Below are 60948 nucleotides of genomic sequence, written 5' to 3'. Positions count from 1 at the left end.
ATTAACTGTTTTCCAGAGATCGTATCTTTTACCTCTTCACGTTCATACTCTACCTGCGCCGTTAAAGCTTTTAATATTTTTATTTTTTCATGTCACTACATAATGTAATGTACGCGAATACGGAGAAGTTTAGCCGCGAATATAAAAAAGACATATCAAAATATTGCACCGCGAATAACGAAGTCGCGAATAAGTAGATTTCATTGTATATATAAATATTTAATAAAAATTATCGTTGTGTGAAATAATGGTACGAAGGAAATCAGCCCGTTTGAAGTCTCTTAACAAATTATCAAAATACGCAAAAACAGATGAATTAATTTTAACGAAATTTTTGCGTGCGCTTAAAATATTTCCATTAATATTGTTTTTCTTTTTATTTCAATAAACTTTCTAACTCTTTTATTTTGACTCTACCTTAAATTGCTATAGGATTATGAATTTAATCGACTAAATTTCTCAAACTGGAAATTAAAATTTTCATATTTACCCATCATTACATTAAAAGAATAGATTATAGATTCATCAGCTGTTATGTATAAGTTGTAACCTCAATAGCATGATGAACTCCATCTCTCATTCAAAGAAAAAAAATGTAAATAACGCTGCATTGAAGATCTTTTCAGTTAAAATTTAAACACGCAAAATGTATGTATTTAAATGTGGTAAAACAAAAAACGTGTTAAATTTGAATTATTTCTATCTTTAAGTATAGTAATGTTAGGTGAAGTATTTGTATATATGATAATTTTACTTTCCCGTCTAGACAGCGCTATAGCTCTAGATTGGAAAGTATTGCATAATCGATCCGATTTTGACATATGCGGTTCTCACCGCATATGTGACACCTAAGGAACCCAAAAAACCGGATAGAAATTTCCGGATATTAATGTTCGTATATACGCGCGCGCGCGTGTGCGTGTGTTCGGTGTTAGCCTCTAAATCATTTTATATATCCAGAACCACTGGACCTATTTTGACCAAACTTGGTCTGATTACTTCTGCATACGGGGCAATTATGCCATTAAATTTTCAACTTAAAAGGTCAAGGGGATGAGGCTGTAAAGCGAGGTCACCCTCAGTATCATGAGATTTCACCTAGTTAATGGCATATTTTTCTTAGGCGCGTTAGTTAAAAATTAAAAAATAACAATATCTGTAAAAACGTTTTTTGTAAAATCGCATCTCCACCTAAAAAAATGCTTTAAATTACAGGTATATTATGACGTCACAGGTGAGCTATAGAATTAAATAAATGAATAATATTTAAAGTGTAAAAAAGTAACTCGGAACGACGGGGTCTCGAACTTGATCTTGCGGTCGACTAGGTATCCGGTGCGTTAAGCCTTGCGACTACACCGGTCTGGCAACCGTGTAAGCGAAATTTATTCTATGTAACTTGTGAAATTACATTAGTATAGTTAGTGCCGACAGTCGCCGCTAGTATCGTCACAACCACACAAATTAAACACGCGCTTTAATTAGAATTATTGAATTAAATAAATTAAAAAATATTACATTTAAATAAGATGATAAATATTTTTAATTAAGTTGTACGAGTAAGTTTTGCATCAAAAACAACCCACAACTGTTGGACTTAAAAAAGTTATAAAATTCTATAAAAAGGTTCTACAACGGTGCTTTACGTATGTAAGTATATTACCGTGTAGTCTGTTTTACAAATATGTGAAATACACATTATACATTCAGAATTTTTTTATAAAACTGTATCATTCTGTGCCATAAAGAAATTCAGAAAAATGGGACAATACGGATTTTAGGAAAAATTACATAGTGGATTACTGGAGGACGCTCGGCTAAAAAACAGAATTACACCAGAATATAAAATAAACTGGCCTGATTATATAATATAAGTTCTACATTAGGTTCATTCATATATATATATATATATATATATATACTCGTATATTTAACCAATTTTATACAACAAAAAATGTTATAAAAATCCAGATTCAGCATTATTAATTAATTTGTTACAGGATGTGGTTAGCAGTGGTTTTGTTTTTGATAATTCTTGGAATACTTGTTTATTTAGATACAAAGAAACCGCCAAATTTTCCACCAGGTTTGTTTAGAAAAATTAAATTTTTTTTCTTAGTAAATTTAATTTTGAAATTATCCTAAAATAATTTAGTTTGTTTGCTCAGTAATTGTCTCGGCTTCAAATATGAAAATTAAACAAATTACAATTAAACGAAGAAATAATTTAACAAATAGTTTATTGGTTTTTATTTTTTTTTGTTTTACATAAAATTTTTGCGTAATTGTGCTCATTAGTATAACTTATATAACATTTATAAAAATCTAAAAATGAAACCAAATAAAAGACTTATTTATACGCGTATGTAATTTCCTTAATTTATTATATATATTTTTTAACTGAATTATTTTGTTTATCTGTGTTTAAGGTCCATCATGGTTACCGATAATCGGAAGCGCTTTAACTTTAAATAAAATGCGTAAACATCTTAAAAATAATGGAGGTTTCCTTAGTCATGCGACAACAACGTTAGCAAAAAAATACGGGCCTCTTGATGGAATGCGTCTAGGTAGAGATCGACAAGTTATCGCGTGCGGCTATCAAGCGGTAAAAGAAATGTTAACCGATAAAGATATCGATGGCCGTCCTCAAGGTCCTTCCTGGGAAGTAAGAACATGGGGAAGTCGAAGAGGTTGTTCATCATTTATTTACAGTAAATTAGTTATTAAGAACTGAAATGTAACTTCTATAACGCTAGAACATTTTACTGTTATTAACAGGGTGACCGAAGGGCTTGTTCTGAAAAAAAAAATTGAAATCATTCCATTCGAAGAAGAATAACGATCTGAATGTAAATAAGAAATAAAAGTTATGCGGTGAAAACTTTATCGTTTTGTTTAGTCGGTTTAGTTTAAAAAATAATAAATATTAAATTTCATGTTTATTTTTTTGAAAACTTACCTACCGCTTTTTAAATTCAAATCGTAAAAAAAAATTTGGAAAAAGTTTTATTTTGTTTGCAAAAATATCAAAAAAAAAGAAATAACGGTTTTTTTTCAAATTAGGCATCCAATATTACAAAGTACAAAATTGTTTAATACAATCTTAATTAAAAGTCTGCTTTGTTACTAACCAGAACTCAGAATTTGTGTACATAAAACTATATTAAACAGAAAGAAAGAGCGATACAATTTTATTTTAATATTAAATTATATATTTTTTATTACAGTTTTATGCAAGTCACACAGAACAAAAAAGTATAGTAGATAAGATTTTGAGTAAGCATTTCTTTGTTAAGAAGAAAAAGTAATAAACTGCAGATCTTATAACTTGGAGGTTCTACAATACTAGAATACTTAACAGAGTTGTAATGCCTAAGAAAATAAAACTTTCATACAAGATAAAATTTTTATCTTTACTTTATTAAATAAAAATAATTTATTCAAAATTTTAATTTTTCAGTTTCAGAAAATTTTTCAAGACCGATTTGAATAATAAATGCCAACGGTCAAAACAATATTTAAAAACCTAGTTCCCTAACAGCATCAAAGTTAAACAAAATCGGGTGCATTTCCACCCGGCTGGAAAAGAGCACTTTTAGCATTTTAACCATCAATACCTTACAAAAAAATTAATTCTTGAGATTCCTTGGATTCTTTAGTTCAGTTAAGGAGAAGTGCAGTTTAGGCGTTTAATAATTGTAGCTTCTTCAGAGAATATAATATTTCATTTGTTCGATTTTTTATAATTTTATTCTGCAATTTGTACGTACAATAATAAATAAAATTTTTACAGGACTTTTATTAACCGATGAAGATTTACGGGTCGAACAAAGACGATTTGTTCTTAGACATTTAAGAGAATTTGGTTATGGACATAGAACCGTGTCCGGTATTGTTGAAGAAGAAGTGATAGAGGTGGTCACATTATTTAAAAAAAAAGTTGAAAAAGGAAATGGTAAAATAGTTATGGAAATGGATGAAGCGTTTGGAATATTTGTAATCAATACGTTATGGAAAATGTTTGCCGGTCTTCGATACGATCCGGAAGATAAAAAAATGAAAAACTTACAATGTCTTTTAGATGACTTATTTAAAAGTATTACCATGGTTGGTGCCCTTTTTAGCCAATTTCCAGTAGTTATGACTATCGCACCGGAAATCTCAGGTTATAAAAAATTTGTCAGCATTCATCAGAGCATATGGGTGTTCTTAAACGTAAGTAAATATTTTTTTTATAAATATGTTATGTAATTAATTAATAGTTGAAATTATATTTACCTCTAGCCACGAATAATGTTTAAATTGTTATCAGAGCACGGTGCAATATGTTCATTTTTATCTGTCTGATATATAAATAATGAATGAAGTATACATTAAATGTAAATACATACTTCTGAGGGAGGAAGGAAACTAGCATCTATCATATTTGTATTAGTCCTGGTTCGAGACTTTTTTTTTGCGTTGTCTAGCTTTGTATTATAATCGATTGAAAAATTTAATCGATCATATCAGTGGATCGTTGACCAAATAACTGAATTTACATATTGAATTACCACAATACTATATTTTATACAAACATTTTGTGATGTATTGGAAAATATCTAACGGTTTGACTAAACTGTTGTTTCATTTTGGTACAAACTATTTTTTCCTACCCGATAGTAATAATGCATAGCAAACATGTTAACTCAACAAGCAGAGCTATTATCTCACGCTAATGAACATTAAGTTAACGAAAATAAAATTGAATAAACTGTTTGCTGTTTGCTGAGAACAGGTTATTTGCTCAGCAAATTGCTATTTTATCAATATTAAATACCCTGTAAGTCTAAGATTGAACAGTTTCAAAAACCATACAAATTTTGTATATGAAAATAACGTAATATTAAAGTGCAAAATAAAAAGGTCTTAAAACTGTTAATCTTGTGATAAAATAATAAATGGTATTTCCCAGAGACAACCAATGCCTTAAGAAAATTATTAAAATGAAACTGTTGTTTTTAAACGCAAAATACATGCAGTTTAACAATGTAATGGAAGAAAGAGTCATGAACATTAACAGATTAATAATTCAAGCTGTTTTTTTCCCAAAAGTTTGTGTGAACAGTTTTTTTTGTTCAAGGAACAGTTTGTTTTCGTTTAGCAGAAACAGTAGAACTGCTCACCTCTACAAACATTAATCAAAAGGTTTTTGTCATAAAGTCTGCAAGACACTATTAAAAAAATTACATTTTGTTTCAATTTTAACTGTTTTTAATGTGATAAACTAAAAAAAGTATCAACACCCGATAAATAATTAACTATTTAGGATACCCACTCTGCTTGAAGATTACGTAGAATACATTTTACCTGAAGATCAAAAAGAATTTATTATCGTATAATACAGACTTTACACAAATATTTGTAACAACACATTCACTGATTGATTCACTCTTTTTAAAAAAATAGGTAAAAATTTTAAAATAAATAATGAATATAAACAAATCACAGCCACACCAATATGCATTAAAAAGATTCAGAAAATTTTTTTTAAATTCTGAAACCATCTATCAGTTATGGAGCACTTTCTAACATATACAGTACAGTCCACTGAATTATATAAACTGCAATCCACTGGCTGCATAAAGTTTGACATTAAGCAAAATAATAATGAATATTATGACTAAGCGACCTTCAAAGTAAACAGACAGTTTGATTCAGTGTCATTATAAACCTTTAAATTTCAAACCCCAAAATTCTAATTAATCAAACAATTTTTTTTGTTCCAGTAATTTTTATATTTTGTGTGGCAAAAAATGATTAATTCATTATCTAATGGCATGAATAACAGTACAATAAAAGCAACTGTATGCTTTTTATAAGAATCTCTGCATGCTATAAATAGAAATACAGCATCCTTGTTTAAATAAACTACAGTTTTTCACATTATTCAACATGAAAAAAGGGATGACTTTTAACATACTCAGCACGTAGCATTATAATTTCAATGATAACTGCAGTTAATGTAAAACACAGTATTAGTTTATTGAGGTCTCTAGAGCGATTGAGATCATTAAAAAATATGTAGTAAATATTATGGTGAGTGTATAACATTCATACTAGTATTTTTTAGCAATAATATCTGTGAACAGCCAGTAAATAACACTAAGCATTTCAATATCAGTCCAATTAGATGCATAGTTTTAAAACAAATAAATGTTAGTTGTTTACATTATACATTATTAAATATTATTACAAAAAAATTTATATATATCAAAAAAATGTATTAAAACACTTATTTATTTATTTTCATTTACAGAATGAATTACAAAATCATAAAAAGTCATTTAATAAAAATGAGCCAAAAGATCTAACGGATGTGTATCTTCAAATTCTTAATTCACCAGAAAGAAAACCAAGTTTCACAGGTATAAAATAACTTGTTACTTAACTGTATAATAAAAATTTTCGTTTAATATATACTAGGGGAGGAACAATAAAATATCATATTCTCTATTTAATTATTCCAAACATCAATTAGTTTATTTGCATAGTTTTATAATTTTTTCCAAGGTATTATTTCTAGGAATCAGGTAATATTAATAAAAAAAAAGAATAAATACTCAAAAATTTGAGTATTATCAAAATGGCTGAAAGATGCAGATGATCTTCTTTATATTACAAAAAGAAAAAAAAAACTTTAAATTTTAAATCTTTTTTAAAAATATAACTTATCTGACAATAGTAATCATTATTACAAAAACGTTCATGAGTAAGAACAAAAATAAGTAGTAAGGTGAATTGTCACTGAAACAATATTTCTAGTGCTATGTCGTTATTATAACTTATTCATATGTTTATGAACATTTATAGTAAATAAACAATATTAAAATTCTTGTAATAACCCTAGATAATTAAGCAAATTTTTTTCATTCTTTGTTCTAGAACCACAACTGCTTGCTATCTGCATGGATCTTTTTATGGCAGGATCAGAAACAACTAACAAGACATTAGGTTTTGGATTTTTACACTTAATGTTAAATCCACATATTCAAGAAAAAGCACATGAAGAAATCGATCGAGTGGTTGGAAGAGACAGACTTCCATTACTAAGTGACAGACCAAAGTAATTCAATTATATTTATAATTTTTTTATAAAACATTTCTTTCCAACGTTTTACAAATAATCTTATTTAAATTTAAAAAAAAATCATTAGAATACATCATCAGTTTTTAAAATATAAAAATTCTGATGATTAAACTACAAACTTAGTAGCTTATTAGAAAAAAAGTATCATATTAATTAGAGCTGTAAATAACAAGACAACATACTGCAGCAATAACTTCTATGGTTAATGAAATTTATGAGAAGGGTTCTTGAAAAGCTAAGTATAGTCATTCTATTGCTCTTCTTTTCCTTGTAGAGCTCAATGTATTATAATCTATACATCTCGAGTCTAACCGTTAACAAAAAATATAAAACAGTACTGGATAGGGAATTAGTACTGACAGAAATTTTTTAAAAAAATTTCTCATTTTTCCATGAACTACAAAATTTGATTCTTAGTGGATCATCATTTATTTTAACAGGTACACCAACAATTTCATCTGAATTTGGTTATGTCACTGCTGATCAACAGCAATTTGATCATCTGTAAACTGCTTATGTAAATTTCTACGCGTTCTTAAAGTTTCTGAGGATTTTTAACATGACAAGGAATGTGGATTTTCAGCTATAATACGTAGTAAACATTAAAATGTATCACTTTTTAAAGAATTTAAATTACTTTTTATATACACTATTAGCTAGAGTTAGATCAATTACGTGTAATCAACCAAAAGAAGAAAATAAATAAAAGAGGTCAGAAATATATCTACACACAGGCTTGAATTGTAAAGCAATGTGCCTCCCTAATCTCAGAGATGAGAACTGGCCTCCTATTTGCACTATTAATCATATTATACAGTATATATATATATATTTACCCTGAGGTGTCCTGAAGAGCCTAGCTTTAGATACATCCCAAATTATGAGACATTAGTTTTACATTCAAAAACAAAAATTTCAGTACATTGGAAAGGGACTTAAAATCAATAAGTAAAAAGTAATTTTATACCTCCAACTAAAATTGTTTGTTTTTGCATTATAAAGGCTAACCTTACTAATATTATAAATGTGAATGCGAGTTTGTTTGTTTGTTACGCTATCACGCAGAAACTACTCGACCGATCATTATGAAACTTCGCACACATATTCTCAAAGGTCAAAGCGAAGGACATAGGACACTTTTTAGTAAAAAAAAGAAAAAAACAATATTTTTTCGGGAGGGTAAAAAAATTTATATCGGTAGATATGATCGTCCGACAAAAAATTTAACCAAATTCAACGCCATCTGGCGTTCCAGTAAGTAAATGAAATAAAGTGCCGATCCAATACTGTAATACCGACGGTCAATTCATTATTCAATTGAGTATAGTGCTTCTGCTGTTTCGAATCCTTTTATATTTGTTGTTATTATTCTGTCACTTCTAAGCAATACTAAAACTTTTGCAGTTTTTGAGGTTAGGTGCCTGTTTATTGTTTTACTTCTAACGCTATTTTCAGTTTTTAATCTGTTTTTTTTTCTTAAAATGCCTCGGAAGCGCAAATCTAACCTGTCCAGGGATTCATCATGGGCCCGGGCGGCAAAGTTGCTCGAACTCAAGAATCTTACGCTCACGCAGAACTAAGACGACAACAACAAGCGAGGCGACAATGTGCTTTGGGGGCTGGTGAAACAACTTCTCAGAGACAAGAAAGGTTAGACGAGCAAGCTGAACGCCAAGCTACCTTAAGAGCAGCTGAAACTCCAATTCAAACAAAAATTCGTTTAGAAAGACAAGCTGTACAACAGGCAGCTATAAGAGCGAGAGAAACTCCAGAACAATCGCAGGCGAGAAGAATCGTTCATGCAGAAATGCAAATCGCGCGCCGTCGAAATTTCATGCGTAACAATCGGTCTGTATTTAATAATTCTGGATTTCAATATGATCCTTCACTTGAATACCATAAGAATTCTTTAATTGGTATTGGCTCAACGAATAGAAAATGTCAGCATTGCGTTGCTTTGAAATGGAAAGATGAAACTGCTGGAATGTGCTGTTCCAGTGGTAAAGTTTCACTTCCTTTACTTGCTGAACCAGAGGAGACTTTGAAAACTATTAATTTACGTGTTACAGATGAGAAGAAGCAATTTTTAAGTAAAATCAGAAAGTATAACTCTTGCTTCCAAATACAAATCCGAATGGCAGATTGCTGTACGAAAGGGCGAGAGCCCGCCGCTTGGTCGTCGTAGGCCCTGAGGTGCCCACGTTCGTGCATCGCTCAGGGAGATCTAGGCCTGACGTGCTGGATATCGCAGTCATGAAGGGGGGTACCCTCCCATTCATGATTGAAACGATAGAAGACCTCAGCTCGGACCATTCCCCTGTCCTGTTGGAACTAGGTCAGGCAGGGGTGGCCGAGATCCCCCGCCTATACCCCGAAGGTCAGTCAACTGGAAAAGGTTCTACGAGACCCTCCAGCGGGAGTACAGGCCGGTAAATCCTGAGCTCCTGAACACCCCGGAGGAAATCGACGACACTGTCGGGCGCGTCACGTCGTCAATGACCGAGGCCCTGGCAGGCAGCTCATCGGCCAAAACTCGAGCAGTTGTTCGAAACGACCTCCCTCCTCATATCTCCGAAGCCATAACGGAGAAACGACGACTGAGGAGGAGATATCGAATCACCCTGTCCCCCGCTGATAAGCGGGCCTTTTATAATCAAACGGACAGGGTAAAACAACTGCTGACAAGCCATCGAGAGGATTCGTGGAACGAATACCTCGCCTCGGTCTCTGACGACATCTCCTCGGTGTTCAGGTTGAACAGGAGACTGCGAGAAGGGAAGAAGCCTCGCCATCCGGTTGTGGGGCAGCGAGGTTTTCTTGCATACTCGGAGGCGGAGAGGGCCGAGGTATTCGCCGATACCTTGGAGGAGCAGTTCACTCCAAACCCCCCTCCATCCTCGAACGACGAGCACACAACCGAGGTGGAATCCTTTCTTGTAGATTATTTCTCACAGGTGGAGGACGCCCCTCTAGAGATTGACCAAGTCACTGAAGCGGAAGTTTCCGCAGCCATTAAGGCCACAAGCCCCGACAAGGCCCCGGGTGTCGACGGGATCAGCGCCCGTGCATTCCGGAACATACCGGCCTCCGTGATTACAGCAATTTCGGTGATATTCACGTCCATTTTGTACGTTGGATATTTCCCGAATTGTTGGAAAACGGCCAAAGTCGTATGTTTACCCAAACCGGGGAAAAGTTTACTTTTCCCACGGAATTATAGGCCAATCTCCCTGTTACCGGTATTGTCTAAGTTGTTTGAGAGGATTTTTCTCGAAAAACTGAGGCGATACATGGAGGGAGAAGTGCGGCCCGAGCAATTTGGGTTCAGGGAGGGTCACTCAACCACCCTCCAACTGGTAAAAATAATAGACGACCTTGTCGGAGGCCTGAACAGGAAACGGGTGACTGCAGCCGTTTTTCTGGATGTGGCCAAGGCCTTTGACAAAGTTTGGCATAGCGGGCTGCTTTATAAGCTAGCGCGATCGGCGATCCCCTACCGCTATGTCAGACTGATGCGGTCATATCTGCTAGACCGACATTTTGTCGTGCGCGTAGGGGAAACGATTTCCTCTACCAGAGAAATAGCCGCTGGGGTTCCCCAAGGAGCAGTACTTTCCCCGTTCTTGTACACTTTGTACGTGAACGATATGCCGCTGTCGGAAGGGGGTGGAGAATCAGGGTCAACGGTGAAAAATCGGTGGCCGTGATGTTCACATGCAAGACACGAAAACCGACCAGAGAGCTGGAAATCTCAGGGGAGAAAATCCCTTTTGAGAAAACAGTTAAGTACCTGGGGGTGGTGTTGGACAGGCGGCTTACCTTCGGCGAACATGTAAATTATGCGACCCGGAGGGCTAAGGCCGCCAGAGCCTCGCTATACCCGGTGCTGAACAGTGCCAGCCCGTACCCACTGGCAACTAAGCTCCTCATTTTTCGGCTGTACGTACTGCCGATTCTAACATATGCTTACCCGGCATGGGGGGCAGTGTTGAGCTCCTCGCTTCAAAAGAAGATCGAGGCCGTCCAAAACATCGCGTTGCGGACGATCTTTGGAGCTCCGTGGTTCGTCAGGAACGCCACTCTCCGATCTGATGCGAGATTTCAATCCGTGTCCGAGGTGGGGGTGGCGCAGGCGCGTAGACTGTTCGGGAGAGCGGCTGTGTCCGAACACAGTCATCTTCGGGACATCTGCCGAGAGGACCCAACTCCGACAGTTGTAAGGAAGCGGCCTCACGCCGTACTGGACGAACCACCGTGATGGTGCGGTGCGGTAGCCGAAAATCGACAAACCAGGCTTAGGGGCCTCCATATCGCATGAGCCATAAACGGAATAGTGCGTCAGACGCGTTTCCGGGGTCGCGAGTGAAAAGTTTTCGCGAGTTATATAGTTTGAAGACGTCAAACACGGTAAGTCGCGCATAAAACAAAAACGCGGTCTAAATTTAAAAAAAAACTTACAGTAAGACAAAATATCCCAGCAATTGCGACTCCTCCGGAAAAGGGGACGCATTGCTCCCTCCTTATAGCTAGTGCCCCGTTGTGGCGTATTCCTGCTAGCCTATTAAAGAGTTAGCACCGAAAGGACTTCAGTGGACGGTCTGAAGGGGAATTACGTCGGGAGGACAGGCTTTATAAGCCTAGCCTTTCGCGGTCGGCCCATGAAATGGGTTCGATAACGCTGGTTTAACAACGGATTGGAATGCAATTAAATCCGTCTTAAATTCACTAAAATAATAATAGACAAAACTTGAAAAATTAGATCCGAGATTAAAAAAAATAACCCTTTTAAAAACAAGCCCGATTAGAATGATCTAGCAGCAAGGGACTCTGTCCAGGTTCTTCGATAAAGTAGGGAGTAATAGACTCCTGCCAACTTTGCATTCCATTCCATTGCTTCCAAATGACATCCTTTGGAGTAGATAAAGTGATAAGAATGCCCGGATTTTCACCAAGTACAGATATATCATCAAATTGGATCACTTTTTCCAAAAGTAATCCGGGCGATGAAAACGTCTATGCGTTATCATCGCCCGGATTTTTTTTGTTGAAAAAAAAAATAAAAGAAATTAAAAACTAATCTAACGGATAGATAGTAAAACTTAAAACTAATATCACCGGTAAAAACGAAAATAAAAACAAAAGTAAATATAATTTAACAAGGTCCGAGATGGGTGCAAAATGCCCATTCTCGGATAACAAAAAGACTAAAAGAAAAAAAAGAAAAAGAAAAAAGCTGAAAAACACTAACGTAAAACTTAAAACTAGGTTATAAAACTAATACAAATACAAATTAATAATAAAAAATTAAAACTAAGTTAAAAGCAAAAATTAACTAAGTGAAATAAAACTTAAAACTATTATATTTACAGACTTACAACTAATATCACTAAAATTTTACAACTAATATCACAGACGAAGTTTTTAAAATATTAAAAAAAAACTATATAAAATTTGACAAATTCAGATAGGGAGTGTAAAAGGCTCCCTACTCGGATAACAAAATCAGAACACAGAACCACAAAAATTAAATTTTTATATTAGATTTTTTGTATTAACCCAGCACTACGCAAAAACAGAAACATCTGATTCAAAATTTTATTATCGTTACACAAGACACCACGGATGTTTCTGGGAAGTTTAAATTTACGATGCAACGTCGTATAACATATGCAATCCACGAGTATATGGCGCACAGTCATGCGGCAGTTGCATCGTGCGCGTAGGGGTGCGTGTCCTCTTGTCATCAGGCACTCGTGTGTCCTATCCGCAATCGACAGAGGACTACTTCCTCACGCCGAGATTTTCTACATGAGGAGTCCTATGGCAACACAGAATCCTTAATCTGCCGGAGTTTATTATCTACGATAGCCGTCCAGTCACCTTGCCACTTTGATCTTAGAGATTGTTTTATATAATTAGTAAAATCAGAATTAGCAACTCGGATGGTGAAAGGAGGTTGATTGCATGCGTCTTTGGCAGCGGAATCTGCATGTTCATTACCTGGAATCCCTACGTGGCTAGGGACCCGGCAAAAACTTAATTCTGTGTTGCGATTATTCAACTCGGCGATTGCGTTATAAATTTCAATGACGATAGGATGTTTGGAATAAAAGTTTTTTAAGGCTTGGAGAGCGCTACACGAGTCACTGCAAATAAGAATTTTTCTATATTTAGGGTTAATGATGTTTAGAGCCTTATTTATAGCGTATAGTTCAGCGGTAAACACACTCGTAATACCGGGTAGACCAAACATATAAGTTCTCTCATTAACAACAAATGCACACCCAACTGTATCGTTTTGTTTCGATCCATCAGTGTATACCACCGCGTCTGGGTTCATCTTGGAGAGAACACACTGAAAAATTTGCTGGAAAACAATAGGTAGTGTTGATTGTATATTGTATGTGGTAAGGTCAAAAGTAAAATTTATAAGGTTTTTCCCCACGGAGGATATGCGCAAGGATACGTTAGAAAGAATGACGGTGTGTCAACATTTATATGCTGCAGCAGACGTCGGGTACGGACACCTACAGGTGCAGTGCAACGTGGATGGTCCTCATACTTTCCTAAATTAGGATTTCTAAAGACTGTCAAAAGCCGGGTGATTTGGCTGTTCTTTGAGACGAGCAAAATAATATAATAAAAGCCGGTCTCGTCTATCCCAAAGTGATAGTTCACCACAGTCTACAAGTAAGCTTGCGACAGGACTTGACCTAAACGCGCCTGTGGCAAGCCGAAGGAAAGCATGATGTACACCATCCAGCATTTTAAGCACGGTTTGACGAGCTGAAGAGTAGGCGACACAACCGTAATCTCTCCGTTCAGAAAAACTTGCGGAATAGAAGGGTTTCGTAACCGAGAAAAGACTACACATTTTGTTTTATCGGATGAAAATGTGAAACCAGTAATGCTGGACCAAGCTTCAAGGTGAGATATAGTGTTCTGTAGTAGTCTCTCTGCCGTGGGTGTTGAACGGCTCTCAATGTAAATAGCAAAATCGTCAACAAATAGAGAATATGAGACAGGAGCCTGTACACAATTGGTAATACTGCTTATGGCTACAGAAAATAAGGTGGCACTTATACTACCTTGAGGCACTCCATTCTCCAAGATGACACTACCGGAGAGCGAATCGTCTACACGAACACGAAACGTTCGGTGATTTAAGAATTCTCGGATAAAGGCAAGCATATTGTCCTTGATTCCCCATTCTTTGAGGGTGTTAAGAATACCACGTCGCCAGGCCGTGTCGTACGCCTTTTTTATATCGGAGAAGATTGTGACGAAGTGCTGGCGGTTTAGGAAAGCGTTTTGAATGGCCGTTTCCATTGACACTAAATGGTCAATGGAAGATCGTCCTTGTCGGAAACCACACTGTTCTGGAGATAGAAAGCCATGTCTCTCCAAGTACCATGTAAGCCTGCAGTTTACCATTCTCTCCATTATTTTACACAAAACGCTTTTTAAAGAGATAGGGCGGTAGCCTGAGGGGTTGGTTTTGTCTTTACCAGGTTTTAGTACCGATATAATAAATGCTTCTGACCAGCCGGGTGGGAAGGCTTGTTCTAAACCGTTGTAAATATTCAAAAGATGTTGTAGTGCGGAATTAGGAAGGTGTGAAAGCATGGCAAGGCGAATGTTGTCCGGTCCAGGGGAAGTGTCAAGTGAGTTTTTAAGTGCGTGTAACAATTCCTTAAACACGAATGGGGTGTTTAATTCACCAACGTTTAACGATAATACTTCTATCTGTATCTTGTACCTTTGAAAATAGTTATATGATAGTGAGAGACACCGAGCGGAAAGATTTTGCTAAAGTATTTGCCACAGCCGAAGATGATGAAAGGACTTCTCCTTCATCAATAAGACCGAAAATAGATTGTTTCGGTGATCCGAAAATTGCACGGATTTATCTCCACACAGTAGACGTGGGAGCAGTGCGTGAGATAGTGCTCACATATTTCGTCCATGAACTCTTAGCGTTCAAGATTACTCGACGGCATACCGCTCTAGCTCTGCGATATAAATTTAGATGTTCAGCTGTAGGGCTAGGATTAAATTTGCGTAGTGCCTGCCGTCGATTCCGAATAGCATATTTGCAATCATCGTTCCACCATGAAACGAAAGGACGTCTAGGATTACCCGATGTTTGTGGGGTTATATATCTGTTGGCATTCTCAAGTATCATGGACGTAAAAGAGGAACATTAGTCAAGGATGTTCGCAACATCGTCATACTGTGATTGGAAGGCTTTATGTTATCCATTCCAATCCGCCTTTTCAACAATCCATCTCCGTGGCCTTTTTTTAACCTCGCGGTCTACACCGAAACCATTAATAATTGGTCTGTAATCACTGCCGTGAAAATCATCACAAACAGATCGATTAAGACGAGGGAGTAAACGGTGAGCATATGGAGAGATCGGTGTTAGATACAGTACCAGATGATAAGGACATGAATGTGTGTGATCCATTATTCAGTAGGCAAAGGTCAAAATCTTGTCTCAATCTGTTTATCATATTTCCTCGAGTGGAGCAGAAGGTTGAGCCCCAGGAAATATGATGGGCATTGAAGTCTCCTACTATTAACGATGGAGATGGTATTTGTGTGAGAAGATTTGAGACATCTAAAGCACTGAACTCAGTGTTCGGTGAGAGATACAGATTGCAGATATGCAATTTGAAGGGAATAGAGACCTTTACTGCAATAGCAGGAATGACAGTGGTTAGTTGAATTCTTGTAGCTGACACCCCATTCTTCATGAAAATTGCTACTCCACCACTCTCCCTACTGTCAATTAGACAGTCGTATCTCTCACAGAAGTATCCTCTGAGTGTTATTGGGTCATGTTGTAGAAGATCTTCAATGCGGAACGGAAGACCTCTAACATTCCACTGAATAATGTTCATAAGGGTAAAAAAAATAAATAAATAATAAAAAAATAAAATAAATAAATTTAGGAAACTATATAAAAATTAGTTGTACGTGATTCGGTTTTTATTTTTTGTATTTTTTATTTTAAAGAACTCCGATACCCTGGGGTCGGGTGGTTCCTTAACTATATCCTCCAGTATGTGAGGTGATGGTGGAGATTTATTTGAATGGGATGCCGCAGTTGACATCCCAGAGGGGATGGTTGTGTGGGTTCCCTTTACGGGGAGCTTATTAGGTGGTGGCTTACTGCCAGCCGTGATAGTCCCTACCCGTACCGGTAAGACTTTGGAAACAGGGACTTTCGTATGGATCGCACTGTTGGATTCACTAACTGCAACGAGAGACTTTTTATTCATCTTTGTCAGCTCTGAAATAGTGGCTGTAAGTGAAGCTACTTGATCAGAAAGCATCTGAACAAGTTTTCTAAGTTCACTGTGCAGGATCCGCACTGCTGATTACTAATATTTGTAGGAGTTTGTTTCGATGCAGCGGTGACAAAAGATACATCTGGTTTAACCAGGTTCCGTGAATTATTTATCTTTTTATATTCTCTGCGTGCAGCCGGGAAAGATAGCTTCTGCTAAGTACAGATTTTGGGAATTGCCTTTTCTTCTTTAAAGGTTTGGCAATCTCGGGAGCGGGCTGTATGTGAACCACTGCAGTTCGCACATTTTTTACCTTCTTCGCAGTTAGTGTCATTGTGACCTTCTTTAACAGATCGAGCACAGATCTCCGTTTTCGAGCAAAATGTTGTAATGCGACCATATCCTTGGCATCTGAAACATCGCCGTGGGTCGGGTATGAATGGTCGTACCCGAACCGAGAGGTAACCCGCTTTAATCTTCTGTGGTGGAACAGGGAGGTTGAATGTCAGTATAAGAGACGGTGTCGGTTCTTCTGTTCCGCTCTGCCGTTTCATTATACGCTTCACTTCAACATCTTGGGGGCGAAGCTCATCAGCTACTTCAGTGATATCTATATCTAAAAGGTCTCGACAAAAAATTACTCCCCGGCTCGTATTTAACGTTTTGTGGCATTCTGCACTGATATTTACACCATCCATATTACGGAGACGTAAGACAGATCGACTCTGTTCATCGTTGAATGTTTCGATCAAAATCGATCCGTCACGTAATTTCTTGATATTCTTCGGGGAACCACTTGTACCTGTTATAGTTTTGTTTATTAAGAAAGGTGAAACCTTTTGGAGGGAGCCACCTTCCTGACTATTTTGGAGAACAACGAATCTAATATTTTTAGAATTCAAGTCTAATGATTTGCGGTTCTCTTCAGTAGGACTTTTATCCTCGTCAGACAAAGCTAACCGAGGACTCTTCACAAGACTACATTTGGTAGTTTTTTCAGATGGACCACCAACCATCATTGTATTTATTACTGGAACTGAAATTGTGGTCCCACGAGTACCGGCGAAAAATGGACGATAAAAAATATAAAATAGCTTACAGAACACACAACCATATAAAAGAAACATTTAAAAACGCATAATGATGATAATGATCCTAATATTTGTGTGGTATCTATAAAATAACATGCAATGATTGTAACAAAATTTATATCGGAAGAACTAGTAGATCTTTTAAGGTAAGGTTTGCAGAACATTATAGATATTGTAAAATCAAGTTAAGGTTCTCCAATCTTGTAAACCATTTAATAATCAATAAACGTTCAATCACCGATTCAGATACAAATTTAGTTACAGTCGAAATTGTAAAAGGTGTGATAATAATAATAGAAAAATAAATATTTTGGAAAAATATTATATATACATGTATAGACGAAAGTTTAATTTGATTAATGTACAAAGAGAATTTGATAATGACTTTTTTATCAAAACCGCCTTAGATAGAAGCGCATTTATATAATTCAAATAACTTCAATACAGTACAGTATGTGTGGCTAGCCACAGAACAAAAAATTTAAATTTTTTAATTTTATATTGTTTAATATTTACGACTATATATTTTTATATATTATAATTTTAATGGCTTGAATTTAATATGTGATTTGGAAGAAAAATTTTAACTGATGATGAGGGTAACCCCTGAAAGCACTATTAAAAAAAAAAATAAGCATAAGGTAAGACGCATTATCGAATTCTGTACTCTTGGTGGTAAACGGTTTTTATACTTTTGTCTTTGAGATATTAGTACAGAGGGGAATTTGGACAAATACAATAACAAAAAAATTGTTTTTGCCAACTTAATTTCTTGCACTATATACTTATATATCAAGCTACAAAAATATTAAATGTACATGTTTTGATTACAGTATGCCGTATTTAGAAGCCATTGTACTGGAGTTACTGCGGTTGTTCATGGGAAGAGCAATGGCAATTCCACATAGGGCACTTAGAGATACAACTCTAATGGGTTATAATATACCAAAAGTAATTAATACAAATATTATGTTTTAAATTTATTTTTACTAAATTAAAATTTAGTAAATTTAAAAATCAATACCAAATCAAAACCAATTTAAAAATCATAATAGAAGAATATACACTTGGAAAAAGCCAGGCGATACTGCAAGGTATCAGATAGATTATATCATGGTTAAGCAAAGATTTAGAAATCAACTTGTTGACTGCAAAACTTACCCTGGAGCAGACATTGATAGCGACCATAATTTGGTGATAATGAAATGTAGATTGGGGTTTAAAAACCTGAAGAAAAGGTGTTAGATGAATCGGTGGAATTTAGAGAAGCTTGAGGAAGAGGAGGTAAAGAAGATTTTTGAGGAGGACATCGCAAGAGGTCTGAGTAAAAAAGATAAGGTAGAAAATGTAGAAGAAGAATGGGAGAATGTTAAAAAGGAAATTCTTAAATCAGCAGAAGCAAACTTATGCGGAATAAAGAGAACCGGTAGAAAACCTTGGGTTTCAGACGATATATTGCAGCTGATGGATGAACGTAGAAAATATAAGAATGCTAGCGATGAAGAAAGTAAAAGGAACTATCGGAAATTAAGAAATGCTATAAACAGGAAGTGCAAACTGTTGAAAGAAGAGTGGATTAAAGAAAAGAAGTGGAAAGAGAAATGAAGTGGTTCAGAAGTGGAAAGAGAAATGAACATTGGTAAAATAGACGGAGCATACAGGAAAGTTAAGGAAAATTTTGGGGTACATAAATTAAAATCTAATAATGTGTTAAACAAAGATGGTACACCAATATATAATACGAAAGGTAAAGTCGATAGATGGGTGGAATATATTGAAGAGTTATACGGAGGAAATGAATTAGAAAATGGTGTTATAGAGGAAGAAGAGGAAGTTGAGGAGGATGAAATGGGAGAAACAATACTGAGATCTGAATTTAAGAGAGCATTAAAAGATTTAAATGGCAGAAAGGCTCCTGGAATAGACGGAATACCTGTAGAATTACTGCGCAGTGCAGGTGAGGAAGCGATTGATAGATTATACAAACTGGTGTGTAATATTTATGAAAATGGGGAATTTCCATCAGACTTCAAAAAAAGTGTTATAGTTATGATACCAAAGAAAGCAGGGGCAGATAAATGTGAAGAATACAGAACAATTAGTTTAACTAGTCATGCATCAAAAATCTTAACTAGAATTTTATACAGAAGAATTGAGAGGAGAGTGGAAGAAGTGTTAGGAGAAGACCGATTTGGTTTCAGGAAAAGTATAGGGACAAGGGAAGCAATTTTAGGCCTCAGATTAATAGTAGAAGGAAGATTAAAGAAAAACAAACCGACATACTTGGCGTTTATAGACCTAGAAAAGGCTTTCGGTAACGTAGACTGGAATAAAATTTTCAGCATTTTAAAAAAATTAGGGTTCAAATACAGAGATAGAAGAACAATTGCTAACATGTACAGGAACCAAACAGCAACAATAACAATTGAAGAACATAAGAAAGAAGCCCTAATAAGAAAGGGAGTCCGACAAGGATGTTCCCTATCGCCGTTACTTTTTAATCTTTACATGGAACTAGCAGTTAATGATGTTAAAGAACAATTTAGATTCGGAGTAACAGTACAAGGTAAAAAGATAAAGATGCTACGATTTGCTGATGATATAGTAATTCTAGCCGAGAGTAAAAAGGATTTAGAAGAAACAATGAACGGCATAGATGAAGTCCTACGCAAAAACTATCGCGTGAAAATAAACAAGAACAAAACAAAAGTAATGAAATGTAGTAGAAATAACAAAGATGGACCGCTGAATGTGAAAATAGGAGGAGAAAAGATTACGGAGGTAGAAGAATTTTGTTATTTGGGAAGTAAAATTACTAAAGATGGACGAAGCAGGAGCGATATAAAATGCCGAATAGCACAAGCTAAACGAGCCTTCAGTAAGAAATATAATTTGTTTACATCAAAAATTAATTTAAATGTCAGGAAAAGATTTTTGAAAGTGTATGTTTGGAGTGTCGCTTTATATGGAAGTGAAACTTGGACGATCGGAGTATCTGAGAAGAAAAGATTAGAAGCTTTTGAAATGTGGTGCTATAGGAGAATGTTAAAAATCAGATGGGTGGATAAAGTGACAAATGAAGAGGTATTGCGGCAAATAGATGAAGAAAGTAGCGTTTGGAAAAATATAGTTAAAAGAAGAGACAGACTTATAGGCCACATACTAAGGCATCCTGGAATAGTCGCTTTAATATTGGAAGGACAGGTAGAAGGGAAAAATTGTGTAGGCAGGCCACGTTTGGAGTATGTAAAACAAATTGTTGGGGATGTAGGATGTAGAGGGTATACTGAAATGAAACGACTAGCACTAGATAGGGAATCTTGGAGAGCTGCATCAAACAAGTCAAATGACTGAAGACAAAAAAAAAAAAAAAAATTAAAATTAAAACACAGTTAATGGCTATTTACGGAAAAAGTTATAAAACTTTACCTAACGCTGAGCTAGTTTTCATCTTTGATCATTTTAACTTTTCCAAAAAAAATCTTTGCATAAAGCGAAAGCTTGCTCAAACTCAGGTAACATTTTTGTAACTTTTATCTTAAATATTAGTGTACTATAGTAAATTTAAAAACTTCTTTATGAAAATAAATAGATTAAATTTTCAAAACTTATCATTAAAGAGATGTCTGTCAGTCCTTAGGCACTTTCAAACTAAAATTAAAAAATATTCATGATTTTGTATTATTTTACTTTGATTAATGTTTTAACAGTAATATATAATGTATATATATATATATATATATATATATATATATATACAAAGAATTAAAACTTTATTTCTGATCACAAACTGAATAATGAAATTTTGTTTTCAAAAATGTAAAATATGAATTATAACTGTAATGCTAGTTATGCTGCAGTTTGGAAAAGTTTGCGCTAACAAATACGTTTATGAAAACATCAAATTTTATTACCATCAGCCAATGATCAGATGCAAAAATATATATGATTTTTATTTACCTATTTTTCACATGTTATTACTACTGAATCACTGCAATAATAATAAATTAGAAATAAGACTATTTTTTAATATAATCTAAAAAAAGGAAAGATTTTTATACGGTTTAAGGATAACAAAATTGCTATTTCATCTTTTAATACTTAGAAAACAAGTACATCATTACAAAATAAGCTTGTTTTGCATATCTGAAGGCAAAAAATAAAATGCAGTAAAGTTTTTTGAAAATTTTCTTTTAATTTTAGGTTTTAATGAAGGAGGTATTAGATTTAAAGAAAACTTTACTTAAGCAAATTTGTTAAGTTTAACATATATATATATATCTAAAGAAAATTCATATATTTCAGAAATATATTCAGAAATTTCATATATTATATAAAGAAAAAGAGGATTTTGTTTGTTCGGGATAAACAAAAAAACTACCTGATCAATCACAACCAAATTTTTACCCGTGTTTCGTGGTATAACTGAGAAGATTTTTAAATATATTTCATCTTTGAAAAAAAATATACATATGTAATAGTGATTTGGTGCTTGAAGCACTAACTTTAATGAATTGTGAACCGAGTGTCTATCAATGTGCGAGCGGGGTTTGAACTGAATGATTATGAATATCTAAAAAGCAACTTCTAAATTTTTTAAAATTCCCAAGTTTCAAGGATTAAAATGGATTTTTGCATTTTTTTAATTTCTTGGTAACAAATGAAGAAATCAACCTGATTTTTAGTGAGCGTAATCTTCATATCAATAAATCAATTTCTAGATTTTTGATAATTGACCTTGAAAGGGGATGAAGAAAGATTAAAAAAAAAATTGTACAATGCTTGTAAATTTTCCCAATCCCTATTATAGTAAATTAAATATTTAGTAGATTTTGGCAAGCAGATACTCTTCAGATAAATATTTAAAAACTATTTTGGGGTTTTTTTAACTCCAATTTTTTTAAGGAGTGGAAAGGTATACGGCACTGTGGCTCAACTGACACTACCACTGCCACCATTACTGTGTGTGTGACTGGCTCCATCTGCCTCCAGTTACTTGATTAAAAAACATAAAACAAAGCGAGTGACTGCTACGGAAAATGCAAGTAACCAAATAGCACGGGCAAAGCTGTGATGGGGAGCTAGTATATATTTAGGTCCAATATATAGTCAATCCAGAAAGCCGCATGGAATATCTGGAGACTTCTGGAATATTCATACGTAAATAACGTTAAATTATGTTTTATCTGTTGAAAGTAATTCCTTGATTTCACCTTTTCTTCAAAATAATGTTGAAATTACTTTTAATATTCTTTATGCTTTAATAGAGAAAAGTAATTTAATCATAATTGAAATTTCTGATCGGTTTAGTTACAAATCTTGAATTAGATATTGTTTTCAATCGGTAAGAATCTAATTCTTAGCTGATCAAATAAAAAGAGATCGGTATTTATTTTTACCGATCTGTAGTTTATTATGCATCACTTAATGCATTTCTTAATGACTGAATTATTTATTTATTATTTTCTATTATGTCACTTCAAGTAAAACTCTTAAAACACAACAACCATAATGTTACTGTTGGTCTCTGTACTCTTCTAGTTTAATTTTTCTCAATGGTAGTTCTAGTGTGAATAACTGATTTATAAATTATCAAAAGATTACAGAGGCTATTTGGAAAGTAACTTCTGAATCGTTATTAAAAAAACATAATCTATTACATCCTATAACTACTTTTCTAAATAATTGCTATCCAAATTAAGGCACTTGTCATATCTATAAAGAAATTTTTGAATATCCTTGTAATAAAACTCTGCCACCAAATATCGATTAACATATATCCAAATGATCAAAAATAGTAAAATAAAATTGCATTATTAAAAAAAAAAATTACAATTAAACAACCGATGATAAAAAACAAACTTTTACTTTTTATAATTATTTATTTAAATAATATTTAGAATATCTATTATACATAGTTACTTAAACTGATCTACTGTTGTTTGTAAGAAATTAAGTAATCACACCAAGATAAGCAAGTCTTTACCTTACTTTAATATGAGTATATTCATTCATTTTTGAATGCAAATTATGTTAATGTCACCGATGAAAATTAAACACTGAGGTTACAAAGGGGCCGATTCACATTTTCTTGGCAGCAAACAATTAGGAAAAAGTAATTAATTTCTCTTTTTTTCTTTATTTTTTACGAATGAAATGTAAATAAAAACTGCCGATTTGAATTTCTAGATCAAAAAAATTTGTCAGTTGAATTTTAATATCATCAATTCCTGTCTTCATTCTCATTCCTATCTCATCCTTTTTTTAAAGTTGAGATCATTCAGATGATAAAAAATACATCTGGAGTTTGAAATATTTATACGTATACTGGTAGATTTTACAGACAAGTATCAGTATAGACCATAGCAAATCAGCGACCGTATAATGTAGGCTAACATATGAGTGTTTTCAGGATTAGGGGTAAAACTTATTCCTACTTTTGTCTGAAAATATTATTCATATTAAATAATAATTAACAAAGTCATATAAATGCAGTTAAGTTTCAAAAGTTCTTAAAAAGATAATTATCTGACTTTTTTAACATAAGAATTTAGCAATAGGATATATGTATGTAATAAATTACAATAAAACAAAAGTAGAACTACAGACATGACTTATTGAGGTTACAAGTCGCATTCAAAAAAAGTAATTGTTTTTTTAAATTCTTGTTAGGATACAATGGTTGTTGCAAATATTTCATCAATTCTGTTTGATCAAGAGTTTTGGGGTGATCCATCATAATTTCGTCCAGAAAGATTCATTAAGGATGAACTTAATGTTCCAGACAGATTTCTTCCGTTTGGATTTGGTAAGAAATGTTTAATTTTTAATAAATAGCAAAGTGATAATTAAATAAATACTATTAAATTTACTTATTTCATAATTTAAAATCAGTTTAATTTTGGCTCCGTTGAGGGATGTAAGTAAAAACTTAAGTGCGTTTCCAGAAGGTCTTTCTGGAATTACGTAAAAAGGTGAATCACAAAGTTCTCCCAGGACTTTCATAACCTATTCTACTTGTGAAAATAATGGATAAAGTTCATATATCCTAAAATTCTTTGTTTGTAAGTTATTGCTGGTGAAAGATTTCGCTCAGATTTCAACTACCTCGGTGAAATGAGGTCATACTGAAATTTTTAGGATGTTAATTAGGGAGCAGAATTAGTGACTGATTTCTTACAGTTTTTGAACTGAAAAATATGCAGTAGTTTTTTAAATCAGGGGTGAAAACCCTGTCTTTTTGTTTAAGTACAATAACTTAAATGGGTAATAAACAGATAAAACTTATGAACAAAACTTGTAGGGAATTTAACTTTGAACAAAATGGTGTAAGATAAGTTGAATAAAACAAAGAAAATTTACAAAAATTCAAATTTTATTTAGAAACAGTGCATTAGACAAAAGTGCATTATACAGGGTCCGGCATATAAACCTGACGATTTTTGAGGGATAATAATTAAACTGTGTTTCGTACTATTAAAACGTTTAACATAACAAATTAAGATCAATTTTTGCAATTTATAGTGAATTACTAAGATTGATTTTTTTATTTTAATATTATGTCTTCCAAATGTTTTCCATTACTCCTTACACACTCACTTAACCTCATTCTAAAATTTGACATTGCTCGCTCAATCATCACTTGTGGAAACACTTCAATTTCTCGTTGAATGGCCTCCTTGAGTTCTGCGATTGACTGTGGTCGACTACTCAAGACTTTATGTTTGAGATACCCCCATAGAGAAAAATCACAAACAGCCAGATCAGGTGAACGCTCTGGCCAAGGAATGTCGCCAAATCGGGAAATCAAACGTCCAGGAAAGGTTTCTCGCAGAACATCCATTGCGATTGTCGCCGTACGGGCGGTGGCACCATTCTGTTGAAACCAAATTTCACGTCCTTGAAAGTCATTCGGTTTCGATCGCAGAAATGCATTCAACATGTTTACGTATCGATGAGATGTTACTGTTACTCTGCGATCTAACTCCTCAAAAAAACATGAGCCGATTATGTCGAACTTTGAAACCGCACACCGCACTGTAACATATCGACTGTGACGTGGTTTTTTACGAATTTGCCGTGAATTATGCGAAGCCCAATAACGGTAATTTTGTTTATTCACAAATCCTGACAGATGAAAATGCGCCTCGTCACTTAAAAGAATAACGGCATTCTGGTGGACATTTTCGAGGATGACCTCGCAAGCTGCTTTGCGAGACGCCCGATCATTTGCATTAAGTTGCTGCGCTAATATCATCTATATGTATGAAATTTCAGGTCAACATGAAGAATTCGTCGTAAGCGTCGATCAGAAATGGCTAGCGCAGCAGCATCTCGCTGCTGAACCTCGTGGAGACCGCGTAACAGCTAACCTTACAGCGTTAATGTTTTCAGGCGTTCTCACAGCCAGTTTTCGTCCTGTCGGTTTCATTTTTAAAGCAGACGATGTGTTCCTAAAATTCTTCACCTACAATATCGTATTCCTACTAGGAACAGACGCGTGTCGATTTAAATTTAAATGTCTGCGAAATAAACTCTGTGTTACAATAACCGAGTCGTTATTTTTATAATAGGCTTCGATCACAAACGCTTGTTGTTCACCCGACCACGTCATACTGGCTACTGAAATATCACGAATAGAACTGTCGATGTACAACACTCCCGCCTTCTCATTGACAGTGGTGCCAACATAACAATTACTACAAAATCGTCAGATTTATGTGCCGGACCCTGTCCAAAAATTAGCCAACCATGTTCAACAGGATTTTGCCACGGTTCTGTACTGCTTTTGTTGCTCTTTTTAGATCTTCAAGGCTGTCCAGTGTGGACAATTAATTCTTCACATGAATGTATATTTTATGCAATATTTTTCAACCATCCCCAGACGCAAAAATCTAAAGGTATAAATTAAATATGTATATATATTTATTTGTGTTTAGGAAAATCACATTTCACAATGCAAAATGTGATTTTCTTGTTACACATGTATTTTTTTATGCTTTTTTTTAAAATTTATGTTATGTTTTTTCATGACAAAATTGTAATCAGAATTGACATTTATGCCTTCACTCATTCAAAAACATCAACTAACAATTTTTTCCATGATTAACTTACATTTATTTATCAGCTGTACTTTCACGTGAACACAGTAAGCTTTTTATTGTATAAGTTTGATTTATATAAAAAATTTGTCATAGGGATTATTTTTTAAGCAATAGCTAACATCATGTAATATACTTGGTTTTTTTTTACAGGTAAACACCGATGTACGGGTGAAACATTAGCAAAATCAAATGTCTTTCTATTCACGGCAACACTTCTACAAAATTTTGAATTCAGAGTTCCACCTGGAGAAAAACCACCATCAACGATAGGTATTGATGGAGTAACACCATCACCGGGTTCATTTCATTCATATGTAACTTTAAGATGTTGATTTAATTTATATTTTTATTATAAAGTAAAAACTGTGCCGATGATTCATGACTGGACAAATTACCTCATTTCACTAACTTAATGGTAGTAAATAATGTCCATAAAATTATATTCTATAATTAGATCCAAATTATGATTATTATAGTACAGACTGCTTAATAAATAAACAGATGAGTTTCTTATAATATAATATTCATAGAATTTTCATCATCTTAAATAGTAAGCAAATCAATTTTACAATAAAAAACAATGATCAGAAAAATGTATTAAGACTTATTATGATAGTTTGTAATTTTATTCATAAATGAATAAAACTATTTGCTGTACTTTTAAGATAAACTTTAACTGAGAAATGTTATTTATATATAAATTATATTACTTTTTAATTTGTTAAAATAGTCCTTAATAAATAATTGTTATCAAAATGACAAACTATTTATTTAAATAAGATTTCTCATTAAAGAACCAAAAAAAAAAAACCAGCTAAACCACAAAATTTCTCAAAGTACATGAACTAAAAGAATTAGGCTGTGTATGAGTTTGCAGTCCATCATAAAATACAGCGGTGATTTTCAGCCTTTTAGCTCCAGAACCCCAAAAAGTAAAAACAATATATAATGAATGTTTCACAACAACCAATCCGAACCGCATGAAACCTAGTTAAAATTATTTAGCTGCATTGATAGCGATGAGTATGAACATGCATGTATGAAGTGTACAAACATGAGCAATTTACAGATTCCAAATTGATGTGTACATGCTCCTTGTAATGTGGTCTGCTTGCATAATATTTGCTGTAAGTGTCATGTTCAAACATGCATATACGGTACGTTTAAACACATCATGCTCTCAGGAGTATAAAAAGAGGTGTAAGGGATTACAGAATGTCAGTTTAGTTTTGAAAACAAAGTGTGTATTTGATGTCTTTATTTAAGTTTTTAAAAGTTTAATTTCATTTAAGATAATAATAATTGAGTTTTTTTAGTGTGGTCAAATGGTGTAACTGTTTTTCTTTTTTTTTTCAATTAGATTTGTATCCAAAATGGATAGATTTATGAAAAAAATGAAGTGAGCCATCTACATCCAGTGAATCGATCGGTAAAAAGACAATGTTATACAATGACGGTTATTTAAATTACGGTTTTACCTCACTGGATGGAAAGCCGCAGTACATTTTTTGCTTTCAAGTCCTCTCTGGTGAAAGCATGAAGCCATCAAAATTAATTCATTACTTGAAAACTAAGCATCCAGTTCATAAAAGCAAACGCTTGAAATTTTTCAAAATAAATTACATACTTTGAGAAATCAACCGATCCAATCCCCCCAAAATCAGCTGTGAAGTAAAATGTCAAGATGACATACAATTAATTTCGCATTCAGCAAAGATACATCTACAAATTTTCAACAGAAGACTTTAGTAAAAAAGTAGAGGAAATGGCTATGAAGAAGAAAATGGATTCAGGAAGAATTGGAAAAATATGAGTAAGAATTGGAAGAAAATGGAAGGAAAGAATTTAGCTAATAAGAAATGGGTAAGAAGTGTTTATAAATCATCAAAAGAATAAGTATGGAAAAGTATTCAACTCTGTCAAATGAAAAAAGCTTATGGAAGTATTACACAGCTGAAGACTAGATTAGAAGACAGACTTAATTAAAGAATTGTTTCTCAATCAGAAAACAGCTATGAAAACGATGGATTAAACTGCTTTTATCTAAGAAGAGAGGAAGGCAAGGAGATTGGGTCTATCCCCAACCTCGCTTAACATGAATGTAAAGGGTAAGATCAAAATACTGTAAAAGAGGATGAAGGTACCAGTGTTGGAGAAAGAAAAATAAATTATGTAAGGTGTACAGAGGACACGTTAATTTTGGGGATGAACCATATTGTTTTCAACAGATTATTTTACAATTAAAAAATAACATGTCAGAATGTGGTATGAAAAGAGGGGGTTAAAAAGCAAAATGTAATGATAATAAGAAACAACAAAAACAGAGAGGTATACCATCCCCCAAATCCTGTATAAACTTATACAAGGATCTATCCTTAGTTGTGGTTAATTTTGGAGTTATCTCTTAACATGGTACCAGAGTACCTTTTCTGTTTTGTTTGTTCTATTCTTTATCCTTTTGTAAGAACAATCATTGGCTTAAGAGCAACAAGAGCCCGAGTGCTCTCCAACCACGTAAATTTAAACCAATATTTGTTTCAGTTCCGCCTGGCAACTGATGAGCTACGAGGAGGTCCAGTCGAACGAACACATGATGTTCGACTGCCCAGCTCTTGGGGGGGCCAGAACTCAGGCCACCCTGGAACTTAGAGGTCAATGGGAAAATTGGCCACTCACAAGCGGCAAGTCAATGTGGCAAGAGCTGCATTGTCAAACAGTGTGAGAGTTCCTTGATGTGTTGCTTTGTTTAACTGACATCAGTAGTTTACCTAAGGGAAAATACTCCTACCGCACTGCTGTAGAAAGCTAACCGAGAAATATGGCTGGCTACCAGCCAGATTAAGGCTCCAAGTGCTTTAATGGTGGGCAGGTACTTTCTGGCATTCACTGGCGTAGGCATGGCAGCGAATTGCTGTCTTTGACAAGATAAATTTAATTATATATATATATGTTTTAGTAGTTGATGGGGTGCACCTACCCATTTTGGTGATATATGAAAAGTGGGCGGTGGGACACGCAAGCGAATGGTGTATGATACCACGCTTATTCCACTCACACTTTTAGGTTAGCTCTAGGAGCTAGTTAGGACACTGGTCGCTAAACTGTTTCGAGGCTCAGTAGCCGTTTGTGGCACAGACATTCGGTCTTATGCTTTGGGGCAACTGAATGGGGTGGTGGCAGGAGAAATGCCAAGCAAACCAAAACATGAAATGTTTCAATGGATGGGCTCAAAACACATCCTGTACATTTTTAATTATATAAGATTAATTTGAATTGCATAAATAATCAAATAAAATTTCAAAAAGCTTTTTATACAGATTTTCTAGTTATAAAATTAATTAATATAAGTGTATATGATGTTTTATGCAGATAAAAGTAGAAAATGGGTCAACTCAATATTTTGAAAACATTACTTTTGTAAATTATGTTGACATCCATAAAAATTATAATACAATTTTTTAAATATGACAGGGGATTTTCAAAAAGGTTTATAATTATACTTAATTGTATTTTATAATTTTTGGTTATATGATGGTGGCTGAATATAAATATTAATAATGAGATAAATTTAAAACAGAGAATAGTATGTGAATAATTTCTTTTGTTTTTTTTTGGGGGGGTGGTAAAAAAGGCTTGTTTGTTATAATCATCTGGAATAAAAATATAAGAGAAAAAAACATAACTAAAAATGATAAAATTAAACAAACACAACTAATATAATAGCTAAAATATATTATAACAAAAAAAAAAACAACCTAAAACTAGACTAAAACCAAAATAATAGAAATAAAAACTAAAACTTATAACATACTAACTAATAACGAAGATAAACTATCACAAAAAATTAAATTTATTCAAAAAGAAACAAAAAAAAATTTAAACAAACATAAATAAAATTTAACAAAGTTCGAGAGAGGTGTAAAGGACCCTTCTCAAATAACAGAATAAAAAACTATCATAAAAAATAAGTTAAAAGATAAAACAACTATATTAAAAAACTCTTCACAATACAAAATATGTACATAAAATATTAAATTTTATGCATAATACTAATATGTCATAACAATAGAAACAGGTGATCTAAAATTTCCTTGTTATTGACCAGAATTCAACAAATGTTTCTGGGCAATTTAAATTTATGACACAAGGCCGCATAACCATATGCAATCCACAAGGATGTGGTGCACAATTAAGTGGCAGTCATATCTTACACAAAGTGGTGCATTTTCTGCTGACATCAGGTACCATGAGTAGCTCTCCTATGTCCTACCTGCAATCAGCAGAGGACCACTTCCTCTGGGTGAATTTTCCTGTGGGAAGTGTCCCATGGCAACACAGAATCTCTGATAAGTAGAAGTTTGTTGTCTATTGTAGCAATCTAGTCATCTTGTCAATTTGTGTGAAGAGTGAGTTTCACACGGTTAATAAAGACAGATGTAGTAACATGAGTAATGAAAGATGGTTGACTAAATGTGTCTTTAGCATCAGAATCTGCACATTCATTACCTAGAATTCCCACGTGGCTAGGAATCCAGCAGAAACCTACTTGTGCGTTATAAAAGTTCAACTCAGCGATTATGTTACAGATATCTAGAACGATAAAGTGTCTAGAATACAAATCTTCTAAAGCTTGGAGTGCAATACAAGAGTCGCTACAAATAAGGATATGATGGTACTTTGGGTTGATAATATTTAAAGTCTTATATATAGCTAATAGTTCAGTAGAAAATACTCTTTTAATATTAGGTAGGCCAAACATTAACATTAGGTTCGTTCATTAACCTAATGAATGAATTCATCCAAATGTGTATCCAACAGTATCATTCTGTTTCAATCCATCTGTGTCTGGGTTTATCTTGGAGAGAATATGACGAACATTTGCTGAGACGATAGGTGATGTTGATTATTTATTGTATACAGTGAGGTCAAAAATGAAATTTATAAAATTGATTTTCCACAAGGGATATGTTAGAAAAATAGGTGTGTCAAGATTTATATGGTGTAGTAAACGCTGGTTACAAATTCTCATAGGCCCTGTATAATAAAGTGGATGGTCCTCTTACTTATGTAAATAAGGATTACCAAGGACTGTATTAAAATTTGGTGATTTGTATGTGCTATAAGACAGGCAATGATGCCCAGTCCCATCTATCCCAAAGTGATGGCTCACCACAGTCAACAAGTCAAGTATGGTTATGACAGGGCTTGATCTAAATGCACCTGTAGCAAGGAAGGAATGCATGATGTACAACATCCAGCATTTTAAGCACAGTATGGTGCGCTGAACAATAAGCAACACAACCATAATCTAAATGGAACAAACTGAGAAATAATAAAAATATAACATACTTGTATATGACTGATCGGTTCTCCAATTGGTGTTGCTAAGGACTCACAGCTATCTAAAAGTTTGGAACATTTTGTTTTTATTTGTTTGATGTGTTTGACCAACATAAGACGGCTATCAAAAAGTAAACCTAAAAACTTGGCATCAGGAGAGATTGCAATTAGCTCTCCGTTAAGAAAGACTTGTGGAATAAAAGGGTCCCACGGGAGAGAAAATTTTGTTTTCTCAAGTGAAAAGATGAAAACTTGGACCAAGCTTCAAGGCAAGATATAGTATTCTGTAGTAATCTCTCTGTGGTGACTGTTGAACGGGACGTAATACATACAAAAAAATCATTAACAAATAAAGAATACTAAACAGGTGGTTGCACACATTTAGTAATACTGTTGATGGCTATAACAAACAAGGTGGACTTAATACATTTCCTTGAGGCACTCCATTCTCAAAGGTAAAAATTGATAAAAATTCTCCAACATGAACTCAGAAAGTTCAGTCATTTAAGAAACCCCTAATAAAAGCAAGCATATTGCCCTTGACTCCCTATTCTTTACGTGTTTTAGAATATCATGTCACCAGGCCATATCATACACCTTCCTTATATCAAAGAAAATAGTGAAATGGCTCTGGGCTTAGTAGTAAGCATTTTGAATAGCTGTATGCAGTGACACTAAATGGTCAATGGAAGATCATCCTTGGTGGAAACCACATTGTTCTGGAGATAAACCCAATGTTTTTCTAAGTACCATGTAAGCTTGTGGTTCACCATTCTTTCCATCACTTTGCATAAAATGCTTGTCAAGGATATTGGGCGGTAGCTTGAGGGGCATGCCTTAACTTTACCAGGTTTAAGTAATGGTACGACAATGACTTCTGACCAGATGAGTAGGAAGACTTATGCAGAGAATAAATCACTATAAATAACAGGTGTTGTAGTGCTGCATTGGGATGGTGTGTGAGCACACACGGACAAATGTTGTCAGGTCCAGGGGAGGTGTCACATGAGTTTTTAAGTGCGTGTGGATAAATTTGGGTGTGCTGGTTAGACTGCCTAAATTTAGGAGCTAATTTTAAGGTTGACCTCTTGCTCTAGAAACTTTGCGACCAGGAGTAGTTTATTAAAAATAAAAATACATGAACTAAGTAAGTAAAGATTAATACAAATAGTCACAGCTTCCTAGATCATTACAGTTAATAACTAGTTCTTGTTTCCATCTGGCTGAGTATCTATATACTAACGGCCAGTCCTCTGAGTCCATGATTTAAAAATAAAACCGTATGGAAACATAGTATCTAAAATAAAAGGTGTACTTTTGAGATGTATTATAAATATTGTGCAATTTATGAATCAGGAACAGTTTGTTCATTTTAAGCTGAAGAATTAACAAATGACAACCTCTGATATTTTTTTTTACTTAAAACAATACAACCTCAAAACAAAACCCGTCGAGTTGGTCTAGTGGTGAACATGTCTTCACAAATCAGCTGATTTGGATGTCAAGAGTTCCAGCATTCAAGTCCTAGTTAATCAGTTACTTTTACATATTTGAATACTAGATCGTGGATACCCGTATTCTTTGGTAGTTGGGTTTCAATTAACCACACATCTCAGGAATGGTCGAACTGAGATTGTAAAGACTACACTTCATTGACACTCATACATATCATCCTCATTCATCTTCTAAAGTAATACCTGAATGGTAATTCCCAGAGGCTAAACAGGAAAAACAAAGGTATAACCTCAAAACAAAACTGTACTGCATTAATAATAAATCAATTCATTGCCATTATGCATCTAGGCTTCATCAGCACAATACATCATCACTATTATTAGTTTCCTGTCTTATACTATTATAAAGAAATTTTCTCTTGTATTATTTTTTATTTACATCTAGAAAAAATATTCAGTGTTCTCATTGCATCTGTGGTAATTATGTAAATATATAATAAGTATTTTTTTTTTTTTTATGTTTATGGCTGCTTCTATTAGTGTTTTTTAAACTAGTGTTTATGTTTTTTATTAATTTTGTTCAACAGTATCTTGATTTTATTTATACTTTGTTGTTTAACTTTTTAATGTTTCCTTTACAAGTCTAGATAATGTCTAGATTAGGCGGTAAAGACATTCATAGCTAAACAAACAAAAAACGTTACTGTAAATGTTGTGAAAATTATGACTGAAGAAGCAAGTCAGTACTTTTATTATTAATTAAAAAAAAATTACAACAGACTGTAAATGGTACCGGGATGTCTAAAAGAATTGTAAGAATTAAAAAAGAGCCATTAACTTTAAAACCATTGTCATCTCAGAAACAGAAAAGCACTGAAAAGAAAGCAACTGGCACAAGCAATTTCATTAGTGCACAGTAATAAATTTTTATTCATCTGAAGATTGTTCAATTAATAAACACAAGACCAACAGTACCATTACACCCAAGAAGATAAGGTAGCAAATTTTCCAACAAAAATTATACAGTTGACTGACTAAAGAAAAAGAAAATTAGTTTAGGGGAAGATTTTATGTTAAAAGTGGAATCTTGCAAGATAATGAAACGATAAGGAAAAGACAAAAAAATTCAAATTAGATGAATAGCATAGAACACAGAACTAAATGCTTACATTTACCAATGCTACGGTTACACGTACCAAATTATCACATTGAATTAAATCCCATAGTATTAACATGTAAGCTCAAGTCAAAAATAAGGTTGCATGTCATAATGTTCTATGTCAAACAGTTGATGCAGGTACGCCAAATACCCAGTTATGTATAACCAGTTATGTAAAAAGACAAATTCCACTAATTATATAACAGAACTGGATAATAGGTATACAACTGTTGAACAGAACATGTAAGTATTATTGAATGATGTAACAACAGCATCTACTGAGATTTTTTCTGTCAGTTGCTACAATTTTCTGCTGGTAGTGCAGAAACAAACTGGTTGAGAAAAAGCAATACATATTAATATGTAACTCATTTTACATGTTATATGGTTTGGCATTGCCACTTAATATTATTACTGAATTTATATCGATACTGGTTCTATATGCTTATAATGAAATATAACTAAATTCAGGAATTAACATTATTTTTTATTATACCATTCATTATTTTCAATAATTTTATTTATAGTTTTTATTTTTACAGAAGCCCTTTTGTTATGAATTCAACTGTAATTTGGTAATAAATGTAATCGATTCAACATAAATTTTAAAATAGATATTGCTTTCAAATAAAGTAATTATTATCGTTTAATTAAATACAAAAAATTATATACAATTAAACATTAAAAATTCAAAACAAATCGGAAGATGGATAGTTTAAATTCTCAACACGTTAAAATTTTAGAACATACAGTATATTATTATAAAGAAACATTATAATAGAACACTAAAATTAATAACAGAAAAACAATAAAAACACAAGTCATTTATATATATATATTTATTGTGGTTAAAAGAAAATTACAGCTTGAACAATATAAATTGATTATTTGAATAAATTGCATAGAAATACATACATTACATATAGCAGGCAACAGCAGAATATTTTTAGATAGCCAGAATCATAATTAATAGATTATTAATAAAATATTTATTTTTAACAAATGAAAAATTATTTGAAATATTTGCTAATTTTTTTTATTCATCATTAATTTAAAATTTATTACTCAAAAATTTAATTTCAGTAATCTTTTAGAATCGGAAGATGAGTGATGAGATGAAGGTCCAAACAGTCCCATCGAAGAGACTTGGATAATGGACCGACTAAAATGTTCTTATAAAAGATTATATATATTCAAAGATAACAACTAACCACCAAAACACAGTAACAGTAAAACCTAAAAAAACTAATATCAATTTTCACGGGATCCCACATCAGTCTGAACACAATTCTATAATTACATCAAACAAATAACAAAAAAGAAATAAAAACTTAAGTTAGAAAACAAACCCTCTACCACAAAATTTGTAATAACTCCACTTTTTTAGGTTTTTTTGTTACTGTATTTTGGTGGTTAATTTGTTATTTTTTGAATATGTTGTAGAATTATTTGAATTTTCAAAAAAATTATTTTATATATGTTTAAGCACAATTTTTTGTTTTATAAGAATTATGATTTTGTAATGTTGCTGTGATCAAGGTTTTACCACAGTTTTCCTTGGTCCTTAAAGGCAAATTCTGAGGTAGTTCCTTTTATTAATCCATGGAGTAGCACAACGATGTATACCACGTATTGAAATTGATTTGTCTTGTTTACATCACTCATATGAAAGGCACAATTCTGTTCATACATTTTGTAAATTAAGCATATTAAATGATTGTTACTCAATAAAGCACAATAATTTTTTGATTTATTTATAATGGAAACATACCTGATCTGTTTTTTTTTTAATTTTTTTGTTGCAAAACCAGAAATACATATATATGGCAAATATCAGTACACAGGATCAAAATACTATTTATACTTTTATCTTCAAACAATCAGAATAGATTACATAATTGTAAATTTCTATGTTTGAGTTTATTTCTCAAAGTACTTTAAGAACTTTTATTCTGTTAATCAACATATATGGATTACATTCATTGTAATTTTCTTCTCATATTATACAGGCCTTTTTTAACATTATATATATCAAAAATACATTCTTAATCAATTGTTAGAACTAAAATGTAATATACTCGTACTTATAATGAACTTATAATGAACGGGTCACATAATGTGTTTTTTCACTCAATTCTTTCTATATTCTCTTCAAGAATAATTTTTTTTTTGTTTTTTACAGGGAAAAAGAACATCAAATGCGGAAGAAATTTATTAATCATAAATATTTATTATAATTAAAATTGTAATATCATAATGTATATGTATTTTAAATTTACGTTATATGCCTGTAATCTGACAATGTATCATAGACATAAATATTGCTAGGCTGTTCTTATCAAGGTTTTGCCTTGATACAATAGGGCAAATGCCAGAACAGTTCATTTAGTTTTCCGTGGAATTTAATCTCTGATATCCTTATTCACATCTAAAATAATAAAAATAAATATTAATTACTTTTTTTATTCTTGAGTAAATTTTCGCCGGTTTCACACCCTCTGATAGCAAAAATCATATCACTGAATGTTGCTCTTCCACGTACACGTTTCAAGTGAAGCTGACATTCTGAAATCAACAAAAAAAGAATATGTTAAGATTAATTATGATCACACAGTTGATTATATGTGTTCCCAAAGTTGCCAACTTGACCCTCAAAAAGTTTCATTGTCACTGGATGAACCACTTTTTCTCTACATCAATTTGTCGCTTTAATTATTAAATGTCCCTCGTAATTCTTTCAGTCATCTGATTCAATAAACCTATCAAGATATCTCAAAGTTCTGTGGAGAGTTGTCTACTCTTAAAATACATCTTCCCATATTTTGGGAATATTTTCACCATGTAACAATTTCTCACTTAGATCATTCTGTCTTGTCAAGTATTTTGAAGTAGAATGAATCTGATACTGATTCCATTAGAAAATGGTATAACAGATGGTAAAAGAATATTAAATAACGTCTCACATCAATGGATCATTTAATAATATATTTTATTGGAGCCTCTATCAAAATATGATTCTTTCTGCTTATAAAACTAAGATTATACATTTCATTAAAACATCTTCCTTCACAAATTCTTAAAACATCTTCCTTAACAAATTCTTCTATCATCTGAATGATGAAACATAAATCTTTATTACTGCAGCGAAAAGACATTTAGCATAGTCATGGTTTATATTTTGAGAATTTTGCTCCAGATGTTACAAATTTTGCAGGCTTTCTTATTCTCAAACCTACATAATGTGATCCTTTACCAATGATTTATGAAGATTATCCCTTTTGGTTGCATCATTAATAAATTGGCAATACATGAATGTAGGATTATTGCAAATATTTCTTAAAACCAGATCAATCAATTATGGAAAAACAGGTTATCTATTCTCATTATTAAACTTATGTAATTTAGAAATGATTATTGACTTCATGATACTTAAATAATTATTGCTGTACATAGCATGAGTTCCTGATAATTCAGTTTGTATCATGTTATCAATTTTAAACAAATTATTAACTATAAAATCTGACTTTTTATAAAGACAATAGATTTGTTATTTATATTATAATTAAGGTAATAAATTATAATCAGGAGATATGTTTAAAAGTTTTGTTTTTTTAATTTTTGGGGGGAAATGATGTAACCTGATGTGCATGAGAAGTTAATTAAACTGTAAATTTATACAATTAAACTCTGATATGAGTTTTATCGTATTAATGTTAAGATCACCTGTTTTTAATTTCAATTAATTACATATCATTAGAAAAGAATTAAAAATATTTTAATTATGACTCTTTGAAGTTGAAATTGTATGGTAGAGTGAAGATTTATGGAAAGCAGTTTCTTCATGTTCATGGGAGAATAAACCATTATATGGTTCAAACATGGTATAAGAGAATGTTATTAACTGCACACAAAAGCCACTGAAATTAGAACAAGCTGGCTTATATATAATGGATTTAGGATTTTTATTAAAGTAAATTTTTTTATACACGTTTATTTTATTACATCATTCTCATTAAAATTTTAGTGAGAAATATTAAAATGTATATTAATGCAAAGTTCAATACTAAGTTCAGGGTTTGTTAAATGACTTATTAATGCGTTGCAATCAGTGGTTAAAAACAGCCAAGCAGTACTTTAGTCAGAATGATGCAACTGATATAATTCAGTCCTAACGTAACAATACTAATACATGCACAGGCAGTAAGTGTCATAATTATTAATGTAGTTCATTTTTTTTTATGTTATGGTTTAATATAACATATCTCGAAATGCATACATATATTTATTACATTATTTGCAAAATAAAAGTTCATAAAATACATCATGGATCGATAATCGGTCATATATTACTCAATTCTGATTTAGAAAGTTCTTAGTTCAAATCTTGCTCAGGCTTAGTATTGCTACAAATATTTCATATTTTACGTTTACATAACAATACATTACATATATCAAGTCAGAGATGGGTAGACATGATACATGAATAAAAAAAACTGCTCTAGCATTTACATGGATGGATAAAAGAAAACCACAGTAAAGTCTAGATCAGAGTAGTATCGCAGACTATACGATTATTCTTTATCTTAAAATTAAATTCTTTTTTCTTCATGTATTTACATGAAGATAGTAATTACAAAATTCACTACAAAATAATTCGCAATTCATTAGACGTCAATGAAAATTATTCAATCACATGTTTATATATAAAAGGGCTGTCCGGAAAGTAACTTATGTTTTGAAATAAAAAACCAACCAAATAAAAAAAAATAAATTTTATTATATACACATTTAAACGGGATAATCTTAAATATTTTTCTACACAGTCGCCATCTAAATTGAGGCACTTATAACGATCATGCACAAGCTTTTCAGTTCCTTCTCTGTAGAAATCTGCTGCCTTCGATTTTTTCCAACCCAATTTGCACAAAACTTCTGATAACCAAGCTTGACCCGATAAAATTTCATGCAATAAACTTCGTAAAATTTTGGGGAAATGAAGTGAGAGTTATGTAATCATAATGTGGTAATTTTCACAAATTTTATAGTTGATTTTCATCATCGGTTCATCAGTCACAAGGCTAGGCCGACCACTGTGGTTCTCTTCATGAACACTGGTGCGGCCATTTTTAAACTGAATGCACCACTGCCTCACTCCACCTTCACTAATTATTCTATCTCCGTACACCTCACAAAGTCGCCAATGAATTTCAATCGGTATGAGGTTTTTCTATTCAAATCGTAGGATTTTCTATTGAAGCACACATTTCAATAATTCACAATGAACAAAGTAGAAAGCTCACAGTCCACACACTACAACAACTTGATGTGTACTGAGTATAGAAACGTTTTGACACCAAAATGGCGACTCTATCCCCACCTATCTCCATGCTAGGCACAAACTTAAGTTACTTTCTGGACCGTCCTCATACATTGAATGGGATACAGAAAATTCAAGAGTTTAAAAAAAATGTTTGATTAGTTTATTTTAAAATTCATTGACAGATTAATATTTTCTGTAAAATAAAATCTTTTAATTATATTTTAAATAGATTTGTTATAAGATTTTTTTAAACTGTTTGGTATTTTATTAAAAAATAAAAACATATAAACATTAATAAGAACATTAAAGCACTGTATTAATTTACAAAAGAAATGGTTCTTTTACTTCGTTTGGAACAGATGTATTTTAAAAAATATTTCTCTTTTTTTTTAAATAATAAACTTTTCTGTTTATAAAAGATAGCTCTTTCATTACCACAAAAAGAAGGATAAAATTTTTAATTTTCTAAATATTAGTCCACATAATTCATACTTATGGTGCCAAACATTGATCAGACATCCCAACCCCATAGGGGAAGACACCCACCTTGTGACGCTTCCGATCGCCACACCACCCTCCTGTTCCTAGCCCTGATGACATTGATCAGACAGCCTTTTTTTAATCTTAAAAATTTGTTCTGACTTTGAGGGAAGTGATGACATTATACTTTAGATATCCATCCACAGAATAATTCTTTTTCACTCCTATTTTCAATTTTTTATTTTTTAATAACTGTCTTCAGATATTAATAGAGGTCTATCATTTACGAAGACTGTAATAATGAATAGTTCAAGATTTTGAGGAAGATCATTATATAAAAGAATGACCGAGGATGCTTCCCTTTGAGTTAGACATCTTGAAGTGACATTGAAATTTGAAATTTCACTACCTGTTAACAATTAGTAAGGTATGATTTTAACCAAAAGTAAGCAGTTCCTCTGATAAGATAACTATTTTCACCGTTTTCACCGACAAAAAATACAGAACTAAGTTGAATGCTTTACTGAGATGGCAAAAAATTGAGAAATTATAATCTTTTTGCCGACTTCAGAATTTAAAATATTTTCTAACGACCGTGAAATGGTAGTTTTTCCTAATCACACTGAAAGTTTGTTTGATAATATGAGATTAATTATAATTTATGACCTTCTTATGTACCATATATACCTCCTTATATTTTAGTACCTTCTTATGAAATTATAAGTTGTAAGCAAATAGAGTATTAAAAAAATGTAGGTTTTACATAAAAAAAAATTTCTGAAGGTCTGTAAAAAATATTACATGAATATAAGCCCGATGGATTTCATTCATTCATTAATTACAATCAAGGCAGGATTTTTAATTAATTTATTTAATAATTTTAACTTTAAATTGCTGGTGTCATATTCATATTGTAACTTGATTTTACGAGTTCAGAAAAATAAAAATTAAACAAGAAACTTAAACATTAGCTTATAAAGATTTAAATAAGTATAATAGTTAAAAATTTTAATAATCACAATAGTTAAGTGGATAACTCTTTTTTAAGGTTGTAAAAGCATTTGGCAAACATAGACGATGAAAAATTTAAATAAAGTCTGAAAATTAGAAAAAATTTATTTTGTTAGTGTAAATTACAAGTTCAGTTAAATACTGAGAGCAGGTAATTCCCATTCTATCAATATTATTTAAAAGTTAATTCTCGTCTGAATTTAAAATTGTGGTGGTTTATATGGAACAAGACATGATACACAACTCATAAAAAAAATGGTATAGTGATTTTAAAAAGAACAAGCTTCTCATCCAAGGTATACCTAGAAAAATGAGAAGTGAAGTGGTAATTTCTTCATGCAAATCAGGAAGCCAAAGTTTCCTGAAATTCTGGCTATATTCTGATCTGATGAGGAATTGAAACAGTATTTCATTGATCCCATGAATCTCTCTTGAATCTTTGAAAATGTAAAATCCTTTCTGGAGTACATTGTTATCAATTTAAATAACCTTGGATAAATGTCCTTATCATCTCTTCACAGTTAATCAACACAAACATTTCTCCAAAACTAATATTAATATTATTATGTGTTTGGAATTACATTTAGGAATTTTGAAAAATGTATCTTTTGATAATATCTATAGATGTGAAGAACTAATGTTATGAATCAAATTAAAAAAGGAAGTGATTTTTAATTTGACTCATATTTATATTTTTTGTATTTGTTAAAGACTGTTCTTTACTGAATACTGACGTTGACAATTATTTAAAAGTTTTTTTTATAAGTTTCTCCGGTAGTCCTATTTTAAGTTTATTTTGCATAACTCAGTAGAACATGTCTTAAACTTGATGTGAAGATATTTAAATTTTTTTTAATCAGAAAACTTAAAAGTAAAAAAATTATACATATTTCTTCACCTCAGAGAATGTAATCTCACGCTTAGAATAGTCTTTAGTTTAACTGTCTCCAGTCCCTTACAGTTATATTCTGAGATATATTCCGAGATCTTGGCCAATAACTTACGTGGTTCATTTTTATCTACCTACTTACTATCAGCAAAACAGATAGTTTTTTTTTTTTAACTCATTCTACATTAAATTGGAATGTATACAAATCAGAAAAACATGTAGAATTTATATTCTCTGTTACATTAAGTACAGTACATTATAAAAAACTCACAAAATGAAAGTGAATATAAAACTGAACGTATGTTAAATTGTGTACACAATGTACAGTATAACACTGTTATGGTATAGAATAAGAGTGTCACTGATCATTTGCAATAACAACAAAACTTATTGGAAATTCCACTGGTTCAGTGTTTACAAAAAATTTTAATTGATTTATTTCTTGTAATGTACAGATAGACACAAAAGGGACAATCCATTTGAAGTGACCCAAGGGTGGTTGCTTGACCAATTCAAAAAAATTGAAACTTACCCACTTGTTTTCTACATATCTCAGAACCCTAAACTTTAAGGTTAAACTTTCAACCTTTTTTTTAAGCAATTTACCTGTGCTGCCATTTTTGTTGTGGGGAGTACATCTACTTTTGTGATCGTAAGGGTTTACAGAAAACATCATAACTAAAAAACTATTGGTCCTGGAAGGATGAAACAAAAAGCAATTTAATCATATTTTCTCAAGGTAAAAGATTGGTCCAGTGGTTTATTTGCCTATCTCTCTTCTTTCTCTGAGAAAATTACCAATACGTTTGAACGTAAAAAATGGTGAAATTTCACTTTTATTTTTTTTAATTTTTTTCAAGAGGCAGGGATGGCATATACAGTTTGAATTATTTTTTTATATGTAGGTATATGTTAGTGGTTTTACCATAAATAATTTTAATGGTGATATACTTATCCCTAAAATTTTTATGAATTTTTGAAAAATAATTTTTTTTTTTTAAATTCAAATTTTGGCTTCAAGTAACCCTGGTGATAAAAAATCCCAAATTTGCAAAACTTGCAATGTTTTTGTAGATGTTTATGGCAAATAAAGAAGTTTCTTGTGCATTGCACTAATAAAAAAATCACTACCTCTCAAAAATCATGAAAAACCTGTTGAAAGCAATACCATTTAGACTCACCAAATAAGTGCTCCAAGGGGGTTTCTTGTCTTTTTGGCACTTTAATATTTTTATACTTATTACTACAGTCGAAACAGACTTGTCTGAACCAATCAACTGCAATGTTCATGTTATAACAGGCGCTTGAAGTCATTTCCAGCTGTCAGGAAGATTCATGTTGCATCATTTAGCTTTGCAGTTACAAACTGGTCAGTCTGACATTAGTCAGTGACCTGTTCCCATCTTTACTAAGCGTCTCAAATTTCATCCTGTATTTGGAAGTGTTTATTAAATAAATAAGCTTTACTTAGTATTACACCAGCAAATCTTAAAATCTGTTAAATTTTTACATTTTTTAAAAGTAATTTCAAATAAATCAATGAATAAACAATGTTCCATATGTGACTGAAGAATGTCATAAAACATTGTGTGGTACAGTGCCAAAAACCCATTAAAATTTGTGAATTTAGTGATGAAAACCAACAATTTATTTTTTTGTATTAATTCAGATGTCACTAGTGTTTGTACATATCATGAAAAAAACTTTTTAGCAAAATTTTGTTACATCTATGCACACTTCAGTATGACCCTATGAGAATTCATAAAAAAAAACAGTTAAGAGAAACTTAAGACATAACATTGGAACAAACTGAAAAAGAACACATTTTTCTAAATTTAAATTTGAAAGTCTCATTGTGTTAACAGTTTCAAAAATATTTTTTCTCAACAGAACAATGAACTATACGAATGCAAAGACCAAGAGATACATTGCTCTACATCACAATATTGAACATTTGGATGATGCTTGAGGCATTTTGGGTGTACCACCTCCATCAAAATTGAAAAAATTAAGCAAAGAACAAAGGCCAACAGCATTAAAATTTAAAATAAATAAGCTATCTGAAAAATTAAAAAAGAATTTTGTACTGTGTTGTGACTCAAAAGTTTCTGAAAATGCTTAAATCTTCTTCACACGAATATGATAGTCTTATTTTAAACCAAAAGAAAGATGTAATCTTGATTCTAAAGAAGATAAGGTTAAAATGATCAGTTTATTTCCCCAATCTTGGACCATATCTAAAACAATATCAGAGTTCAATGTGTCTGAGCGTTTCGTTACTAGAGAATTAGTTAATGAGCACAGCATTCTACCAGAGTTAGGTAAAATACATAAAACAGGAATTAGTAACAACAAAATTAAAAAGTTGTGTTATCTTATGAAGATGACAATAATAGCAGGTTGTGTCCTGGTAAAAAAGACTGTGTTAGCACATGTGTTATTGGTGTCAAAGTGCATAAGCAAAAGTGCCTTGCTTTGATAAATTTAAATGAATTTTATTTCTCCTTTAAAAGTGAAAACCCTGAGGAAAAAATTGGAAGATCAGAGTTCAGCGAACTCCATCCAAAATGACGTATCTTGGTAGTGCAATCTGGCACTAATACACTTTGTGTCTGCACCCACCACCAGAACATCTTATAATTGATGGTCCCAAACGAAAAGATAGCAAAGGCAAGCCTGCAAAGGCCATTAAACAGTCAGATACTAAACGTTGATGAAATGTATTCATTTTGTAATCAGAAGCTTAAAAACATAAAGTATTTTTTTTATTAAATCAGGTGAGATATCCAACATTTCAGAAACTCTAAAAAAACCTTTTTGACTGCTGTGAAAGAGTTGTTGGTACTAGAAGCTACCATAAGTATGTTCAATGCCTACCATAAGGCATTGTAAGATGTTACTTTACTTCAAACTCCAAGGACTATGAAGACCATGCTGTGCCAAGTATTGTACCACATTCACTTAAGGAAAAAGACTATTGTTTCTGTATATGACCATCAGTGGTGGGTAGGAGAAGTGGTAGATATTGGCCTCAAAAATGATGTTATCCAGGTACATTTTTTCCACCCAGCTAGACCATCATCATTTCAAAAGTCTCAACCAGTGTGGGTACCAATCTGCAAAGTCCTGTGAAAGTTGACATCACTTGAACTAACTACAGTGGTGGGTCGTTCTCGCACAATTTTAAGAGAATGATCAGAAGAGATATCACAGCTGTTGGTTAACCACACTAAATAATAAACTTTCATTGCTACAAAATTCGGCTATATCATTGAAGAATAATTAAAATTTTGCTACAATTTATTTTTTTCTTCTATAGTGTTTACAAAAATAAAAATGAATTCTATAAAAACGATGTAGGCTACTCATTGAAATATCAGTTTGGGTAAGTATTATTAGAAGCATTTTTGAATCAAAATTGTATTAGGCTACTGTTATTGGTTAACCCTCCTCTATGAATCATGAGACCTTGCCGTTGGTGAGGGGGCTTGAGTGCTCAGGGATACAGAGTAGCTGGACCGAAGGTGCAACCATATCGGAGAGGTATCTGTTGAGAGCCAGACTAAGGAATGATTCCTGAAAGAGGGCAGCAGCTCTTTCAGTAGTTGTTAGGGGCGTGAGTCAGGACGACTTAAACGGCCGTATCAACATCACTCAGTCCTCTGAGTACTGCGCAGCTGAAAGCAATGGAAAACTACAGCTGTTTTTTTTTCCAAGAAAATGTGGCTCTGCATTTTCAAAAGCAATAATGGAGGCGCCTTCCTTGGTAAAATATTCCGGAGGTAAAATAGTCCCCCGTTCGGATCTCCGGGTGGGGACTACTAAGGAAGGGGTCACCAGAAAAGTAAAAAATAACATTCTACGAGTTGGAGCGTGGAATGTTAGAAGCTTAAAAAAGGTTGGTAGGCTAGAGAATTTAAAAAGGGAAATGGATAGGGTAAACGTGGATATAGTAGGAATTAGTGAGGTTCGGTGGGAAGAGGAAGGCGACTTTTGGTCGGGTGACTTTAGAGTAATTAACTCGGCATCAAATAATGGGCAGGCAGGAGTAGGTTTCGTGATGAACAAGAAAATAGGGAGGAGAGTGGAGTATTTCAAGACGCATAGCGATAGAGTCATTGTAATAAGGATAAATTCAAAACCTAAACCGACAACGATTGTTAACGTCTATATGCCTACAAGCGCCCATGATGATGATGAGGTAGAATGTGTATACGAAGAGATTGATGAAGCAATTAAACACGTAAAAGGAGATGAAAATTTAATAATAGTTGGAGATTGGAATGCAAGCATTGGAAAAGGCAAGGAAGGAAATATAGTGGGTGAATACGGGCTGGGCAAAAGGAATGAAAGAGGGGACCGACTTATAGAGTTTTGCACGAAGTATAATTTAGTAATTGCCAACACCCAATTTAAAAATCATAATAGAAGAATATACACTTGGAAAAAGCCAGGCGATACTGCAAGGTATCAGATAGATTATATCATGGTTAAGCAAAGATTTAGAAATCAACTCGTGGACTGCAAAACTTACCCTGGAGCAGACATTGATAGCGACCATAATTTGGTGATAATGAAATGTAGATTGGGGTTTAAAAACCTGAAGAAAAGGTGTCAGATGAATCGGTGGAATTTAGAGAAGCTTGAGGAAGAGGAGGTAAAGAAGATTTTTGAGGAGGACATCGCTAGAGGTCTGAGTAAAAAAGATAAGATAGAAAATGTAGAAGAAGAATGGGAGAATGTTAAAAAGGAAATTCTTAAATCAGCAGAAGCGAACTTAGGCGGAATAAAGAGAACTGGTAGAAAACCTTGGGTTTCAGACGATATATTGCAGCTGATGGATGAACGTAGAAAATATAAGAATGCTAGTGATGAAGAAAGTAAAAGGAACTATCGGCAATTAAGAAATGCTATAAACAGGAAGTGCAAACTGGCGAAAGAAGAGTGGATTAAAGAAAAGTGTTCAGAAGTGGAAAGAGAAATGAACATTGGTAAAATAGACGGAGCATACAGGAAAGTTAAGGAAAATTTTGGGGTACATAAATTAAAATCTAATAATGTGTTAAACAAAGATGGTACACCTATATATAATACGAAAGGTAAAGTCGATAGACGGGTGGAATATATTGAAGAGTTATACGGAGGAAATGAATTAGAAAATGGTTTTATAGAGGAAGAAGAGGAAGTTGAGGAGGATGAAATGGGAGAAACAATACTGAGATCTGAATTTAAGAGAGCATTAAAAGATTTAAATGGCAGAAAGGCTCCTGGAATAGACGGAATACCTGTAGAATTACTGCGCAGTGCAGGGGAGGAGGCGATTGATAGATTATACAAACTGGTGTGTAATATTTATGAAAAAGGGGAATTTCCGTCAGACTTCAAAAAAAGTGTTATAGTAATGATACCAAAGAAATCAGGGGCAGATAAATGTGAAGAATACAGAACAATTAGTTTAACTAGTCATGCATCAAAAATCTTAACTAGAATTCTATGCAGAAGAATTGAGAGGAGAGTGGAGGAAGTGTTAGGAGAAGACCAATTTGGTTTCAGGGAAAGTATAGGGACAAGGGAAGCAATTTTAGGCCTCAGATTAATAGTAGAAGGGAGATTAAAGAAAAACAAACCAACATACTTGGCGTTTATAGACCTAGAAAAGGCATTCGATAACGTAGACTGGAATAAAATGTTCAGCATTTAAAAAAAATTAGGGTTCAAATACAGAGATAGAAGAACAATTGCTAACATGTACAGGAACCAAACAGCAACAGTAGCAATTGAAGAACATAAGAAAGAAGCCATAATAAGAAAGGGAGTCCGACAAGGATGTTCTCTATCTCCGTTACTTTTTAATCTTTACATGGAACTAGCAGTTAATGATGTTAAAGAACAATTTAGATTCGGAGTAACAGTACAAGGTGAAAAGATAAAGATGCTACGATTTGCTGATGATATAGTAATTCTAGCCGAGAATAAAAAGGAGTTAGAAGAAACAATGAACGGCATAGATGAAGTCCTACGCAAAAACTATCGCATGAAAATAAACAAGAACAAAACAAAAGTAATGAAATGTAGTAGAAATAACAAAGATGGACCACTGAATGTGAAAATAGGAGGAGAAAAGATTATGGAGGTAGAAGAATTTTGTTATTTGGGAAGTAGAATTACTAAAGATGGACGAAGCAGGAGCGATATAAAATGCCGAATAGCACAAGCTAAACGAGCCTTCAGTAAGAAATATAAGTTGTTTACATCAAAAATTAATTTAAATGTCAGGAAAAGATTTTTGAAAGTGTATGTTTGGAGTGTCGCTTTATATGGAAGTGAAACTTGGACGATCGGAGTATCTGAGAAGAAAAGGTTAGAAGCTTTTGAAATGCTTTGTTGTAGGAGAATGTTAAAAATCAGATAGGTGGATAAAGTGACAAATGAGGAGGTATTGCGGCAAATAGATGAAGAAAGAAGCATTTGGAAAAATATAGTTAAAAGAAGAGACAGACTTATAGGCCACATACTAAGGCATCCTGGAATAGTCGCTTTAATTTTGGAAGGACAGGTAGAAGGGAAAAATTGTGTAGGCAGGCCACGTTTGGAATATGTAAAACAAATTGTTAGGGATGTAGGATGTAGAGGGTATACTGAAATGAAACGACTAGCACTAGATAGGGAATCTTGGAGAGCTGCATCAAACCAGTCAAATGACTGAAGACAAAAAAAAGTTATTGGTTAATTTATCATTAAATTAGGACTTACATTAATAATTTTAAAAAAAACTATTTTAAAAATATTGAAAACGTCAATTTCAACAACATGGGGGCTAATACAAAAAATGTAAAGTGAAAAGAAGATAAGAAACCCCCTTGGAGCACTTATTTGATGAGTCAAAATGGCATCACTTTTAACAGGTTTTTTGATATTTTTGAGAAGTTCTAACTTTTTTTGTTAAACAATACACAAGAAACTTTTTTTTGCCATAAACATCTACAAAAACTGCAAGCTGTGCAAATTTGGGATTTTTATCACCAGAGTTACCAAAATTTGAATTTTTAAAACAAAATTATTTTTCAAAAACTCATAAAAATTTAAGGGTAAGTATATCACCATTAAATTATTTATGGTTAAACCAGTAACATATATCTACATATAAAAATATAATTCAAACTGTGCTTGCCACCCCTGCCTCTTGAAAAAAATTACCAAAAGTGAATTTCACAATTTTTCATGGTAATTATTGGTAACTTTCTCATAGAAAGAAGAGAGATAGATAAATAAACCATTGGACCAATCTTTTACATTGAGAAAATATGATTAAATTCCTTTTTGTTTCATCCTTCCAGGATCAACTGTTTTTTAGTTGTGGTGTTTTCCATAAACCCTTACAATCACAAAAATAGGTGTGCTCACCATAACAAAAATAGCCGCCACAGGTAAATTGCTTAAAAAAAAAAAAAAGGGTGTTAAGGTTCTAAAACATCTAGGAAACAAGTGGGTAAGTTTTAATTTTTTTTGAATTGGTCAAGCAACCACCCTTGGGTTACTTCAAACGGATTGACCCCTCCCACATTTTCAAAAAATGTTCCTCTAGGGGATTTTTTGATTTCTTTTTCTGAATGAAATTTCAATCCAAAAAATATGTTGTTTTGAATTTGTTCTTACCAATGACATGAATCTAGATAAACTAGGAAAGGGAGCATAGTATAATGGTTATCAAAATACGCTAATCTTACTACAAAATTGACACCAAAGGTTTCATCAGGTAGCATCTGGCTATTTTCTTGACCAGAATGGATTCAAAATTTTATGTGATCCAGAGGTACCACTTAGTAAATATTTTAAAACACCACTTAAGGGGTTTCATACAGTTGTACTTCATTAGTACTTAACATTCATGGCATATTTGTTCATCATTGGCAATTTTGGTCCCATAGCTGCACTTCTAAAATCTTTGTTTAAAAATTCAATAATAGGTCTCTTAACAGAAAAGCCTATCATGACTATCATGATCTAACTATTTTTGTGTTGTTAATGAAGTATAAAAACCTTCACACTTCTTCAAACTTATTTACACCCATTGTTTCCATTAATTGGTTATCTACATTAGCATATCAATATGATCTGGTATTTTCTAATTTAACAATCAACATTGTAATTAACATACTTAATAATTTATGCAATGCTGGGTCAGAAAGTATAAACAGTTTATTTGGTTTAATTTGTACACTGTACCTATGTGTATCTTCTGTAATCAAATTTATCAAAAAAGTATGAAACGACTTGATAAGGTGTGCCTAAATCATTAAAATTATATAAGTATGGAGAACCACAAAAATCGATGTCAGTCAGTCGCTCAAACACTTTGGTTTTTCCAGATAGGTCTAACCTATCAAGAATTGTAATGTTCAAATCCTAGTAAAGGCAGTTACTTTTATAAGGATTTGAGTACTAGATAGTGGATATCAGTGTGCTTTGGTGGTTGGGTTTCAATTAGCCACACATCTCAGCGACTTGAGACTGTACAAAACTACACTTCATTCACATTCATACATATCTTCCTCTGAAATTTAATACCTAACAGTGGTTCCAGAGGGTAAACAGAAAAGATAGGTCTAACCTGGATATTAGAGGATTTGTTACTAAGTGGCTTTTCATAAATGTCTGTATTATTTATAATATTGTCGGTATTGCAAACCTGTTGGTTTACATTATTTAAAAACAAGTTAAGTTTGATTCTCAAACTTAACCTCACTATTTTTATTTTCGAAAACTTCTGGTAAATTCACATTACTAAAACTAGGTGTTACCTCATTTTGACTATTAACTGTCTTAATACTCTCAAAGTTTACTTACTGAAACAGAAGTTGTTTCGCAAACCTAATTATACAATCACTGTCTACCGGTCATTTCAAAATTTGTATTAATTAGCTCATCCAAAATATCATCACTTAATGTTTACACTTATCAAAACAATTAATAAAAGATGATCATATTTTTTCACAAAAAAGAAGCATATTTTAGTTCAAATAAGATGGTAAATTCAATCACTGATATCAAAGAATTACGTACCACAAAACTACGAGAAAAATCTAACCTCACTTTTACAAAACATTAACAAAATTATAGCAGTTACTGCATAATGATTCATACTCACTACGTACCATTTGTCTGTTACACAATATTACAATTTTATAAGTAGAATGCCGAAAGTTGTTTAAATGATGTATAACATTTTTTAACTATCATAATATTTTGTACAATTGTTTTTAAACAAGTGCAAAATGTAAGACTATTCAATTAGGATGTTTTTACCCATTATGATTAAATGAAAAAGCGACTACTGTTTGTTTGCTTTTAAAATGTAAAATCAATTGGCTGACAAACGAAATAACAGTACATTATCTCTGTGCACATTAGCTTAATCGCGCCAAAAAAGAAACAATTTGATGTGGACACACATGACGTCCTTGTACGCCTATTAAATTACATTTACACATTTAAAAAAAATGAAAAGTACATAAAATTTTATTTAATTAAAAACTTCTGATATTTTTTTGTTATTATTGAATTATAATTCATTGTAAAAATCTTTTTACAATGAGGTTAACGATGTTGAATAAATTAATATATTTAAATTGAAAAAAGGAGATGAAGTCTGGTTTGATTCGTTGTGCCTACCCCTAAGAGACAAATATTTCTTTAATTAAAACTTTATTTTTCTATAAATCGAACTATTTTTAAATACTCTGGGTTTGTAGCGGCATCTTCTGTGGTTGCCGAATCGGAAGTTACATTGAGCTGGGGCAACTCTCACTTGATTTTTTGTAATTTTGGTCGCTATTGCTTTGGCTTCTGGAGTTGCAGCCTCCCCATCCGGTATAGGCAGATGTCGCCACAGCCACAGTCTTCATCCTCAGTAATTTCTCAATGACAATGACATCGTTTAATTAATTATTTATTTATAACAGTTAATCAAAAATATAACAACACTACACTACGGGTAACTTTATAACAAATGAACAAATATAGCTGCTATAGTAAATTATTTACTGAATTACAGTTTTTTTTAGTTTTTGTCACATTTTTGTTGTTGTTCTGACATTGCTTCATTTGAAAAGCAACAGAATAAAAATGAAATAATTTCTGAAAATAACACTCTCCAAATTAATGTACCGAAAAGTAATGAAGAACCAATCTGTTCCGCAGGTCAATTTCAAATGCAACAGCCCACATTTTCTACACATCTCTACTAAACTGAATATTCAAACACATTCGGTACAGAAGGATTTGTTTTTAAGTTCAAGTAGTGAAATTGATAACACAGATGATGATAAAGATTATAATCCACCTACAAATGCAAATACAGAGTCATCATCTGACATAGAAGCCACAACAGAAAAAGGAAGGTGCATAATAAACAAAAATTTTACCGCCAGATAGAAAACGCCAAAGGCATACCGACAAATGGTTATGCAATGAGTGTCATATTAACCATTTGTCAGGAGATGCATAAGTTAGCAAGAGGGGAAAAAATGTACCAGCTAGAGGCCTTAAGCCACCTTGTTTATGTAGAATGAAATGTTCAGAAAAAATTTCTGAAAATGATAAGAGTAGCCATATTTAATTCATACTGGGATTTCAAATAAATCGCATGATGTTAAACGGCAATATATAAGGTCTTGTCTAGAAGTTAAACCAGTTGAAAGATCTAAAACTAGGAATGGAACAAAGCAAAAAGAAAATACAATAATTTATAGTTTTAGGGTTAATGGTATTATCATAAAAGTGTGTAAAGTAATGATTCTTAATATCTTGTGCATATCAAATACTATTGTTGAAAATGTTCTTAAAAATGAAAGAACCAGGCGGTGTTATAAAACCTGATGAAAGAGGAAAACACACTCCAATCACAAAAACACCTGACGCTGTAGTAGAGAATGTTGTGGAGCACACTGCCTCTTTCCCAGCATATGAATCACACTATACATGTGAAAAAACTCAAAAGAAAATATCTGAACCACGATCTAAATTTAGAAAAAATGTATGCTTACATATATATATTATTTATATATTATACACATATTTGGAGTACTGAGCTAAGAAACGGCTATACAAAAATATATTTAACTCAAAATTTCATTTATCTTTTAAAATACCCTACCCTCTCAGATACATGTGACTCATATGCTGCAAAAATTAAGGGCGAGATGTCCTCCTTAGAGAAAGAGTGACTCCAAAGTGAACATGATATGCACCTTGCAGAAGCAAAACTGAGGTATGACATGAAATCAAGTGAAACAGCTGCAGCCAAAGTTAATAAAAATCATAAAATACTAATCATAAAAATCATAATAACAGTAGATTTACAGAAATGTCTGGGAACTCCTCTTATTACAAATTCGATTAGTTGTGGAAAGCTGTGGACTTTTAACTATGTGATATATGACACAGTTCAGATAAATCTGCATTATGTATTAAGTGGGATGAATCTATGGCAGGCCAAAGAGGCAATGAGTTGGCATTGGGATTATTGGATTATTAAAATGGGCTGATGCAAATATACCAAATTCTACCATTGATGAAATTACTTTGTGGTCTGATAACTGTTGGGGTCAAAATAAGAATATGTAGATTATTATATGTTTCTTTTAAATCACTAATAAACCGGAAAATCCTCATTCAGCTGACATTTTGATTTTTAAAGTCTATGCGGGAAACAAACAAATTGTAAGTTTTATGAATGTAACGTTAACTAAATGTTAAAAACAATATTGTTTAATAATAATAAATATAATTGCTAAAATGACTGGAACCATGTACTATTTTTATACAGATAAACAGCAGTATATTCATATATTTTTATTTCTAAACAGAATAATATATTGCACATCATATGCATATAATGTTGTGTGCTTTAGATTAATATTATTATGGCTTGGATTTGGTAACTATTCTAAAAAGTAAGCCAAATTATGAAATTTTTTACAGACACCTTTAAACATGCATTGCGACACATTTAAGTAGTCAAAAAAACATTTTTACGTTTTTAATATTAAGCTACTATAATGTTATTTAGTGCGTATTCGCATATCAAGTATTTTAGAACTTCTTGTACTGTTAGTCTAATTAATTTCTAAAAAATTTGATCAAATAGTAAAATATTTTTGTTTTACTCAATATTAGTTGATATTAATAATTCTTGACTTTTTATATTTAAAAAAAATAAATCACTTTCTGGCAGTAGTTCAGAAACAGAACTTCAACAAAATAATAAACTTCAACAAAATAAACTTCAACGAAATAAACTTCAACAAAAATTATTAAACAGAACTTTTAATCAAACAGCAAGGCAAAAAAACTGAGAAATTTTGGAAAATGGGTTGTGTTTGTAATATATGAAAAACAAGGCACTTGGCTGGTGAAAGCTACATAAGTAAAAAGGATAAAATGTTCCAGCAAAAGAAATGAAACCTTCACGCTTGTGTAGAATGAAACACTACAATAAAATTTTAGATAATGAAAGGAAAGGAATTATTTATTCATACTGGTGTTCCAATAAGATCCATGACCTGAAAAGGCAATCTATATTGTCAAGTATCAAAATAAAACTAAGAATGAAGTAGCATGAACATTGCCAAAGAAAAAATCCATTCTTTATACTTTTAAAATTAATGAGGCAAAATGTTTGTTACGTTATGTTTTTTGAACACTGTTCATATCTAATACTTGTTTTTTAATGTGATTAAAAAACAATAAACTGGTGGATTAATTGAAATGGATCAATGAAGATGAAACATACAAAGTAACAAATCTCCAGACCTGGTAATTCAGAATGTGATATAGTACATAAATTTTTTCCAAATTTAAGTCATTACTGATGGGTAAAGACAAGCAAAGAGTTTTTAAGTTCAGTTTTATGATGAAAATGAAATAGATAAAAGAATTGTGGAACAAAGTGGCTTTATACTAATATTTTTAACACAAAATTCAAGTTATTTAAGCAGCTAAATACAGACAAGTGTGATGTTTGCGATTCCTATGTGGCAAAACTGAATGCAGAGTTAAATACAGTTGAGAAGGAATCAGTTAGTTATAAAAGGAATCAAAAAGTTATGACTACCACCTTTCTGATGCAGAACAAAGATATACAGTGAATTCTATTGATATACAGGCTGCAAAAAACAGCCAGCCTCACAAAAAATACTGACTGCTGATTTGTAGGAACAGCAAGTTAACTTAATAGCAAGTTTTTATAAAAGAAAGTTGTGGACATTTTAACTACACAATATATGATAGTTTAAGTGGGATCAAATTTTGTATGATGTGGGATGAAATTAAGAAATGACGTAGAAGGAATGAAATAGCTTTAGTTATTTTTTAAATAACATAATCTATATTTAAATAACATAATATATTCTTGAGTTGGGAATGTTGTGATCAGCTTATCACAACATTCCCAACTCGACCACTGAGTATATAACTTTATGTTCTGATAACTGTTTTGAGTAAACAAAAATACGACTGTTGTGATGTGCTTCTTTTATATTTTACATAACTACCCATAGGTCCATAGGTAAAGTACATCCACATGGAGGCTGACAAATCCATGTACTGATGAAATGGATTTTTTAATGATATAAACAAGGATTTTTTTTTCTGTGTCGATTTCCCCACCTCTTGGAGCCGGATTCACGACCAAGCATAAGCTCAGCTCCAAGGGGTGCCATTCTCTCAAACTACCTCGGAAGAGCACAAGGCCCCACCCAGGCAGCTGGGAATCAGTCTTCCTCGGTTACCAAGATTAGTATATAACATTTTTCATAAACTTATTACAGTATTTTGATTTGATTTCCAAACTAAAAAGTTTATTTCTAATACTTTTTTATGTAGTTTAATATTTTTCACTGCATTTAGTCAAAATAAGACTAATATTTTATTGTTTTGTATGCAATTTTTTTGTAGTTACAGTTTTAGTTCGATTCAAGTTTTGGCTTTTGTGTTAATAAGACATTTTGTAATTTTAAATTTCATTAAGTATGGAATTCTACTGTTATATATTAGACTAGCCGGGCCATCTAGCCAAAACGTGTACCCTTGAGGCTCAGGTTAGCCCTAGCGAATCCGAGAGCTAACTCAGCATAACCTTTGTAGTTATCATATACCGAATATCATCAAAATCAAAAATAGTGATGCGATAACATTTTTGAAAATTTGTTGAATTAAAATGGAATACCTCTTTCACAGCTGGTTATTAAAGTTCCGGGAGGACTTCGTGATGTACTCTGTATATATTTAATTAACAATTAGGAAGACTGTGTAACAAACACTTCAACCTAGGCATTTCATTACAGCCAATCGGTGGGTAAAAATTTCCCTTTCGCTCTTCTCTTTGGGGCGTAAAAAGAGATTCGGTTTTTGAAAACCGATTTATTTATCGTAATCGTGTAAAAATACATAACTAAACTTTTATAAAATTCACTAAAATTTTACAAAATAATTGTTTACTGTTTTCCACACACTTCATGAAGTAAAGCCAAATGTGCGTTTTATTTAATAGTCTTGAACATTTTTTCAAGACACGATTAAATTTTTTCGCGCCACATTAACGGCGTATTACGAAAAATTACTGTATTAAAATATCTTTACTATCTGTTTGTCAGGTACTTTATTCATTTCGATTTCTACTTCTATTTCATCATTTAAACGTTGGATATGTACTGCTATCAAATACGCCGTTTGAATTTTTTAAATTGGTCGTACCACTCCGGAGATATAAGTAAATTTTGGAAAAATAACGGATAACCGAATGAACCAGTGTACATCTTTTTTATGCAAACGTTGGCAGTCAACGTGGTAAAAAATAAGCCGTTTGAATTTTTAAAATTGGTCATACGTCTCGTAGATATAACGGAATTTCGGAATTTTTTTTTTTTTTTTTTTTTTTGTCTTCAGTCATTTGACTGGTTTGATGCAGCTCTCCAAGATTCCCTATCTAATTTCGGAATAAAATACAATAATCTTTTTTCGGAAAAAAGTATAACTTTTTTCCCCAATTTATAACTTTTTTATTTTTACGTTTACAGCAACAGCATATATATGCTGCTACAACAGCTACAGCTGTAACGGGAAATTACAAGTAGATCGGTCAAAAAAATTAGTATTTTTTTTAAGTTTTGTGCCTTAAGGTGACATTAAAAAGTTTATACTTTTTTTTCGCAGGAGGAAAAATCTGAGACCAGACATGCAGCAACCCACACCACTGGGTGTGTGAAGATTTCCATCAGAGATGAGGACTCACTAAACAACATCCACCTAGGGCAACACGCCCCGATACCCGACTGTTGGCATTACTCAGGATATGATGTTTCTCGTGTGAGACACACAGGGCGGTGTTGGAGTTCTACTCGTATCACCAGTGGCAGACCAAAAGACGCCTAACCACCTCCATTCATACACTATCCCTGTGCAAAACACATGATCGATGGAGCCTCCATTCACAGTGGAACTTCTTCCTCTCTATGTCTATTCACCCGTAGAGAAACAGGTTCAGTAGGGCTTTGGGGTTTGATCTACAGAACCACAATGAGGGGGCGGTCACCATCTACATCTAATGTCAGCAACATTACAGATCTGTTGGAAACAACCAGAGGTCATCACCGGCCACAAGCTGATGGGTTGGAGAGTCTTGCACACCTTGACAGTAGTGAAGACCCAGGGGGGCCCCCAACTACCTCCTTGTACAGGCTGTCCCCTTGCCATCCCCACTGGTCACCGGCCAATATAGTCCACCTGACCTCAACTATGAACACAGATCTATTTAGACATATTTTTAACTAAAGATGTTTGTAACATAACAAAAAATATTAATGTTTGGCTGCTTCTTCCTAAGTTTTGTTTGTTCACATTATTCTTTTTTTTCTCATATGATCTTTGTTCTTCATTACATATATTGTATTTTACCATCAGTAGTATATTTTATCAATTTACAAAAGAATTCTTTGATAAGTTTAAATAAACTTCATACAGAAATACTGAATTGATTGTATAAAATATTATAATCCAGTTAACTAAAATCCTGCAAAAAAAAGAAGAATTTCTTAGTATATTATTAATTTTTTTTAAATAAATAATCTATGTAGAATTCAAAGTTTGTTAATTATTATTCTGGTATCAGAAGATTTGAACTAATTTAGTAAAAAAATTGGAGAGAGGAAAACGCAAAACTAATTTTTGCCAGGGGAATCTAACAATCCAGAAGATTGTCCAAGTCAATGTGGGGTAAGAGAGTTAAGGTAAATTTATTTAATGGATACTGAATGCACAGTTGATACTGAAATAAGTCTGTTTTCATCAGGAGAATATCCGTAAGAATATTAATGTGTTGGTCATAAGTTTTTCTAGATGACCAACCGATCAAGACAAGGATCTGCTGAACGATTAGAATTTTTCCTGTTATCTCTGTATTCACCCAGAAACTAGAATATTATTTTAATATTGATTCTAAAAGTTTATTAATTTGTTTAATAAGACCCAAATTGTGTACAAAATTCTTCATCTTTGGGGGGCTATAGATTCTAATCTTCAAAGGCCATTGCAGAAATTGTATCAACTTTTTCTTTACGCTAGGGGGATGAAATTTTATTGTCTGGTAATACAGATTGAATTCTTAAAACACTTGTATCCTGTCCATGAAGCAAAGGTTTTATTATCAATTGCAGATTAATGAACTGAATAGCATCTTTTTTTAACTACAGATATTTTTCAAACAAAAAATTGAAATGATTTTGTTTTTCACACATATGCCACTTGAACCAAACAGCATATATGAATGAATCCCTTTGTATTACTGTATTAAATTTTCTGCACAAGATATACAGAAGACACGCAGAGCCAATGATTTTTCTTTATTTCCTAAGTTCATTTTAAAATATGCTGATCAAAAATTCATAATAAGAGGGACAATGTTTTTTTTTCTTGTTGCTTTACCTCGTTAGCAACCATACTGTTTGGAATAAGTTTGTTACACTGTCCAAAGTATTTGCTCAGCTTCTGTTCAGATTAGCAATTTTTAATGCCATACAAAAAAAACTCGTGTAACAGAATGCAAACCGAAAACAATTACTTATAAGAGGGAGTCCATTGAGTTTGCTAAATAATTGTTAACTTACCAGGTTAGCAGTGCTGTTGATGGAAAACAGTTACCAAGCTGGTCAGTTGGTTAACTCGTCATCACAAATCAGCCGATTTCAAAGTTGACAGTTCTAAGGTTCAAAGCCAAGTAAACAAAGTTACTTTTATTCGGATTTGAATACTAGAGATTGTGGATACCGGTTTTCTTTAGCGGTTGGGTCTCAATTAACCATATATCTCAGAAATGGTCGACCTGAGACTGTACTAGACTACACTTCACTTCATTTACATTGATACATATCATCCTCATTCATCCTCTGAAGTAATACCTTATGGTAGATCCAAAAGCTAAACAGAAAAAGAGAGATCTTTAATGTGACATAAAATAAAACTTGTACTAGAATATGGCAAATGCAAATTTAAAATGGTTACATGATTAATATAATGTGTCTATGGCGAATGCAGCAACTCTTTTAGTACTAAAATTAGGATATCAGCAACAACATCTAAAATATAGTATTGTTCAAAATCTTTACAAATGATTACTGAAAAAATTTAATTCAAAACTAGTACCGTTGATTCATCTTCAGAAACATAAAATGTTCCATGTAGTAAAAATGTTCACAAGTCCGTGTTATTAATAAATAAGGTTAATTAATTATACTTGTTTATTTTTACTTAAAACTATTTAAACTCAAATGCAGTGTTCCACGAGGTTAATTATCATTTATGATGTCAAAAATTAAAAACTGTCATAAAAAAAAACCCTTTACTTATTTTGTGAAAGAAATGCGATCATGGGGTTTTACACTGTTTTCCTACAATCTAATTAAATGTAAAGTTATACTCACTTATGTCATTTAGATGTTGATTGTGTTAATCTTTATATTATCATCATTTTGACTCTTTTGAAATTAGCCTATTCATCTTATTTTTTGTTAAACATCATGATCACATGTACAATTTTCTAAGCATCACTTTAGCGAGTTGTTCCAGCATTAATTAGTTAAAATAACCCAATTTTCTGAACCTGAAACAAACTTGAAACACTCCAGAGAAAAATTAGTATAAAATAAATTAATACAAATTAACAAGTTATCAATATTTTAATTCTTTTGGAATCTATTTTTAATTTTTTATTCTTCATCACTGATTAGTGTAAATATTACAATCATCTATTCCTGAAACAAACTTAAATTTCTGAAACAAAATTAGTAAAAATATCAAGGCGATTGATAAAAATAGTTTGATGTACTTGAATTATATATATCATACATAATAAATATAACAGTACTTAGCTAATTCCCTTCAGGTTAACATGGCTTAACAGCATCCACTTAATCTAATCTTAAATAAACATAACAAAAAATTTTTTAAATAGTATTTCACTTCATAATTGGGCCTACTGTGGATTGGGATATGGAACGCGAACGCGACTTATCATAATTAATTCTACCTTAAAGTACAATGAACCTGTAAAAAAACACAACACATATAATATAATTATAAAACAATTACAACCTACTGGGGAAACGCGATTTTTCCTTA

General features: G+C 32.5%; 1 protein-coding gene and 1 long non-coding RNA gene across 2 annotated transcripts; one reads left to right on the top strand and one right to left on the bottom strand.

The window, feature by feature from the left end:
- The first annotated feature begins 2001 nt into the window (after positions 1-2001).
- Positions 2002-26973, top strand: LOC142317370 (putative cytochrome P450 303a1). The gene is given in 8 exon segments (XM_075353871.1): positions 2002-2086; positions 2430-2693; positions 3797-4218; positions 6302-6410; positions 6928-7108; positions 18353-18470; positions 24192-24327; positions 26774-26973. Coding segments are annotated over 8 exon segments (1497 nt in total). The 3' UTR covers positions 26956-26973.
- Positions 26974-35389: 8416 nt separating this feature from the next.
- Positions 35390-51425, bottom strand: LOC142317373 (uncharacterized). Its single transcript, XR_012754725.1, has 2 exons — positions 51124-51425; positions 35390-37141 (listed from the first exon to the last, which is right to left on the bottom strand). It is a non-coding gene; the product is annotated as an uncharacterized LOC142317373 (long non-coding RNA).
- Positions 51426-60948: the final 9523 nt, after the last annotated feature.

This window comes from Lycorma delicatula, chromosome 1 (genome assembly GCF_047948215.1).
Source record: "Lycorma delicatula isolate Av1 chromosome 1, ASM4794821v1, whole genome shotgun sequence".
Taxonomy (NCBI): Eukaryota; Metazoa; Arthropoda; class Insecta; order Hemiptera; family Fulgoridae; genus Lycorma; species Lycorma delicatula.
Note: the sequence above shows the minus strand (reverse complement) of the source record. Positions and strands in the feature narration are given on the sequence as shown.